The sequence below is a fragment of the Lactuca serriola genome, chromosome 9 (assembly GCF_051521515.1).
Source record: "Lactuca serriola cultivar US96UC23 chromosome 9, Lser_US96UC23_V15, whole genome shotgun sequence".
Lineage (NCBI taxonomy): Eukaryota > Viridiplantae > Streptophyta > Magnoliopsida > Asterales > Asteraceae > Lactuca > Lactuca serriola.
This window is the reverse complement of record NC_136416.1, coordinates 218,787,071-218,859,159: the sequence shown is the minus strand read 5'-3', so window position 1 is coordinate 218,859,159 and position 72,089 is coordinate 218,787,071. Positions and strand designations below refer to the sequence as shown.

General features: G+C 36.6%; 5 protein-coding genes and 1 non-coding gene across 7 annotated transcripts; 4 read left to right on the top strand and 2 right to left on the bottom strand.

Moving 5' to 3' along the window:
* Positions 1–13,883: 13,883 nt before the first annotated feature.
* Positions 13,884–15,806, bottom strand: LOC145077152 (uncharacterized). The gene is made up of 3 exons (XM_079022925.1): positions 15,597–15,806; positions 14,452–14,515; positions 13,884–14,145 (listed from the first exon to the last, which is right to left on the bottom strand). Exons 1-3 carry the CDS (start codon positions 15,657–15,659, stop codon positions 13,913–13,915), a joined length of 360 nt encoding a protein of 119 aa, XP_078879051.1. The 5' UTR covers positions 15,660–15,806; the 3' UTR covers positions 13,884–13,912.
* A 15,859-nt stretch (positions 15,807–31,665) lies between these two features.
* On the top strand, positions 31,666–34,896 carry LOC145072532 (GTP-binding protein). Its single transcript, XM_079018977.1, has 10 exons — positions 31,666–31,835; positions 32,232–32,435; positions 32,541–32,760; positions 32,837–33,061; positions 33,157–33,416; positions 33,496–33,716; positions 33,786–33,911; positions 34,003–34,176; positions 34,255–34,392; positions 34,470–34,896. The coding sequence occupies exons 2-10, from the start codon at positions 32,300–32,302 to the stop codon at positions 34,806–34,808; spliced, it is 1,839 nt and encodes a 612-aa protein (XP_078875103.1). The 5' UTR covers positions 31,666–31,835; positions 32,232–32,299; the 3' UTR covers positions 34,809–34,896.
* Positions 34,897–34,901: 5 nt separating this feature from the next.
* On the bottom strand, positions 34,902–37,932 carry LOC145072531 (Pentatricopeptide repeat (PPR) superfamily protein). Its single transcript, XM_079018976.1, has one exon. It carries the CDS (start codon positions 37,304–37,306, stop codon positions 35,030–35,032), a length of 2,277 nt encoding a protein of 758 aa, XP_078875102.1. The 5' UTR covers positions 37,307–37,932; the 3' UTR covers positions 34,902–35,029.
* A 12,860-nt stretch (positions 37,933–50,792) lies between these two features.
* LOC145073750 (syntaxin-43-like) lies at positions 50,793–55,808 on the top strand. Its single transcript, XM_079020251.1, has 7 exons — positions 50,793–51,341; positions 52,377–52,653; positions 53,815–53,904; positions 54,606–54,689; positions 54,904–55,047; positions 55,171–55,251; positions 55,355–55,808. Exons 1-7 carry the CDS (start codon positions 51,154–51,156, stop codon positions 55,460–55,462), a joined length of 972 nt encoding a protein of 323 aa, XP_078876377.1. The 5' UTR covers positions 50,793–51,153; the 3' UTR covers positions 55,463–55,808.
* Positions 55,809–56,372: 564 nt separating this feature from the next.
* Positions 56,373–60,436, top strand: LOC145074558 (uncharacterized). Of its 2 annotated transcripts, none has more exons than XM_079020912.1 (7): positions 56,373–56,563; positions 59,001–59,235; positions 59,486–59,534; positions 59,597–59,699; positions 59,778–59,948; positions 60,034–60,103; positions 60,212–60,436. In XM_079020912.1, exons 1-7 carry the CDS (start codon positions 56,523–56,525, stop codon positions 60,284–60,286), a joined length of 744 nt encoding a protein of 247 aa, XP_078877038.1. In that variant the 5' UTR covers positions 56,373–56,522; the 3' UTR covers positions 60,287–60,436. The 2 variants fall into 2 exon arrangements, with proteins under 2 accessions (XP_078877038.1, XP_078877039.1); XM_079020913.1 differs by having other exon boundaries at positions 56,419–56,552.
* A 5,902-nt stretch (positions 60,437–66,338) lies between these two features.
* On the top strand, positions 66,339–66,412 carry TRNAT-AGU (transfer RNA threonine (anticodon AGU)). The gene has a single exon. It is a non-coding gene; the product is annotated as a tRNA-Thr (tRNA).
* Positions 66,413–72,089: the final 5,677 nt, after the last annotated feature.

Sequence of the window (72,089 nt, the reverse complement as noted above, 5' to 3'; positions counted from 1 at the left end):
GCGGGTTCAACTTTCCTCGTTTTCCGAAACGTATAACCCCTTTCCAGGGTGAGACCTTCAACAATACTCGATCACCGACCTGGAACTCTAAGGGCTTTCGCCGTTTATCAGCGTAGCTCTTTTGCCGGTCACGCGATTCTTGTAATCGAGCTTTGATCTGGACAATCTTTTCTGTGGTCTCGCGAATGATTTCCGGTCCCGTTAATGCCCTGTTTGACGTATGTGTTCTTGCTAGCTGGGTGTCACCTACTTCAGCCCAACATAACGGTGATCTACATTTACGCCCGTACAGTGCTTCGAAAGGGGCCACCTTAATGCTCGAATGATAACTATTGTTATATGAAAACTCGATCAACGGTAGGTGGGTATCCCAAGACTTTCCGAAGTCTATCACACATGCACGAAGCATGTCTTCAAGCATCTGAATGGTTCGTTCGCTTTGACCGTCCGTTTGTGGGTGATACGCGGTGCTCATATCAAGATGAGTTCCCATGGCCTTGTGGAGCGACTGCCAAAAGCGTGACGTGAACCTACTGTCCCTATCCGAGATGATAGATTTTGGCACTCCATGAAGTCTTACAATCTCTCGTAGGTACAAACGCGTCAGCCTCTCCATCTTGTAGGACTCTTTGATCGGCAGGAAATGGGCAGATTTCGTCAGTCGGTCGATTATTACCCATATGGTGTCCAATCCGTCCGACGTCTTGGGCAGCTTGGTCACGAAGTCCATAGAAATCCCATCCCATTTCCACTCAGGGATTGCCGGTTGCTGTAACAATCCGGAAGGTTTCTGGTACTCCACTTTTACTTTGGCACACGTAAGGCACTTACTAACATAAGTTGCGATTTCCGCCTTCATGTTAGGCCACCAATAGTGCTGCTTAATGTCCAAATACATCTTGTCCGAACCAGGATGAATGGAGTATCGTGTCTTGTGGGCTTCCTTCATAACGGTCTCCCTGAATCCTCCGATTTTTGGAACCCAAATACGGTTCATGAAGTAGTATACCCCATTCTCTTTGACTTCCAGGTTCTTCTCCATTCCGCGTAATGCCTCGCTAGTTCTATTTTCCGCTTTCATAGCCTCTGCCTGGACTGATGCAATTTGAGCGGTCAGATGAGACTGAATGGTTATCGAGTGCGTTTTCGTACGGCGATTTGTGTACTCCTTCCGACTTAATGCGTCAGCTACCACGTTGGCCTTGCCTGGATGGTACTTGATCTCGCATTCGTAGTCGTTTAACAACTCCACCCATCTTCGTTGTCTCATGTTCAGCTCCTTTTGATTCAAGATGTGTTGGAGGCTCTTGTGGTCTGTGAAGACGGTGCACTTTGTACCGTACAGGTAGTGCCTCCAAATTTTTAGGGCGAAGACCACGGCTCCCAGTTCTAGGTCATGGGTTGTGTAATTTACTTCGTGCGTCTTTAGTTGACGGGACGCATATGCTATCACTCTTCCACGTTGCATGAGAACGCAACCTAAGCCTTGATTTGACGCGTCACAGTAAACTACAAAATCTTCCGTTCCTTCAGGTAGAGATAGTACAGGAGCGCTACAAAGAGCTTGCTTCAAGGCTCGAAACGCAATCTCTTGTCGGTCTGTCCACTTGAATGGCACACTGTTTTGCGTAAGCAAGGTAAGTGGCTTGGCGATTTTAGAGAAGTTTTGGATGAATCTCCTATAGTAGCCTGCTAGGCCTAAGAACTGACGAATTTATGTGGGCGTAGTCGGAGTTGCCCATCCTTCCACAGCTTTGACCTTAGAGGGATCCACATGAATTCCATCTTGGCTAACTACGTGATCGAGAAAATTCACGCTCCGTAGCCAAAACTCACACTTAGAGAGTTTGCCGTAAAGCCTTTCCGATCGCAGCGTCTCTAGGACTTGTCGGAGATGTTGGCCATGCTCCTCTTTGCTTCGAGAATAGACGAGGATGTCATCGATAAACACAATGACGAAGTTGTCCAAGAACGGTCGACAGATTCGGTTCATTAGGTCCATAAATGCGGCGGGTGCATTGGTTAGACCGAAGGGCATTACGACGAATTCATAATGTCCATAGCGGGTTCGGAAAGCGGTTTTTGGAATATCTTCTTCTCGGACCCTGAGTTGATGGTACCCGGACCGTAAATCTATTTTAGAAAAATAGCTAGCTCCTTGGAGCTGGTCGAATAGATCATCGATTCGTGGGAGTGGGTAGCGGTTTTTAACAGTGAGTTTATTCAACTCTCTGTAATCGATGCACATTCTGAAAGATCCGTCCTTCTTTTTGACAAAGAGCACCGGAGCTCCCCATGGCGAGTAGCTAGGTCGGATAAATCCCTTGTCCAGAAGCTCACTGAGTTGGCTGGACAATTCCTGCATTTCAGCAGGTGCCAATCGATATGGTGATTTAGCGAGAGGAGTTGCTCCTGGAACGAGGTCGATTCGGAACTCAACCTGTCTCTCTGGGGGTACTCCCGGAAGATCTTCAGGAAACACGTCCGGGAATTCACACGCTACCGGAATGTCTTGGATGTTAATTTCTTCTTTGGCCTTGTCCACTATGTGGGCCAAGAACGCTAAGTTGTTCTTTCGCAGATGTTTTTGTGCTTTGATGCACGAGATAAGACGAAGATTCGTGCTAGGTTTGTCTCCGTAAATTACTAGGGTTTCGTGATTCGGGAGACGAAGGCGAACGGCCTTCTCGTGGCACATAATCTCAGCATGGTGGGGGCTTAACCAATCCATGCCGATAATCACATCGAAACTCCTAATTGACACTGGCATCAGATCTATTCGTAAGACGTGTTGGTTAAGGGTTAGGGTACATCCGATGTAGATCTCCCTAGTGGATTCGGTTTTCCCATTGGCCATTTCCACCGTATAGGTTTCATTTAGCTTCTGGGGTTGTTGTCTTAGTAAATGTTTAAACTTCTTACTTACGAAACTTCGCTCCGCTCCAGTATCAAATAAGATGCATGCATAAGTGTGGTTTAGGAGGAACGTACCGGTCACAACTGCGGGGTCCTGAACTGCATCACTCTGACCCATAGTCAGCATTCTTCCTGCTCCTCTGTTTCCTGAGTTGTTGTTGTTAGGGCAATCTCGACGGAAATGTCCCGTCCTTCCACACCCAAAACAGGTGTGGCTAGGCCCTGCATTGTTGCTGCCGGCATTGGCGTTGTTGGTATTGCGGTGGTTATTGCTGTTGTTCTGGTCGTTTCCCTGACTCTGGTTCTGAGAAGGATAAGTCCTGCAGAACCTTGCAGTGTGTCCCCTTCGGTTGCAACTGGTGCAATGGAGTTCCCGGCATTCTCCTTGGTGATGGAAACTGCACTTGTTGCATTTGGGAAGACTACCGGAATAGGGTCTTGAAGCATTTGAAGCAGCTGAGGCTGGAGCATGTGGGGTGACTGGAACCGGCGCAGTGACAGCGTGAACTGCCACCGTTTGCTGCCTTTTAGAGGTCTCGGGGCCCTGACGCCCCTTCCTCTTGTTGTTCCATCCTTTCCTACCATCACTCTCCTTCTTCTTCTCCGTCTCTACCGGTTTCTCGCCCTTTTTGTGGTTATGATCATATAGCCTCTTTGCCAATCTCTTTGCACTGTCAAACGTTTCAGGGTTCGCAGCTATCACATTCCCTTGAATGGGGGATGTCAGTCCCCAAATGAATCGTTCAATCTTCTTTCCCTCTGATGTGATCATACCCGGGCACAACAGAGATAGTTCGCTGAATCTCGATATGTAAGCATCGATGTTCCCATTCTGCACCGTGAGATTCCATAGTTCCTGCTCCATCTTCTGTATTTCGCCTCGGGGGCAGTACTCAGCCGTCAACATCTCTTTCATTTCTGCCCAGGGAATAGAGTTGGCGACAGGGAGTGTCATAGCTTCCACATGACCATTCCACCAAGTGAGTGCTTGGTCCACAAAAGTGCAGGCCGCGAACTTCACTTTCATCTGCTCGGGGCACTCGCATATCTCGAATACCGACTCTACCTTCTCGATCCATCGCTTTAGGGCGATCACTCCTCCGGTACCGTTGAAAGTTCGGGGTTTAGCGTTCGCAAAATCCTTGTAGGTGCACGTTTTAGTGAGTCCTTGGTTCGTCCCGTTGTTCGAACTTCCGGATCCTTGCCCGTTACCTCCTCCGTTGTTCCCTCGGTGAAGTTGTGCCATAGCCGCTGTGACTGCAGCAGACACGGCTGCCTGGAAAGCAGTGGAGTCAACTTCCGGCGGGGTTGGTTCGGGATTTCCGAGAGTAGCTGGGCGAGGCATCTTTCTGTCATGAAACGGAAAGATGTTGAGTGTACGTGGTTTCTGTGAGGTGGCGACTCTACTAACTAGGTGTATGGTGCGAACCTAAACATTACTATCATCAAGCATGCAATCATAATGTCTCAACACATAGCAACTGAGAATAATTTAGCAAAACACACAAAAGTTTAGTAATATTATCCGCATTTAGTACAAGAAAATTTGCTCGTAGGAGCATACATAAGTAACACTAATCCGACAGCATAACGGCTCCATGAGTAGTGTAGTCACTTAAACATAGAGCCGGAGTACATAACATAGTTCCTAATAACCTACTATGATAAGTCTATCCCTAACCGCGATGAGCTGCGTCAGGAGGTGGTGCCGAGGTCATATGCCGAAATGTTGTGCTAGTAGCTGCGCCATCTCTGCCCTGTCTCCTATGACCTCATCCCTCTCATGCTCTGCTTGCACTGCCCGAGCCTCCATAGCATACAGCTGTTGTCGCAGTGCGGCGATCTCAGCTTCGAGGGAACGGTTCTCTCTTGGGGGGTTCGCTGGTGGAGCAGGGTGATCTGGTTGTGCCTCGTCCTCGCATGGCGGGATGGGGTCCTGGTCCCCCGCCTGACCTCCCTCGTCGTCAATGTCGATTCCTCCAAACTCGTAGTCAGTGTCTACGTATTCGTCGGGTCTGACATCGTGTGCTTCGCCTGGATTCCCTCCTGGCTCATCCACAAGCATCCCGTGAGCTACTAAGGCCTGATGAAACTGGATTCCCTGCTGCTCCTCCTCCTCCTCTAGCCACCCGTTGTTTCCCTGATTAGGGAAGTAGGGGTCTCCCGGGTGATGAAAGCCAGCCATGTTGTCTGCGCGAGTACGTAAATATGCTACATTATCCTAGGATGCTATGTCTATCATACATACTAAGCAAACATTCTCTTTTTGGGTGATAAAAGGTATAGTGTTAGGTTCCCTGGCTATCCCGATCTCATCAAGACGTGTGTTAATTTTACCTTGGAGAGAATGTAGTTGATCAGGCTACATTCACTCCTTGGTATCACTAAGAACAGTCCCGAATTAACCGAGATACCAGTGTTATTGTGTTTGATTCAGCGTTGGATCCTTATTCCTAATGCAAGCAAGTGTGTTTTATTTACTTGTTCTGTTCAGAGTTATGTTAGTCCTCTTTTTGGTTTATAGTTGCATATCAATGTATGGCTCGACATGCTAGTTCACTATAAACAAAGCTCTGATACCAACCTGTCACACCCCCGAACCAGACGGCGGAAACGTCCGGGGGCTGTCGTGACTCAATTGAATACCATAACATTGAATATATATGAAACATAACAACATTCGTCACCATTCATTAACATAGTACAACCAGTAGCGTTTACATATCATATATTGTTTAAACATTACATTCCCCAAAAATTAATTTGTTCAATTCATACAAAAATAAACTGCAACCGTCACTGAATATGATTTCTCTTGATTCACTGGTTCCCTGAGAATACAAGTATTTTGAAAAACGTCAACATATGAAATGTTGGTGAGTTCATAAGTAGTGTTTGAAATCGAATGTTTGTATTGTTTGAAAAACCACCAGAAAATCCGATATTTTCTGAAAAGGAAAGCTTTTGAAAACATTTGTGAAGATCCATAGGTATGTTTGTTTGTTTCTATACTTGTAAAAAAAATGTTCATTGAAAATGTATGCATTTCAAATCTGTACGTATTGAAAACCCTAGGAAAACCCGATGTTCTCCTAGTTCCTTGAATTACGTGATGTTACATTGAAACCATTGCATAGCGTATAGTGTCAGTCCCAGGCGACGTTGGAAGGTTCTCGAGCAGGATTATTTACTACAAACCCGCGTTACACAAACGCCCAGTTTATAGTTATACTAACGAACCCGAAGGCGTCGTCAGTACTAATCGCGTTATCCAATCGCCCTGACTAGGTGTAGTCCCACATCCGAAGAGAAAGAGGTCACGAAGACCCCGGTGACTCCATTAACCGGTTGGGGATAAAAATGTACGAGGGGTCCCAGACCCGCCTCGCAAAAAGGCAGACTCCACTGGCGACACTAAAGGACCCTTGGGGACCAGTAGTCTACAGCCATTGAAAGTCCGGTTACGTCGTGTCGGATTGGTAAAACCCAACACTTCATAAGATAGAGGTCTTCGGGCCTTAAGATCAGGTCATTGGGCTAGCTAGGCTCAACGAACAAGATTTTACACTTTTGGGGCCCAAAGATGGTGCGTAGACGTCTGTGCACACTCGTATGTATAGTGAATTCCAAATCGTTAGTTGTATGAATCGTGGTGTCGTAGTGTCATAGCGTCATAGTGTCGTAGTGTCATAGTGTCGTAGTGTTAGTAGTTTCGGATTTTATTGGTTCGAGACCGAACCAATTCGTTTAACAACGACTTTTGGTATTGTAGTGTATTGTATTTCGTCGATAGCCGCGATGCCATTATTTAATCAAATTGTGTATATTGAACTAGCCTTGAAATATTCCTGTTTTCAGCCCCTCATTATTTGTAAAATTTACATTTTCAACCCTTTTTATTAAATACTTCCCGGTTTGGTCCTTAAACTATTTTTCTTGACATTTTAACACCAAAAATTATTGAAATTAATATTTTTCAGCATATTTTTCATAGAAAACAGTTTAAGTCCCTGAAAATGCAATTTTCTCGGTTTTAGCCCCTTCTTTTCGCAACTTTGACAATTTTGGCCCAAATTGTGAAACTTTTGCAACTTTGGTCCTTTTTAAATTTGGAAAGCATTTTAAACCTTTGAAAAGGATTTGGAACACTTATAGTCCACTGTTTTACAGAAAATTACAGTTTTGGTCCTCCAAAACAGAAAAATTCGCATAATGGGCCTCATTGGGCCGAAATTTTCATTTTTAGCCCATTAAGCTTGGAATTTATGTTTTTAATCCCCTAAATGAGTATATTTCCAGAAATTTATTTATGGAAACTGTTTTGGCACACTTCATCCATCAGAATCTGTGAAATGTCAATTTGGGCCCTTATTTTTGTATTTTTCACATTTTAGGCCCAAAATTTGTGTTTTTGACCCAAAGAAAATTATTACTAAACCACTTAGCCATTTTTCTTGAAACACTTTGTGTTTAGAAATATATTTGAAGCTAAAATCATTTAACACAAGATATTTCTCGGTTTTGATGGGTTTTAAGGCTAGATCCAACATTAAAACACATAAAAGCATACATATAAGCATGGAAATCATACAAGGCATACAAACACATATAGATCTACACTTTCACTTGTATTCCCCCCCCCCCCACAAAACTCATAAAAACAGAAAATAGGGGGTATGAAGCTCACCTTGGGGTGTTGATTCGGTTTTGCAAGGGAAAATGGAATGAAAATGAAGTGTTTTTGGCCTTGGCTCCCTTTGATGAAGATCTCGAGTTTTGAGATGGTTCTAGGGTGCAAGATCACGATTTTTGCATGGATTAGGGAGAGATTTTTGATAAATAAGGATTACAAGTCATAGATCCAAGCAAAACCTTACCTTAGATGATGATTTTTGTGGAAGAACTTCCTTGAATGCTTCCTATTTTCGAGATTTTGGATGGAGAAAAGGAAGAAGTCTTGAGTGAATTTTAGAGAGAGTTTGTGAGTGTTTTGTGTGTGTGTGGTGTTGCTCTCGGCCAAAACAAGAAAGAAGAGGGAGGGAGAGAAGAAAAGACCTTGAGGTGATGTTTGCATGGAAGAATGAGAATGCATGGATGTTTGAAGGGTAATGCCTAGATATCCTCCATACAAAGATGAGGTGTCATGAAAAGTCAACTCTTTCCCTTTTATTTGAGCTTGGGCCGAGAATGGGGAGAGAAGAAAGGGTTTTTGGGCTTTTTGCCCCTAAGCCCAACATTAGAGGTAGTTTGGGTGCTTATTAGCCTTATAAAATAAAATTGTGATTTTTATGCTTTAATGAGCTAGGTTAGGTTAAATTATGGACCAAAGTTTGTGATTTATTTCATTCTAGGCCCAATATGACCCAAGATGTTGAAATAATTTAGTGTGGGTCCAATTAGAGCCCAATTAGGGTTCTAAGCCCATGATAGTCTAATTGGAAGCTTATTGGTCCATTTGGATCCAATAGGGGAGTCCTAATCCAAAATGGACTTAGCAAGGACTTTTAGGGTTTCCAATTGTTTGATGACTATTTGTAGTACTAGCATGTTGTATTTGATTGAAGTTTTTGATTCACATTAACTTGAATATATAGATTACATGGCTCAAAATTTACAGTTGTGACAGAAAATCTCCGCGCTAATCAATCAAATAAAACCCCAATTAATAATTGGGCCATAAACCATAATTAGGCATCTAATTTATTTGTCCAACTCACAGGGTAAAAGACCATTTTACCCTTTCCTCACTTGGCCCAATAACCGAGGCCCAACCCAATGGCACCAAAATCCCAATATGGCCCAAATTCCTAAATGACACCCAAAGCCCATTATGGGCCCAAATCCAAGAAGGCCTAAAGCTTAACAATGGCCCAAAGTCAGAAAGACTAGTTGCCCAACAAGGCCCAAAACCTTTAATAGTCCAAATACAGCCCAAATTGCAAAAGTCAACAAAAGCCAAGGCTACTAAGTACACCCAGCATACTCAAACTTACACCCTACGTACGCCTCTTTAGACTAGTACGCGATGTGTATGAGCTAGGTACGCCCATCGTACCCCACAGCATGCACAACTTCGCCATTAAGAGCTTAATTGGTTAAGCCACTATATCCAATTCTCAGATCCGATCCTAAATGATGTCTTAACATGTAAAGTTTGCAACTTTACTCCTTTGCATGTCTTAATGGGACCCAAACTCAATAAAAACCCATAATAAGAATCCTAACTCATGCATGGTCCAATATAACACACCAAGATTTCAATTTTATGAGCAAGGGACCTCAAAAATGCTAAGATCTACCATCTCTAGCTTCTGGAGTAGCTCATACTCTTAAGCATGGCTTAAAGGACCATAAAAAGCATAAAAACAAGCCCTAAATAGGTCTATCAAAAGAACCATAAATTTAAGAGCTTTATACCTCCAAAAGCTTCCCAGTTTGGTGATGATTCTTGATCTACAAGCTCTAGCCACATCAATGCAACTTCCAAGAGTTCTTCGTCTTTCAAAATCACCAAAAACACCTTCAAAGTTCACTTCTAAGCTCAAAACACTTAAATGGCAATTAGGGTTTCGTATCTAAGGTTTAGTGGGATGGAGGCTGAATGTAGGAGGGTTTGGAGTTGAGTTAAGGCCATTAAATAGGGTCCAAGACCCTAAATTAGGGTTTACACCTGAGCGGAATACGTCCACACACTTTTGGTGCGCCTAGCGTACTCCAATGGGCACCCACGATCCTCCTGCCTAGTACGCCCAGCATACTTCTATGTACGCCTAGCGTACTAGGTTTAGCCCTAAAACCATCAAACTTTTGAAGGTCATAGCTTCTTCATTCTAAGTCTGATTTCGATGATCCTTATATCACCGGAAAGTAATGAGAAGCTCTAAACTTCTATCAACTCACTCTCGCCTTGAAACTTTCCAAACTTAAATCCAAAATTCATAAAAGGCCCGAATTATCACTTTACGGTTATACCCTTGGGCTCCAAAACACAAATCGAACTCTCAGATCACCTAATCTACATTAACCACAACCAAAGGGGTCTAAATCTCTTCTTCCCCAAGGCTCAAATCCTTCTGATAACTGATCTTCGGATCACGGTCCTGAAGTAGGAAACGATTCGAAACAGGGTATTACACCCTTCACATCGGTTTTTGTTTGGTCGAAAGCTTTGAGCTCCGATGTTTGATCGTAGCCTGAGATGACTGAATAACGGTGGCAACCATTTTTGTAAAGATGATGGTGTATATATGCAAAGGTATTCTCTACAAATGTGAGTGAGAGGAAGGTCTGTCTTGCTTTTTGAGGTGGGCGTATAGAGGAGATAAGTTGGAGAGTATCGGTGGTGATACCTTGACGTGGACTCTTGAGGTGGAATTTAGTTTAATTCTTTTAGTGAAAAAAGTTTCGTTATCAAAGAAACCGGCAATTACAAGTAAAGGTCCTTTTTAAGGAGGTAAAGATGTATTTTATGCCTCTAAACTACCAAAAATTAGTATGAATGACCATTTATTATAGAACTTAATAGTTGGTTGTGCTACAACGAGGGTAGATCTAAACTTAACAAAAATTAAAGCATTATATTTTCTTTGGGACGATTAACAAAAATTATTTGCAATTTTTTTTTGAGATTGGAAAGCTTAAGTTTTTTTTGGGAGGAAATAAATGACACGAGGATGATGCTTTTTGATTTATAGTGTAAAGTGTAAACCTATATTTCCCTTTATAACCAATCAATGCACGTTCTCTGAACATTAGATTCATATACATCTGTCAAATAATCATCTATGTTTCCACTTATGTACATCCGACATAAAGAAGCAATATTATGTGATATATGCTTTCAATGAGTTCAAATGTGGTCCATCACACAGTCAAACTTGGAGTTTGTTTCCCTTTAAATTATATTTAACAAATTAAAAAGGATTGTAACTAGGGTTTTTGTTATCTTAGCCCAAGAAGCAGGACCATTTAGCTAGTTGGTGACTTTACAGAACATAATTTGTCTTTCCTATAAGCACCAAAGATATTTGAATAATCATTCATCCCATACATAAAGAAACGATGGTTAAAACCTTGACTTTATCATACACTTGTTTTGTGTCAGAGAGTTCAGGGTTTAAGCATACAACCTATGGCTTCATAACTGAACTCCCTTTCGGGACCACTTCTCCATTATCATCCATGAATGGTGTTTCTATTTGTATAATGACATAATATATATTGTAGTACACCGAAAGTTAAGTTTTTCACTTGGTTTTTTGTACTCTCACCCCCATAACTTCGTACATATGAGCAACCAATATGAGGAATGGGAGTATGGGACATTGCAAGAAAATTCATGATTCAAAGGCATGTGACAGGAAGAAGGACAAACTAAAGCTGAATATATATACTACTTGATCTGAAGAGGATAATTGTTTATGAATACAAGGGATGGGGATATATAGAAAGCGTGCACCATTGATCGCTCTATTGATCCTCATCTTTCATCATGAATTTAAGGATAGTTATGCCTTGGCAACAGTGTATCTGTATTTTAATACTAGACGAACGTACGACAAACTGTGGCTCCACGGCGTTTTATGTGCCCATATTTGGTGACATGAAGCTAAATGGTAATCGATATTAAGGATCTCTGTAGGTTTTGCAACATGGTATAATATTTATGAAGAAACTTTTGAACAGGCTAACAGCCCTTTTGTCATACAAAATCAATTCTCTTTGATTATTTTAAATTAAGTCATCAACTAGACCTGTTAAACATTTGTTTAAGTTCATATTCATACTTCATTTCTTTTTCCGTTTACTTGGCTTTTACTCATTTCGTGTTTGTCAAAATCAAGTGTCATTGATCATTATGGGCCTTTTAATCGAGGAAATGGCCCTAAACAAGAGAAAACGATCATATTTATTCTCATCCTTGTATTGTATTTGAATTATTTCTTGAGACATCAAACTACCATTTTCTCTACAATTGGTTTCCCTTCATAATTTTCATTTTAGCAGCTGTCATAAGTTTTACTAATATTTATCAAGAAAACGAGAGAAACACGTATTGTTTTGTCTCACTAAGTATCACTAAAAATGGAGATACAATTATAAGTTTTATCTATAAGACTTGTCCTCCTGTTATACACATTAAAAACCTTTGATACTAAAGAACATACCACAGAGACCCCATTGCTAAATTCTGGAGAAACCTGTCCAAGTGATCTTTTGTATTGAGGATAAAGAACACAAAAAATAGGTACAAATAGTTTGTTCAGTATTCTACCATGAAAACATTCCTAGATTCTTCCCATGTTTCTTATGAATTATATTTTGATTTTGGGTAAAACAGGCTGTTTCCCATTTTTCTTATAAATGTCAAACTTTATAGGAATTGGACTTGGATACTTCTAGAACAAAATATGGTTGATGTATAAGTTGGAAATGGATTGGGTACCAATGTTGAATAATATGATGTATCATGTGACATGCATGTCGTGATTGACATCATGTGGCTTGTTTTTTGGTTTGGTATGAGGTAGGCACACAAGGTCATACATGAGTTCAATATCATGCTCCATCAAACAGAATCAGTATAACAACCTCTTTCAATCAAGAAGAAGATGATGAATTAAGAGAAAAATGGTAATCTCCTGCTTGTTTCATTATTCATATAAGAAAATTGAATCTAAGTTTCCGTTTTGCTCCTAACGAACAGAAAACTTCCATTGAAGGTAATTATCATTCTATAAGATGTGAATCTTTGATAATTTATGGATTTCTTGAGTTGGAAGGGAATGTGGAAATTATATATAATTCGTGTAATAAATTGTTCGTGTTTCTATAAATGTGAACACAAAATATAAAGCTCGTATGGAAATGAAGTAACTCAAAGAGTATGTTGTTATTATGGGTATATTTTTGGATAATGAGAATTAAAATGATAATTTTGTGGTTTTAGTATGTTAGGATCACTATAAAATCATTCTAAAATGATTGGCATGGAAATTGGAAGGAAATTGGGTTATGTTTTGATAAATTAGAAATTTGCCAAACATTAGTAACAATAACCAAACGGATGTTATATCAAAAATTGAGATTTTGATAATATAACATGTCTTTGTATGAAAATTGATCATTTGATTACATACTTGGGTATTTGACAACTATTAATGTATTTGGATATACGTTGGAAGTAATGGAAACAAATGCATACTTATTATGTTATAAAGACATGTGTTTGGTGTGTATGTGTAGAATATGTGTGTATACATATTTGTATACTATCCTTGATTAAGTTATGACTCATATGTGGAAAAATTGGAATCTTGTAGATTTAGAAATGAATTAGGATAACATGTGTATATTCAATAGTCATTTGGTGACTTAGTTATCATATGTGATGAAGTCTCAACAGCCTGTTAAGCTTAATGTATTAATTGAATATTATATGGTTTTGTTACGGAGTTTTATAAAAGGTGAATATCAGATTTTATATTGGTTCTTTTTCAGATTTAACTAACTTTTTTTCTCTCAAAATGACCTTGTATTTTTTCAGTTTTTTTTTATTTAGCCTTTTTAACAATTTTACCAGTAATCTGCTCGGAAAAACCCTCTACTTTTCTTCCCAAAAAAAATCCCATGTGACAACTTCACAACTTGCTTTGATATCTAATTTCGACTTTCAATATTAGAAATGATTTGATTCATAATATATTTCTTTGAGACTCAAATTTTGTTTCCATCTGAACCATTTTTTTTTTGTTTGACGAAGTTATGTTTGACATGTTGCATACAAAGTTGCAACTTGAAAAAATTAATAAATAAATAAAATCAAATGTTTACAAATAAATATGTTCAAGATTCATGATGAAGCTTCAAAGAACATTTTGAATGTAAAGCACATACCTAGATCAATAAAAAAATGTACTTCTTTTCTTACTTATAAATACTATCTAGATTTGAACATTAAAAACAAGTACCCAAAAAAATCAATATATATCAAATATCAAATATTTGATTTACAAATTACAATAGCTTCAACGAAACCCCATCCATCATCAATATCTGGGCCCACCCAAAATCCAAATATCACATTGGGACTACAAACTAATTTATCATCATCAACAAAAACATTTCCACAACAAACTCTTAAATGTGTCTGATTAGGGTTGTGATGCCACGTCACAGAAAGTAGGTTTTTGTTTTTCCCGGCTGATTTGGGTGCCACAAAATTGATTCCTTAAAATCAAATTTCAATTGTAAGCATGAAAGAAATAGTAACATACTTTTATATATCTGTTTATTATAGCATCCTATTTTCATTCTGAGAAACCTACCCAATTATAGCAAATCTCATCCAAATAGAAAAATATTTTCATTGCTATAAATAGAAAAAAAATGGTTCAAAGTACAATGCTATAACTGGTTAAGATTTGTCAAAGTACAATATCAGGAAAAAAAAAATGAAATTACTAGATAACAGATATAAGCTTTTCTAATTATGTAAAAAAAATTCTGAAGGATAAAAAAGCTTGAAGCACATACCTGTTATGGAATTTGATGAATGTAAAAGCATCCTGCAATTAGCTGTTTTCCATGCTTGTAGGTCCTTTAAATAAAAATAAGCTTTGTTGAGTCACCAATTAACTACATTTCTTTATAAAATAATAACATACTTTTGATTTGTCTCATTTAGGTGATTTTTTTTTTTTTTGATACACAGATAGTCATTGTACTTTCAAAGAGTGTCTTATTTGGTTCATTTGGTAAAAAATAGTTTGACTTTCTTGAGTCAACTCATCAATAGGTTTGTTTAAAACAACAATACTAAACCATTTGCAAAGTATATATATTGGTTAAAAATCAACAAAATACAAGAACCATCTCTGCACATATGATACATAATATTTATATATTGATTTAGTATTTGTAATATTGTTAGATTCTAACAAAATTTTGATGAAATTACTCAAGAAAGTCAAACTGTTTCTAACTAAATGACTTAAGTGGAACACTTATTGAAAGTATATTGTGACCATTTGAAAGAACATCTCTTAACAATGTTTGTTTATGCAACAATGTTGCATATTTTGACAAATCATCAGGTAACCAGTTTCAGTTACAATGTTGGATATTTTGACCCTAGAATGAGAAGCATGGATGCATAATTTGTTTTAAAACAAGCTTTAATCCAACTTTTTACTAACATTTTGATATATATTTTAATCACATTTACATAATTGAAGGAACCTTCACCTCAAAAATCCATCGCATCAAACTCATATCATAAGTGATAAGTCTAGAGAAAAGGTAAACAAAGAAACAATAAACAGTTTGTACTTGAACAAAATTTCCACTTTGTTTTTCTTCTTGTTACTTTTAAACCTGCTTTCCTGACCTAAATCAATCTGCCGTATCTGTTATACAGTTAATTTAGTATACTACTGACCCATTTCATGTATATCTATACACATCACATCGAATTGAAGTCATGAAAATAGCCTATTTGACGACAGACGTCAAAGAAGGGAGAGAGTACGAAAAAATTTCAACTAAATTGCTGAAGAAAAGTAACTGAAATGGAAATAGAAGAACATATTAAAGCATGTGAAGAGTCCCAACTTAGAGAAATGAATTCCTTCTTCCATAATCTACATACGGCATAAGGGGATGGCCACAGTGTGAGTTACCTTGATTAGGGTTTTGTGCGAAGTTAAAGGCGTGAAGGAGAACAAGGAGACTAAGCACGCCATTGAAGCCAGGCTTGGAGGTTCCAATAATAAGTCGGCACTCGGCACCACGCAGCTGTGTGAACTTTGAAGGCAACAAGGTGTTGTGAGAAGTTTGAGAACCCAAAGGAATGAAGAATAATGGAACCAAGGTTCGAACCTGAAGGGGCAAAAGAGTGATTATATTTATACCCTCTCCCAGTTAAAAGTGAAGATAAAAATAAAAGTTGGACACCCTTAAAAGCAACTTTATAAATATGCCTTTGGATTATAATTTGGGATAATCACTTAAAATAGTAATATATTTTTTGATTTGTACATATTTAGTTACTGACTTTTTTTTTCGTCTACATTTATCCCCTTCAACTTGTTAAACTGAACACATTCAGTCCTTATGACCGGTTACTCCAGGTTAGCCGGGAAAATGACTTAATAGGGTAATATATTTTTCATTTTGTACACATTTAGTCCTTAATATTTTCGTACACATTTAGTCCTTAATATCTTTTTGTTTCAAACTAAGTCATTTTTGTTTTTGTACTCATTTAATACTTATAATAATTTATTTAGGTTTTTCTCACGACATCTTACGTGGGACAATCATTGATGAAGTGTGTGTGTGACTGTTGATGTTTATGTGTAACGTCTCATTTTCACAACCAAAAAGTTTCATTTTTAAATAACGCAAAACTCCCTAATTATAAATCCATTATTAAGAAAAAAACATTTATTCCAAAATTTATCGAAAATCAGAGTAATATAAGAAACGTGGAATCCTCAATATTGTTGATGAGTGTGTACATTCATGTCTTCGCCTTCCCACGATCAACCATAAAACCTGAAAACATAAACAACTGGGTAAGCACAAAGTTAAGTGAGTTTCCCTCAAAATACCTGACACAACAAAGGTATTATCATGCATAACAAGCCCACACTCATCAGATTGGAATACCTTGGCCCAATTAGTCATCCGACTGGAATGCCAATACACAACATGTCCAATCAGTCATCAGACTGGAATACCCAAGGTTTGTTGGCATGTCGCCTTAACCCAACCGCTCTTCTCGAGTCTCCATGCCTACAGCTTACAGCCGATCCGCACCAGGTATCTTGGCCTACAACATATAACAGGACCACCTCAACCTATCTCGCCACCATATGGCTATTCACTTAAGATGTGAGAAAAACCTTAAAAAATCATTTATAAGTGTTGAATGAGTACAAAAACAAAAATTACTTATTTTACAACAAAAAAAATATTAAGGACTAAATGTGTACAAAAGTATTAAGGACTAAATGTGTACAAAGTGAGAAATATATTACCCTATTAAGTCCTTTTTACTGGCTAACCTGGAGTAGTCGGTCATAAGGACTAAATGTGTACAGTTTAACAAATTGAATGGGTAAATGTGGACGAAAAAAAAGTCAGTGACTAAATGTGTATAAATCCGAAAATATATTACCCTTCTAAGTCATTATCCCTTATAATTTAGCACCATAACTATACTATTCTTACTAATTAAATTGCTTATATCATTTGTAAAAGAAATTAGTCTAATTTCTTAATGTTAAGAAAATAGCCAAAAAAAAATTAAGAAATTACCTAAATACTCATAAAATTGCAGATGGGTCTTCACGGCCTATGATTTCGTCATTTGGATTACGATTTCGTAAAAAATATTAAAAAAATATTAAAAAAAAATCTATTTTTAGCATTATGCATGACAAAATCTCATATTACATCTGCCATCTGCAATTTCTGCTCTAAACTCACATATGAGATTTCCTCTTCTTAAATGGGATTCTAATAAGTGACTAATGCATAAGTTTATGCATTAAACTTGTGTACATCTCACTTGAGGATAGGAAGTTACAAATAAGATTTTGGGGAAAAAAATATATGTTTAATGGAATCATTGTGTACATCTCACTTGAGGATAGGAAGTTACAAATAAGATTTTGGGGAAAAAAATATATGTTTAATGGAATCACAACCCAAATAATAAAATAGTAGCCCGTGAAGGCCCATCTAGGATTTCGTTGGTCATTTTGGTTATTTCTTAATTTTTTCTATTTCTTGGAAAAAGTTTAAAAAATTAGATTAAATTTGTCATTTTCTCTATTATTATTGTTAGAGCATCCAGAAAGGGTTAGTGGTTAACGAGACCGTTGTATATTTTTCTTCCACCATAATGATAAAAATTCTTTTAACTAAAGATTGAGAGAGATTTATTTAATATGTTTATAATTCGTTCACACACACACATATATATATATATATATATATATATATATATATATATATATATATATATATATATATAAAATAAAAAAATAATTAAAAAAAAAAAAAAAAAAAAAAGAAGTTATGAATGGTTATCGAGACCCACGTGACGTGAAGATCGGAGAAACTACCTTAATTTGTATACATGAAGATTCATATAATATCGCTAAAGATCATCGCTTTGTTTTATTGCATTTAATGGATCATCGCTAATTCATGAAGATATTCTACCTCAAAATATTTAGTCAATATTTTTAAAATATAATAAGAAATAAATGATAAAAGTAAAAAGTAAATTGTATGCATGTGGATTTTGCTTATTTATAGATTATCATGTGTTAGGAAGAAAGTATGAGTTTAATCAAAAATTAATGTATGATAAATATGATTTTAATGCATTTATTTATATGACAATTGTATTTGAATCATCATGCTTTTTTATTATTGTATTTGTTTATTGTGTGAGAGGTTAACAAGATACAACGTAGTTAATATATTCATTTTAAAAGTATAAAATAGTTGTTTTTGATGAGTTGTGTGGCATGATCTTTCATTTGAATTCATTGTCCATCGGAATCTAGACCTAAAGGTTGTTAGAAATAAGGGATGAATAGATTGCTTGGATTATATGAAAGTCGTGATACACTATTAAATTGAAGTATTTCGATGGTACAGATCAAACATTCAATTGGATGAAATTCAGAGATACGAAATCAGAGAATGTATGTGAAAATGTTCTTCAAGAAGATGTACCAGAAAAATGACCAAAAACGACTATATGATTCCTATATGAAAACTGTCACTAGACAGTTACAATTTGTCATCAAAACTACCAAACTTGTCATAAAACGAATTTTAGGGAAAAAGGGTTAACTTTCTAAAAAAATGGATTTTGATGTATTTTTTAATATAGCAACATAACCCAAATAAAAAATTTAGTCAGTGTCACAATCAGGAACTTTTGTGCCTTGTAATTACAACACTTAAGTCAAATTATGAATCCAAAAACATAAGAGCATGTATGATGCTTACTTTATGACAACAAAATTGCAATCAAATACACCATACAAGCACTACAAATAGTCGTTAAACAATTGGAAACCCTAGGAGTTCTTCTTTAAGTCCATTTTGGACTAGGACTTCTTTATTAGGCCCAAAGGACCAATAAGCTTCCAATTTGGCTACCTTGGGCTTAGAACTCTTAAATGGGCTCTAATTGGACCCACTCTCATTCATTTTAACATTTTGGGCCATATTGGGCCTAGAATGAAATAAGACACCTTAATGGACCTCATTGGGGCATAACTAACCTAATTATCCCTAAAGGGCCATAAGAATCATATTCATATTTATTTGGGCCGTAAATTTCTCTAAAAGGGCCAATGGGACAAAAACCATTAACTTGGACTCCATATTATGGACTTAAACATAAAAGGTCCAAAACCCCATCTCTCTTCCCTATCTCTCGGCCCAAACCATAAACCCAAAAGGAAAGGGGGTTGACTTTGCTTGCCACCTCATTATTATATGAAGGATATCTAGGCTTTTGCACTTCAAACATCCATGCAATCTCATCTTCCCATGCAAGCACTTCCTTTTCTCCCTCTCTCTCTTGCTCTCGGCCGAGTTCAAGCACACACACACACATTTCACTCACTTTTCTCTCAAGAAAACTCTCCCATACCTCCTCCATATTTTCGAGATTCAAGGACTTTGCAAGGAGGATTCTTCACAAAAATCATCATCTAGGTAAGTTGATGCTTGAATCCACACTCTAGACTCCTTGTCCTATACAAAAATCTCTTCTTAACTCATATGAAATCATGATCTTGCATCTTAGAATCACCTCAAATTCGAGATCTTCATCAAGGTGTTGCTAGGGCCGAAAATCACCTCACTTTCTTCCTTTTCTTCTTCAAATCAAAACCACAACTCAAGGTGAGCTTCATACCCCCTATTTTTCGGTTTTTATAAGTTTTGTGGGGGAGAATACAAGCAAATGTGTAGATCTATGAGTATATGTATGCTTTGTGTGATTTCTATGCTTATATATATATATATATATATATATATATATATATATATATATATATGTTTTTATGTGATTGTGGTGTTGGTACTAGTCAAAAAGAACTTAGAAACCGAGATCTACAATATGTTGAATGAAATAAGTATAACTTATATTATTTCACACAAATAAATTCTAGAAAAATAACCAAGTTGGTTAATATGAACATCTTTGGGCTTAAAACCCATTTTTGGGCTCAAAATGCTAAAAATACAAAACTAAAGGGCCCAAAACGACAAAATACAAATTCTGAAGGTTGAGATGAGTCAAAACAGTTTCTAAAATGTATTTTCTGAAAATTTACTCTTTTGAAGGGTTAAAATGTGAATTTTTAAACATAATGGGCCAAAAATGAACTTTTCGGCCCAATAAAGCCCAAATTGCGAGATTTTTAATTTGGAGGGGCTGAAACTGCACATTTCTGTAAAACAGGGGACTACTAGTGTACCAAGTTCATTTCAAGGGTTAAAAATGCCTTTCAAATTTAAAAGGGACCAAAGATGCAAAAATTTTCCATTTTGGGTCAAAATTGTAAAAATTGCGAAAATAGAGGTTTCAACCGAGAAAATTTCATTTTGAGGGACTAAAAAATTTTTTCAAGTAAATTTGGGCTGAAAAATATCTTTTCAACAAGTTTTGATACTAAAGTGTCAAGAAAAATGGTTTAAGGACTAAAATGGAAATTCTTTTATATGAAGGGTTAAAAGTGTAAATTTATCCAAGAAGGGGCTTCAAAAAGAAAATTTCTAATGTTTAAAACAATAAATCCTTTAAGATAAAATACGAGTACCACGACTACCGGCGAAACGTAATACACCTTCAACACCAAAAATCGTTACCAAACGAATTGATTCGGTCTCGAATCAATAACGAATCAAAAATCAATAAACGTGATACTTCAATACACACGCGGAAATTTACGGGAAGTCAATACACACGTGGGAATTCACCAGACGTCGATACACCATATTTGGGCCCGAAAGTTTCAAATCGTGCTTGTTGGGCCTAGCTAGCCCAATGACATGATCTTTAGGCCCGAAGGAAACGCGCTTACATGTTGTTGGGTCTTATACAACCTAACTCCGTGTAAAAGGACTTTCAATAGCTTTTGTGCTGTTGGGCCCCAAGGGTCCTTCGGTACTGCTAGTGAAGTCAAATGCGAGTCGGGCCAAGGGCCTTTCGCATTCACGATAGCCTTGAACGACTCATGGAAATAACGGGGGCTTCGCACCCTCTTTTCTCCTAGGTTGTGGGGCTATGAGAAGTCAGGGTGGTTGGATTAAGTGAGTAGTACGGACGACGCCTAAGGGATCGTTTGTATAGTTTGTAACCTAGTCATTTTCATTAATGCGTGATTATAACAACTCACGACCCATAATTAATCCAATGTCACCTGGAATTATCGAATACACACGTCGCAACGGCATAACAATATATAAAACGCGCAATTTAAAGTATTAGGAAAACATCGGGTTTTCCTAAGGATTTCAACACTTACACCTATGTGATGCATACCAAGTCTAACAATTATTCACACTTATAGAAATAAACAAGCATACTTACGGATCTTCACACTTTTTTTTACCTATAGTAATCTTTTCAGAAAATATCGGATTTTCTGGTGGTTTTCAAAATGATACACATCATTACTTTTCAAACATTACTTATGAACTCACCAACATTTCATATGTTGACGTTTTTCCAAAATACTTGTATTCTCAGGTAACAGGTAAATCGAAGAAAATGTACCCAGTGATATCATGATGTTTTGTTTAATTAATATCGAACAGTTTATGTTTTGGAATTGTAATGTGTAAAAACAATGTACTGAACGTAAACACTGATGGTTGTAATATTTCAATGCATGGTGACGAATGATGTTATGATTCATGTATATTCATTGTGATGGTATTCAATTGAGTCACAACAGCCCTCGGACGTTTCCGCCGTCTGGTTGAGGGGTGTGACAGGTTGGTATCAGAGCTCTGTTTATAGTGAACTAGCATATCTAGCCACACATTGATATGCAACTATAAACCAAAAGAGGGACTAACACAACTCTGAACAAAACAAGTAAAACACAACAATAAAACACCATTGCTTGCATTAGGAATAAGAACATAACGTTGAACCAAACAAGATAATGCTAGTATCCCGGTTAATTCCGGATTGTTCTCAGTGGCATCAAGGAGTGGATGTAGCCTGATCAACTACATTCCCTCGAAGGTATAACTAACACATGTTCTGATGAGATCGCGATAACTAGGAAACCTAAAAATATACCCCCTTTAGCACCAAAAAGAGAACATCTGTTTAGTCTATGCAATAGTGGTAGAGTCATAGGATAACGATAGTTTATTCGTATACCTTCTCCCAGTCTTCATGGAAGGAGAACAGCAGGGCATTCAGTTTCATCAAGTCCTAGTGGCTCATGGGATGCTTGAAGATGAACCAGAAGGGAATCTAGAGGGAGCACACAATGTCGGACCTGACGAATACACAGACACCGACTATGAGTTCGAGGAGACCGACGATGACATCGAGGGAGGACAAGACCCGGGCAAAGATCACGCCACTTCGTTTGTGGACGAGGCGCAACCAGACCACCCCACCCCACCAATGAACCCCCCAAGGGAGAACCGCTCTCCCGAAGCTGAGATCGCCGCCCTGCGGCAACAGCTGTACGCCATGGAAGCACGTGTAGTGCAAGCTGAGCATGAGAGGGATGAGGTTAATGGAGACATGACTGAGATGGCTCAGTTGCTGGCTCAACACTTCGGCATATGACCCCGCCACTATATGGGACGCACCACGGAGTGTTAGGGATAGACTTATCTTACTAGGTCATTAGGAACTATGCTATGTACCCCGACTCTATGTTTAAGTGACTACACTACTCATAGAGCCGTTATGCTGTCGAACTAGTATCACTCATGTATGCTCTCACGAGCAAAATTTTCATGTATCAAATGTGGATAATATTAGTAAACTTTTACGTGTTTTGTTATGACATTACAAATTGCTATGTGTTGCGAATCTATGATTGTATGCTAAATGGTAGAAGTACTTAGGTTCGTACCATACACCTAGTCAGTAGGATCACAACCTCACGGAAACCACGTACACTCAACATCTTTCCGTTTCATGACAGAAAGATGCATCACCGACCTACTCGCGGAAACCCTGGACCAACCCCACCCGAGGTTGACTCAGCCGCATTCCAGGCAGCGGTATCTGTTGCGGTCACCGCAACAATGGCACAAATTCATCAAGGGAACAATGGAGGAGTCAACGGGCAAGAGGCCGGGAGTTCGAACAACAGAATGAATCAAGGACCCACCAAAACATGTACCTACAAGGACTTCACAAACGCCAAACCACGAACCTTTAACGACACTGGAGGGGTGATCACTCTGAAACGATGGATCGAGAAGGTGGAATCGGTGTTCGAGATATGTGATTGCCCTAAAGAGATGAAAGTAAAGTTTGTTGCATGCACTTTTGTTGACCAAGCGCTCACTTGGTGGAACGGGCACGTGGAAGCCATGACACTCCCCGTAGCCAACTCCATGCCATGGGCAGAAATGAAGGAAATGTTGATGGCTGAATACTGCCCACGAGGTGAGATTCAGAAAATGGAGCAAGAGCTGTGGAACCTCACTGTGCGGAATGCGGATATCGATGCCTACATATCAAGATTTAGTGAAATATCTCTGTTATGTCCGGGCATGATCACCTCGGAAGGAAAGAAGATCGAGCGATTCATCTGGGGACTAACCTCTCCGATCCAAGGAAACGTGATAGCTGCAAATCCCGAAACTTTCGACAGTGCTAAGAGATTGGCGAAGAAGCTGTATGACCACAACAACAAGAAGGGTGAGAAGCCAGCGGAGACTGAGGCCAAGAAGGAAAGTGATGGCAAGAAGGGGAAGAACAACAAAAGGAAGGGGCGTCAAGGCTCCGAGACTTCCAAGAAGCAGCAGACAGTGGCGGTTAATGTTGTCACCGTGCAAGTTCTAGCTACACCACATGCTCCAGCCTCAGCTGCTCCAAATGCTTCCAGACCTTATTCCGGTAATCTTCCCAAGTGCAACAAATGTGGTTTCCATCACAATGGAGAATGCAAGGAGTTGCAGTGCACCAGTTTCAATCGGAAGGGGCACACGGCAAGGTACTGCAGGACTTACCCTCCTCATAATCAACAATAGGGAAGCAACAACAACAACAACCGCAACAACAACAACATCAATGCTGGCGGCAACAATGCCGGACCTAGCCCCACCTGCTTCGGGTGCGGAAGGACTGGGCATTTTCGTCGCGATTTCCCTAACAACAACAATCCCGAAAAATAGAGGAACGAGAAGGGTGCTAGCCATGGGTCAGGAGGAGGCAATTCAGGATCCCGTTGTTGTTACCGGTACGTTTCCCCTAAACCACACTTATGCATGCATCCTATTTGATACCGGAGCGGAGCGAAGTTTTGTGAGCAATAAGTTTAAACACTATCTAAAACAACGACCCCAGAAGCTCAATGAAACCTTTACGGTGGAAATGGCCAATGGGAAAACCGAATCCACGGGGGAAATCTACATCGGATGTACCCTAACCCTGAACCAACACGTCTTTCGAATAGACTTAATGCCTGTGTCCATTAGGAGTTTCGATGTGATTATTGGCATGGACTGGTTAAGCCTCTACCATGCTGAAATTATGTGTCACGAGAAGGCCGTTCGTCTTCGCCTTCCTAATCACGAAACCCTAGTTATTTACGGAGACAAACCGAGCACGAACCTTCATCTTATCTCGTACGTCAAAGCACAGAAACATCTACGAAAGAGAGATTTGACATTTTTGGCTCACATAGTGGATACAACCAAGGAAGAGACTAACATTCAAGATATCCCAGTAGCACGTGAATTTCCAGACGTATTTCCTGAAGATCTTCCTGGAGTAACCCCAGAGAGACAAGTTGAGTTCCGAATTGACCTCGTTCCAGGAGCAACCCCTCTCGCTAAATCGCCCTACTGGCTAGCTCCTGCTGAAATGCAGGAATTGTCCAGTCAACTCAGCGAACTCCTGGGCAAGGGATTCATCCGACCTAGTTACTCGCCATGGGGAGCTCCAGTCCTCTTTGTCACAAAGAAGGACGGATCTTTTAGGATGTGCATCGATTACAGAGAGTTAAAGAAACTCACCGTCAAAAATCGCTATCCACTCCCACGAATCGATGATCTATTTGACCAGCTCCAAGGGGCTAGTTACTTTTCTAAAATAGATCTACGGTCCGGGTACCATCAGCTTAAGGTTTGAGAGGAAGATATTCCCAAAACAGCTTTCCAAACTCGTTACGGACATTACGAATTTGTCGTAATGCCCTTTGGACTAACAAATGCCCCTGTCGCATTTATGGATCTGATGAACCGAATCTGTCGACCATTCCTCGGCAACTTTGCCATCGTCTTCATTGACGACATTCTCGTCTATTCCCGAAGCGAGGAAGAGCATGGCCAACATCTCCGACAAATTCTAGAAACTCTGCGATCAGAAAAGTTGTACGCAAAACTCTCCAAGTGTGAGTTCTGGCTCCGTAGTGTGAACTTCCTAGGTCATGTTGTTAGTCAAGAAGGAATTCATGTGGATCCTTCCAAGGTCAAAGCCGTCGAAGGATGGGCAGTCCCGACAACAGCCACGGAAATTCGTCAATTCTTAGGCCTAGCAGGCTACTATAGGAGGTTCATTCAAAACTTCTCTAAGATCACCAAGCCACTTACCTCACTTACACAAAAGGGCGTACCATTCAAATGGACGGACAAACAAGAAGTTGCATTCTGAACCCTGAAGCAAGCCCTCTGTAGTGCCCCGGTACTATCTCTACCGGAGGGAACGGAAGATTTCGTGGTCTACTGTGACGCGTCAAATCAGGGCTTAGGTTACGTTCTCATGCAGCGTGGAAGGGTGATATCTTATGCATCCCGCCAACTAAAGGCACACGAAGTAAATTATACAACCCATGATTTGGAATTGGGAGCAGTGGTCTTTGCTCTGAAGATTTGGAGGCATTACCTTTATGGTACGAAGTGCACCATCTTCACGGACCACAAAAGTCTTCAGCACATCTTGAATCAGAAAGAGATGAATATGAGGCAACGAAGATGGGTTGAATTATTAAATGATTACGAGTGTGAAATCAAGTACCACTCGGGCAAGGCCAACGTGGTAGCTGATGCATTGAGCCGGAAAGAGTACTCTAATCGTCATGTGAAAACTCTCTCCATAACCATCCAATCTCACCTAACCACTCAGATTGGGGAAGCCCAGTTAGAGGCCATGAAGACGGAAAACAGAGCAAGCGAAGCATTACGCAGAATGGAGAAGAATCTAGAGGTAAAAGAGGACGGAGTATACTATTTCATGAACCGTATTTGGGTCCCTAAACTCGGAGGATTTAGGGAGGTAGTCATGAAAGAAGCTCACAAAACGCGATACTCCATCCATCCCGGTTCAGACAAGATGTACTTGGATATCAAACGACAATATTGGTGGCCTAACATGAAGGCAGAAATTGCCACCTATGTCAGCAAATGCCTTACTTGTGCCAAAGTAAAGGTGGAGTACCAGAAGCCCTCGGGGTTATTACAGCAACCGGTAATTCCCGAGTGGAAATGGGAAGGGATTTCTATGGATTTTGTGACCAAACTACCTAAGACGCCAGATGGACTAGACACCATATGGGTAATAGTCGACCGACTGACGAAATCTGCTCATTTCCTGCCAATAAAAGAATCCTAAAAGATGGAAAGACTGACACGATTATACATTCGAGAAATTGTGAGACTCCATGGAGTACCCGTGTCCATTATCCCGGATAGAGACAGTAGGTTCACTTCACATTTTTGGCAATCACTCCAGAAAGCACTTGGAACCCATCTCGACATGAGCACCGCTTATCACCCACAAACGGACGGTCAAAGCGAACAAACCATCCAGACGCTCGAAGACATGCTTCGCGTATATGTGATAGACTTTGGGAAGTCTTGGGATACCTACTTACCTTTAGTCGAATTCTCGTATAACAACAGTTACCATACGAGCATCAAGGTCGCTCCTTTCGAAGCACTATACGGGCGTAAGTGTAGATCACCGTTATGTTGGGCTGAGGTGGGCGACACCCAGCCAGCAAAAGCACTCGCATCGGACAAGGTGTTAACGGGACCGGAAATCATTCGTGAAACCACGGAAAAGATAGTTCAAATCAGAGCTCAATTACAAGCATCGCGCGACCGACAAAAGAGCTACGCCGATAAACGGCGAAAGCCCTTAGAGTTTCAGGTCGGGGATCGAGTGCTGTTAAAAGTTTCACCTTGGAAAGGAGTCATTCGTTTCGGAAAACGGGGAAAACTGAACCCACGATACATTGGACCTTTCGAGATCGTCGCCCGAATAGGTCCAGTGGCGTACAAATTGCAACTACCCGCGGAGCTAAACAGTGTACACCTCGTGTTCCATGTCTCTAACCTAAAGAAGTGCCTATCAAATGAAACACTTGTTATTCCCCATGACGAGATTGAAATCAACGAGAATCTCCTGTTCGTTGAAGAACCAGTTGAAATTATGGACAGGGAGGTGAAGCGTACTAAACAAAGTCGCATCCCGATCGTGAAAGTACGGTGGAACGCGAAGCGTGGGCCAGAATTCACGTGGGAATGCGAAGATCAAATGAAGCAAAAGTACCCTCACCTATTCTAGCATTCTCAATTCTAGCTTTCAAAAGAATTTCGGGACGAAATTCCCTCTAACGGGGGGATGATGTTACAATCAGGAATTTTTGTGCCTTGTAACTACAACACTTAAGTCAAATTATGAATCCAAAAACATAAGAGCATGTATGATGCTTACTTTATGACAACAAAATTGCAATCAAATACACCATACAAGCACTACAAATAGTCGTTAAACAATTGGAAACCCTAGGAGTTCTTCTTTAAGTCCATTTTGGACTAGGACTTCTTTATTAGGCCCAAAGGACCAATAAGCTTCCAATTTGGCTACCTTGGGCTTAGAACTCTTAAATGGGCTCTAATTGGACCCACTCTCATTCATTTTAACATTTTGGGCCATATTGGGCCTAGAATGAAATAAGACACCTTAATGGACCTCATTGGGGCATAACTAACCTAATTATCCCTAAAGGGCCATAAGAATCATATTCATATTTATTTGGGCCGTAAATTTCTCTAAAAGGGCCAATGGGACAAAAACCATTAACTTGGACTCCATATTATGGACTTAAACATAAAAGGTCCAAAACCCCATCTCTCTTCCCTATCTCTCGGCCCAAACCATAAACCCAAAAGGAAAGGGGGTTGACTTTGCTTGCCACCTCATTATTGTATGAAGGATATCTAGGCTTTTGCACTTCAAACATCCATGCAATCTCATCTTCCCATGCAAGCACTTCCTTTTCTCCCTCTCTCTCTTGCTCTCGGCCGAGTTCAAGCACACACACACACATTTCACTCACTTTTCTCTCAAGAAAACTCTCCCATACCTCCTCCATATTTTCGAGATTCAAGGACTTTGCAAGGAGGATTCTTCACAAAAATCATCATCTAGGTAAGTTGATGCTTGAATCCACACTCTAGACTCCTTGTCCTATACAAAAATCTCTTCTTAACTCATATGAAATCATGATCTTGCATCTTAGAATCACCTCAAATTCGAGATCTTCATCAAGGTGTTGCTAGGGCCGAAAATCACCTCACTTTCTTCCTTTTCTTCTTCAAATCAAAACCACAACTCAAGGTGAGCTTCATACCCCCTATTTTTCGGTTTTTATAAGTTTTGTGGGGGAGAATACAAGCAAATGTGTAGATCTATGAGTATATGTATGCTTTGTGTGATTTCTATGCTTATATATATATATATATATATATATATATATATATATATATATGTTTTTATGTGATTGTGGTGTTGGTACTAGTCAAAAAGAACTTAGAAACCGAGATCTACAATATGTTGAATGAAATAAGTATAACTTATATTATTTCACACAAATAAATTCTAGAAAAATAACCAAGTTGGTTAATATGAACATCTTTGGGCTTAAAACCCATTTTTGGGCTCAAAATGCTAAAAATACAAAACTAAAGGGCCCAAAACGACAAAATACAAATTCTGAAGGTTGAGATGAGTCAAAACAGTTTCTAAAATGTATTTTCTGAAAATTTACTCTTTTGAAGGGTTAAAATGTGAATTTTTAAACATAATGGGCCAAAAATGAACTTTTCGGCCCAATAAAGCCCAAATTGCGAGATTTTTAATTTGGAGGGGCTGAAACTGCACATTTCTGTTAAACAGGGGACTACTAGTGTACCAAGTTCATTTCAAGGGTTAAAAATGCCTTTCAAATTTAAAAGGGACCAAAGATGCAAAAATTTTCCATTTTGGGTCAAAATTGTAAAAATTGCGAAAATAGAGGTTTTAACCGAGAAAATTTCATTTTGAGGGACTAAAAAATTTTTTCAAGTAAATTTGGGCTGAAAAATATCTTTTCAACAGGTTTTGATACTAAAGTGTCAAGAAAAATGGTTTAAGGACTAAAATGGAAATTCTTTTATATGAAGGGTTAAAAGTGTAAATTTATCCAAGAAGGGGCTTCAAAAAGAAAAATTCTAATGTTTAAAACAATAAATCCTTTAAGATAAAATACGAGTACCACGACTACCGGCGAAACGTAATACACCTTCAACACCAAAAATCGTTACCAAACGAATTGATTCGGTCTCGAATCAATAACGAATCAAAAATCAATAAACGTGATACTTCAATACACACGCGGAAATTTATGGGAAGTCAATACACACGTGGGAATTCACCAGACGTCGATACACCATCTTTGGGCCCGAAAGTTTCAAATCGTGCTTGTTGGGCCTAGCTAGCCCAATGACATGATCTTTAGGCCCGAAGGAAACGCGCTTACATGTTGTTGGGTCTTATACAACCTAACTCCGTGTAAAAGGACTTTCAATAGCTTTTGTGCTGTTGGGCCCCAAGGGTCCTTTGGTACTGCTAGTGAAGTCAAATGCGAGTCGGGCCAAGGGCCTTTCGCATTCACGATAGCCTTGAACGACTCATGGAAATAACGGGGGCTTCGCACCCTCTTTTCTCCTAGGTTGTGGGGCTATGAGAAGTCAGGGTGGTTGGATTAAGTGGGTAGTACGGACGACGCCTAAGGGATCGTTTGTATAGTTTGTAATCTAGTCATTTTCATTAATGTGTGATTATAACAACTCACGACCCATAATTAATCCAATGTCACATGGAATTATCGAATACACACGTCGCAACGGCATAACAATATATAAAACGCGCAATTTAAAGTATTAGGAAAACATCGGGTTTTCCTAAGGATTTCAACACTTACACCTATGTGATGCATACCAAGTCTAACAATTATTCACACTTATAGAAATAAACAAGCATACTTACGGATCTTTACACTTTTTTTTACTTATAGTAATCTTTTCAGAAAATATCGGATTTTCTGGTGGTTTTCAAAATGATACACATCATTACTTTTCAAACATTACTTATGAACTCACCAACATTTCATATGTTGATGTTTTTCCAAAATACTTGTATTCTCAGGTAACAGGTAAATCGAAGAAAATGTACCCAGTGATATCATGATGTTTTGTTTAATTAATATCGAACAGTTTATGTTTTGGAATTGTAATGTGTAAAAACAATGTACTGAACGTAAACACTGATGGTTGTAATATTTCAATGCATGGTGACGAATGATGTTATGATTCATGTATATTCATTGTGATGGTATTCAATTGAGTCACAACAGCCCTCGGACGTTTCCGCCGTCTGGTTCGGGGGTGTGACAGTCAGGGGCTCTGTCCCTTAGACCCCGCTCCCAGGGGCGCTGCCCCGGATCCCCGTTCGTTTAGGGGTTTCACCCCTAAATAACAGTGTACTTTGAATCTCGAAAAATTTGAACAAATGTGCACTCCTACACCATCCTAACTTATTCAATATTCAACAAGATTACTTTTGGTCAACAAATTTAATCATATTACACTTAAATAATATTGATGATATTAAATCACCAACAAAGGTCTATCATCTTGGCAATTATGTTAGTCTGATGTGCTCTAGCAGAAGGTTTGTGATGCTCGATACAAGATATGTGGTGCTCAAACCAATGTCTGATGTGTCCTCATTAAGCAAATATGTGATGTTGGACTTGTGCCAACTCTAGTTGATGACAAATTTTGGGTTTGACCTTAAGTAGTTTTTTTTGGCTATCTTGTCGTTATAAATTCATGAACGTTTGTAATCGTAAGAAGAAAGTATATGTATATGACATTGTATTTTCTATAAGTCTAATAAAATCTTTTTATACTTGTGTTTGTTGGTTAGTTGATCAATCTAATCGTGTAAACCATGTTAATTCTTTGTGTACTTTTTTTTTGGTATTTTATTGTTGTTGATTATCGATTCCTGAAATTCCCAATCCTAACCATTTTTGTGAAATACTATCTTATACAACTTAATTTTTACTATTTTGTATTCAAGATTTAACAAGATGTATTATTAGTGAAAAAAAGGGTTTTGATAGAGAGAAATAATGTCATACACTTTATACTCGAGTTTTTATACCAAAGTACCCAATTAGTATCCCTTGTTTGATTGCTGCTGGTGCTGGTCTTTGACACCCGCTTCTACGCATTGGCTGGCTACAGTCATATCTCAATCAATCCCCATAAAAGTTACTGCTGGCTTGAGTCTTCACCGCTTTGCGATCAGTTTCCCAGAAAATTTTGTAACTAATCAGGTACTGCTCCCTCTATGTCGTCTGTTTCTTTTCGCAAAACAAAGAAAAAGCCTTTAGAAATGACTGAACATGGCAATTCCACCACTTAGGTAATGACTGACTTACGCCTACAGCACCTCCTTTTACCATGCTTATAATCAAGCGGCTGACTGGGTTGCAGGAACACGTTTTAATTTTTATGACTCTTTCAGTAATGATTCAATCCAACTCTTTTTCGTGTTTTTATCTCAAGGGAAATTCACCAAAGTTCACTTTGTTCAATTTCTTTATTACTGGAGCTGTAGTTGGTTAAATTACTCATTCGAATGTGCCTTCTGTTCATTATAGTTTAAACGTACACAAGGTGTTCGACGTAATGCTAATGTCTAATTTCTCTTATTTCATATTTATCTTCAGGCGCAAAATAGGTTAGATTTTGCAATCAGAATACAGGTTTAATAATCATCAAAAGCAGTTCTTAATGCATGTCTCTCTCACGTGTTCATACTCTTTCACGTCAGAAGATCTTCTACCACTTTCGTATCACAACTCTTCTACCAAGAAACTTAGTCCACCACTCAATCTACAATGAACGTTCTCCTCCTTTACAGTTCAATAAAGGTATTATTCAGGTGTGATTGTATACAACACATATACAATTTGTACATCTCCTAAAAGGACAGGAAAACATGATCTTGAGATGTTGAGATTGTTTTTCATTGTTAGGTTCACACTTCCATCATTCTACTTTCGAAAATAGACATTGGTTTTCTACCATTCGAGCTCCTGATGATGTAAGCAATGATATCAAAGACTCTTGTGTTGAAACCAGTGGGACCCAGTTAAGTGGAAAACCAGTTGAATTCAGCAAAGTAGATGCCCGCTTGCTTCCAACTGTACTTCTTATTGGCAGACCCAATGTTGGCAAATCTGCATTGTTTAATAGGTTAGCTGTTCTTGAATAGTTATACATACATACATGCATACATACATACGTACACATTGTGTGGGATCTATTGTAGGTTGATTAGAAGGAGAGAGGCACTTGTGTACAACACTCCTAATGATCATGTGACTAGAGATATACGAGAGGGGATTGCAAAATTGGGTGATTTAAGATTTAAGGTGTTGGATTCAGCTGGTTTAGAGGCTGAAGCTTCATCTGGTTCTGTTCTTGGAAGGACTGCAGAAATGACAGCAAATGTGTTGAGGATGTCCAATCTTGCACTATTTCTCATTGATGCAAGGTTAGCTCTTTTGATATCTGTTTTGATTAAAAGCTTTAATTTTTCTTTATCTTGAGTGTATGATATAATTAATATCTTTATTTGTTGTTGATTAGAGATGGATTGCAGCCTATGGATTTGGATGTTGGAAAGTGGCTTAGAAAGCATGCTCCTGGAATCAAGATTATTATGGTGATGAATAAAGCCGAATCACTTGATGATGGATTTGGTTCAGTTGATGCTGCTTCTGGTGAAGCCCAAATCTTGGGATTTGGAGATCCCATTCCTCTCTCAGCTGAAACCGGCTTGGGGATGAATGACTTATATGAAGTTCTTAGACCACTTCTTGAGGAACATATGCTCAAGAATATCAATGGTAAGCTTATTCATACATTATATCATCCTACTTTCATTTCTTTCTATAACAGGCTATAATCTTTTATATTGCAAATTAGAATCTGTGGATGCAAGTAATGAAGAGTGTGAGTCTAGTGAGCAAGAGGATGAGTCAAAGCTACCATTACAGCTGGCATTTGTAGGACGACCTAATGTTGGAAAGTCAACCTTGTTGAATGCAATTCTGCAGGAAGATCGTGTTCTTGTGGGCCCAGAAGCTGGTTTAACTAGAGATTCAGTTAGAGTTGAGTTTCAGTATGAAGGGAGAACGATATACATGGTAAAACACCTTACAATTCTCTTTTCCGTTTTCAGTTCCATTGGAAATGACCATTTTACCCTTGTATAGGTTGACACTGCAGGTTGGTTACAGAGGACAAAGTCGGAAAAAGGACCAGGGTCGCTGAGTGTTGTCCAGTCAAAGAAAAATCTAATGAGGGCTCATGTTGTTGCTTTGGTCCTCGATGGCGAAGAGGTTTGTTTGAATAATTGAATTCTACACTTTCTTGCATAAATATGTTCACAAGGGTAAAATGGTCATTTTGCACTATGCTCTCTTCGTGAAGGTTTCAAAAGCTCGGAAAAGCATGACACACGATGAGGTAGTGATAGCAAGAAGATCTATAGAAGAAGGGAGAGGTTTGGTAATAATTGTGAATAAGATGGATCTTCTCAAAGATAAATTATATGATCGGGTTGTTAAAGCTGTTCCTGAAGAGATTCAGACAATCATACCCCAAGTAAGCTACGTTTCTTTTTGACTTAATGGAGAAAAATTTTGGTTTGAATTTTAAAATATTTGATTTTTGATTTGACAGGTGGCAGGGATCCCAGTTGTATTTGTTTCAGCATTAGAGGGAAAAGGAAGAATAGATGTGATGGAGGAGGTGATTCAAACATACAAAAAATGGTGTTTAAGGTTATCAACTGCTCGCCTTAATCGTTGGTTATGCAAGGTATATTTTTATTAGTTCAAATTTGTAAGAAAAAGTAATAATGGAAATAAATGAAAGTATGATGCTATTTCTTTCAGGTAATGAGCCGGCATTCATGGAAGGATCTAGCGTCTCAGCCGAAAGTGAAGTATTTCACACAAGTGAAAGCCCGACCACCGACTTTTGTCGCGTTTGTTAGTGGAAAGACACGGCTTTCAGACACAGATTTAAGGTTCTTAACAAGATCTTTAAAGGAAGACTTTGATATGGGTGGGATCCCCGTTCGTATTTTGCAGCGTGTTGTCCCCAAAAAAGGCACAACTGGCAGTAACAGTAACGGTAGCAGTAACAGTAATAGTAAAAGTAAGAAAAATGGCGGGAAATTCGTTGCGGGAGAGGCATCCGACAAGAGGATACTAAATGTGGTGAAAGATTAAACTATGCATTAAAGGGTTGTACATTGTAGACGAAAATCATACACGGAATTTGTTTCGAGGGTTTTTTTATTTATTGGCATTTTGTTTTTGTTTTTTTTTTTTTTTTTTTAATATAATCGAGTGGGAGTCCATGTCCCACTTTTTGAGTTGGATAAAATATTTCAATTTTGTTCCATTGACATCAGTCTAAGTCCAATACATGCAAAACACAGCTCTGTAACCTACCAATAATCGTTGCAAGAGCATAAACCATCACGAAACAAATGAAACCTGTTATTATCCCTTACAATAATCTCTCTACCTTCCAACTTTGACAAAATCTTCATAGCTTCATGACAATCCCAACAAACCCTTAGATTCTTCACAATTCTAATACTACTCCCTTTTTCACTCACAAGAATAGCAAAACAAACCGCTAACTTCTCGCTATGAGTCCCAACCATCTCTTCCTTCTCTTCATCCTCAACATCTCTCAACACACTCTCCTTATCAACATTATACCCAACCACCCTCATTTTCTTTCTTAATTCCATTAATAACTTGTATACATCATCTGATCTTTCGTGCGACTTATCACCTACAATAAACTTATGTAATTTCCCATTATGCTCCACGAAACTCCATCCGGTTGTTTTCTTTACTCCTATTACTTTCATTTCCTTTCTTACCCTCTCAACATCGCCCCATTTCCCCATTGATGCGTACATATTTGAAAGCAAAACATAATTACCCGAATTTTGTGGCTCAATTTTGAAAAGCTCATTTGCTGCAAACTCTCCAAGATCAATTCTTTTTCGAATTCGACTCGCGTTTAGAAGCGAACCATATACACCTGCGTGAGGTGCCATTGGCATTTTTTCAATTAACTTTTTGGCTTCATCAAGCTTACCCACGCGACCTAATAAGTCAACCATGCATGCATAGTGGTCAACATCTGGGGTGGGTATGGATTCGAATAGTTTTTCACCTTCTTTTATTAGTCCCGAATGACTACAAGCTGTTAAAACACCGATATACGTGATTCTATCGGGTTGAAAACCATCTTTTTTCATCTTTTTTATTAAATCAATAGCTGAAAATCCATCACCATGAGCTGCAAAACCTGTAATCAAAGTGTTGAAGGAGATAACATCGTGTTGTTTCATTTTGTTAAAGATTCTTTGAGCTTCTTTCATGTTTCCACATTTGGAGTACATAAAGATTAAAGAATTGTAACCCGAAATACTCAGATTGATTTGGTTTTCGTTTATGAATTTTAAAGCCCAGTTTCCTAACTCCAATGCTCCTAAATGACCACATGCAGATATCACACTTACCATGGTAACTTCATCTGGTTTTATGTTTGTGGAACACTTGATCATTTCCTTGAAGATATCAATTGCCATTGTTGATTGACCATTTTGTGCATAGCCAGCAATCATTGAGTTCCATGACACTACATTCTTCCCTGGCATTTTATCGAACAGTTGTCTTGCAGAATTTAAATCACCAACACGTGTATATGCAGAAATCATTGCATTCCATGTGACAGCATTTCTGAAAGCACCCAACTCGTTAAAAATCTTTCTAGCAGCTTCAAGATTCCCACATTTTGCATACATGTCAAGTAATGCAGTATGAACAAAGCTATTCAATCTAACATTCTTCTCATTGAGCATTTTCACAAGTGAATTTGCAAGATTAGGATCTGCACGCTCTGAACATGATGAAATGACAGAAACCCATGTTGTTTCATCAGGTTGAACATTGGAACTAATCATCTTGTTGAACAATTCTATAGCCTCTTCTGCAAACCCATTTTGGGAGTATCCTGATAACATTGCGTTCCAAGAAACAACATTTTTCTCTTGCATTTCATCGAAATACATCCTTGCTGTTGCCAAATCTTGTATATTTGAATATCCTGTAATCATTGCAGTCCACGTGATCACATTTCTCTCAGGCATTAAAGTAAACAGTTTATGAGCTTCAACCCTTTTACCCCATCTCCAATACCCAGAAATCATGGAGTTCCAATCTGCAGCCATCCTCTCAGACATTTCATCGAACAGTTTACGTGCAAAACAAATAGGCCCATATTTCGCGTACATACCCATGATAGCATTACGTACGTAACGATCAGACTGATGTCCTGTTTTCAAAACATGACCATGTAAGACAATCGCGTCCTTTCCGAATGATTTAATCACGATCGGAAACACAAATGCGTCTGGTGTGACACCGGAGATCTGCAAACAACCAAAGAGGGTGATGACATCAGTATGGGCTCCGATGTGGGAGTAGAACTTGAGCATGTTGGTGAACGCGTACACATTTGGTTGGTCTGTGGAGTTGAAAATGCGGCGGGTGTAGATAGGTGGCGCACGGAGGCGCGTGCAGTGGCTGATGAGGAGTGACACCCAGTAGTTATGGTTGTGGAGTGAATGCTGAATGATCTGCGCATGGAGCTGCGTTAAGTGTTTGAAGCGGGATATTGCAGTGGCGTTCAAATGTGACATTTAAAAATTAAAAGCTTTGGTTTATGAGTTTCTAGGAAGGTTATATGTAGACAAACAGAAGAATCTATTCCAAACCAAGTTGTATTTAACTATACTACAAAAGGCCTGATATATGAAGTCTATAGAAGAGATATTTGAATATAAAGATAGATTGATAAATTGGTTGATTGTGACGCATCGAATCAAAGCCTTTCTTGTTATGATAATGATCCCCAATCATAATCCCCTTTTTCCTTTCTCGAATTTATCGTAGATTTTTAAGTATTCATAAAGGCTATTCTGAATGAACTTTCTGAAGATCTTCATCTTCTTCACCAGCTCATGATGATCACATATACGATGTGTTTCTAAGCTTGAGAGGTATAGAAGTTTCACTGACCACCTACTCAAGGCACTGGTTGATGCCAACATCCACACCTTCTTGGATGATGAAGATATCCAAACAGGAGGGAAGATCTTAAACCAGAACTTGATAGAGCAATCAAGGGGTCAAGGGCTTCTATATAATTATCGTGTTGTCTGAGAACTATGATTCTTCAACATGGTGCCTTGATGAGCTTGTATTGATCCTTGAGAGGCGTAGGACCTCTGATCATATTATATTGTTATATATCATGTCAACCCCCCAGATGTTAGGAAGCAAGAAAACAGCTTTGGTGTTGCATTATGATCAAAGCATAAACAAAGAATGAGTTTTTTTTACTAGAAGGGTGTTTTTTACAAAAATATTTATCAAAAAGGTATTGTTTTAAAAATAAGAAGATTTTCAAATTTAATCTAAAAAATATTTTACGTGCCCTTACTACTACTTCGTCTCCACACCTCCATCTCTAACTTCGTCTCCACATACAAATGAGAAGTCGATTTAGAAATCACCCAAGTAGCAAGTAAGGGTCGTCATTCAAAGCCGAGCTACATATCTTCTCCTCCTCCATGAAGAAATCTGGTTTCTTGGGCTTTGATTCTATCCAAAGAAAATAAAAGAAATTGCCGTGTTCTTCTGTAACTATTAAACGCTTTTACATTACAAATATTTATTGTTAATTTGTTTTTGATTGTTCATTGTTTACTGTTATTCCTTTCCAAGGTTTCAAATTTCCGTTGAAATTTTGTTTATTCTTCACTTCGGTTTGGTTTAAATTGCATTGCTTTGTTATTTTGCATTTGGTTTTCATTTCAAATCTTTACTGCCCACTAATAAAATTTTGTTTGTTGTTATTCTTTGGTAATTTCTATCAGTTGGTTATCTTTTGTTGATTTTTATTGGAATCTGCCAAGAAGTTAACTATCAAATTTTAGATGTTGAAATTAGTATATAGCTAGCGGTTGAATGGTTTAGTAGTTTTAAGCCGAGAGATTCATTTTTTAACTATAGCAGCATAAATATGATTGATATTTTTGATGGTGTACCTTCTAGTGATTTAAATTGAAAAATATAAGTAATTTAGGATATTTATTTAGATTTAAACCTTTTAGAAAAATATAAAATTTTAAAACTACACCTATTTGATAAATAAAATATTTTTAAAACTATACCTATTTGATAAATAAAATATTCAAATATCCTATTTGGTCAAAAACTCACCAAAAGAATAGAGAGGCTAGACAAATATGGAGAGGAAAAGTCAATATGGAAGTTGTCATTCAAAAAGGGAAGGATGTATATCGCCACTAATTATTATTATCTACTTTGGAAAATTCTTAATATTTCATCATAATTTAGTAAAAAATCTCAAATTAAAATTTGTTGAGACGAAAAAGTAATAATTAACAGTAAAAATGACGATTTAATCATTTTTTATGGTTTACCGGTTTCAATACTTACCCGGTTTTATGAAAGTCTCATTATTTTACTCTAATTCATTAAAGTCTCATTATTTTACCATAAGTTGGGACTTATTCTTAAATTATGGTAAAATAGTGAGACTTTAATAAAACTGAGTAAGTAATAATAACGGTAAACCGGAAAAAATGGGTTAAATCGTCGCTTTTACCGGTAATTGAGACTTTTTTGTAAAAAAATTTTAGTTTGAGACTTTTTCATAAATTAGGGTAAAATATTGGGACTTCTCCGATGATTTCCCAAATTTTAACTATAACATCTTTGAGTAAATTACATGAATGGTCCCTATGGTTTGGGGTAATTTATGCGTTTAGACCCTAATTTATTTTTTTTAACTCAAAAGGTCTCTACTATTTGTTTTTGTTGCGCGTTTGGTCTCTGTCTTACCTAAAAAGACTATTTTTCCCTTGATTTGTTAATTTATTTAAATAAATACACTCTCAACTCCAACCTCACATCACCTTATCTTACCTAAAAAGACTGTTTTAGTTTATCTAAATAAGGGCATAAGAGTCATTTCAGGTAAGACATGAACCTAGCGTGTAACAAAAACTAACAGTAGGGATCTTCCAAGTTAAAAGAAATAAATTAGAAATCAAACGCATAAATTAGTCCAAACCATAGTGACCATTCGTATAATTTACTCAATAACTTTTTAAAAAGTTGTCTTTACAAGTTCGTTGGAAAAACCTAATTTACTATTTTTGTTCTCATTGACATCTTCATATTTGGTTTGTTTTGTTTCCAAATTAGTGTTCGTAGTTCTAAATGAAGTAAGTTTTCAGGCGAGAGACGAAGTTTATTGAAGAAATTGTTGTGGACATTGAAGCTACAACACATGTACACTTTTAGCCTGATTTGCCACTCTTTTTTGGGATGCAATATTCCATTCATTCCATTACTTCACGGTTGAAAGATGGATCCTTGCATACCGCTATTCTTACTACTTCAGGTATGATGGATGGGATTGGGAAATCATCTTGCGCTAAATATGTATATGGCTTACACAATTATGTTTTTGGTAGAAGTAGTTTTAATGAAGATATTGGGAGGAAATGTGCACAACAGTTTAATGGATTACTTGATTTACAAAACCAACTATTTGATGACGTTTCAAAAACAGGTGTGGCTCAAGTTTGGGATATTTCTATTTACACGCATAAGATTCAGAATGTATGCCCATATCTTGAATCGTGTTGCGACAAAGAAGGTTTCCAAAACACCTCAAGAAATGTGGATAGGGAAGGCTCCCTCACTCGCACACATCAAGGTTTGGGGTTGTGAAGCACTCTTGAGACGAGAGATGCATGACAAACTTGAATCCGGAGCTAAGAAGTGTCATTTCATTAGCTACCCACCCACAAAAGTCATTTGGATACTTGTTCTATAGACCTAGTGAGAATGTGGCCTTCGTAGCTCGAAGAGGAGTCTTTCGCGAGAGAGAGCTCATATTCAAAGAAGATAGTGGGAGTGTTATTGATATTGAAGAAATTTAAGAGTCATTCAATGAAGGAACCTCAGATAAAACTAGCACTCAACATGAGGAAGAATGTAACATCCCATTTATTGAGTAAATAAGTAGATAAAGATTTATAAATGAATAATAGTCCTATAGTAAATAATATTTAGCGGTGTGTTGGTGTTGGGGAGCCAAATGAATATAAATTTGGATTTTGGGGGTTAAAATAGTAAGTTTTGGACTTGATTTGAAAGGGATTCCAGAATGCAGGGTATAAATGGTAAATTATGTACCAAGGTTGAAAGGAATTTGTCATGAAAGGGGCTATATGGTAACTTAAGGATCTATTTTGGAAAGTTTATGGGTAGGAGGGACTGGAAGTGTCAAAATCATAAGAACTTTGTATGGACACGAGATTGGATCGGTAACTCATTTTTTCCTCTCGTTGGAGCATACAAACCCTAAACCTAATCTTCATCAGCCGTCACCATGGAGCTCTCTTAGTCGCCGCCACCTTGTTGTGTCGTTCGCCGCTTGCCACTGTGTCGTTGAAGCACCGCCACCACAAGCGACGTCGAGATCAGCTGGGAGATACGCCAATCGGAAGGAGGCTCTGTGTCGTCGTGTGTGGGTCGTGAGCCACCGAAAACCCACGGTTAGTCCACCTATAACCCATCCTTGCTCCCTCTCTCTCATTATTTTATGGGTGTGATGTCGGAGTCGTCACTGCCGCCCAAAAGGTGGCTGAATGTGCCACTGTTTGCATTTTATGGCGATGTCTGACGCCAAGTGGTGGCTGAACGCGCATATGTTTGATTGTAATGGTTGTTTTCGGTATTTATGGTGTGGATTGTGTGCATTTGTGGCCGAGAACCCACTGTCACCACCGTGAGGTGATGGCTACCACCCCATTATCGTTTTTATTTCCACCCTTGGCCGCCACCATCCACCGTGGGAGGTGGTTGTGTGTATGTTTATTACGTGTGAAGTGGTATGTGTGATTTTGGGTGGGAACCACCACCATCACCATTGGAAATGGTAGCTTCCGCCGATCCCACCACCCGAGGTGGCAGTGGGTGGTGCTCGATCTAATGGAACCCTAATGGGTCTTATACACTTAATCTTGGGTTGGGTTGCTTTATGATTGGGCTAGAAACCCTAATTAGGGTTTAGAAAGCCCTAATTTTTGGTTTGTTGGTTTGGACCTATTGGGACCCGTGTTTGGACTAGTGGACTGAAGTTATGACTCATGCAGATTCCATTGTATAATGGACTTAATGGTTTAAGTCCTTAATGGGTTAAGTGAGAACACTTAACCATAATCGTCATTTCATGTGAAAACCCTAATTTTTCTTGGGCCTTGAGTTGGGCCTTTCTATTGGGCTATTGATGGACCATCCAAGAGAAATCATGTGGACTAGAATATGTAGATGGGCTTTAGGGTAAGGCCCAAATAAGGGTTTGGTCCCAATTTGGAAAATTAGGCCATAGTTGGGCCATTAGTGGACCTTTGTGGACCCATTTGGTAGTGGGCCTTGTGGGCCCAATGGGCTTGGGTTATTTATGGACCAGATTGGTGGACCATATTTAAACTAATATGTGAAGGTTTGGTCTTAGATCATAAGGGGGTTAATTGTGGGTTTGGCTCAGTGTTAGAGGTCGGAGTACAACAATAGTATTTATAGGATCTGCTCGCCATCCGAGGTGAGTCTTCTCACTATACATACATGTGTGGTAATTTATGTGTGATCGGAGGGTCTTAATCGTGTTATTAACCAGAGGGTCTTATTTACATTATTGATCGGAGGGTCTTAGTACATTATAGATCGGAGGGTCTCAGTATATTGTAGGTCGGGGGTCTTAGTACATTATTGACCAGAGGGTCTTATTTGCTTATAATATGATATGTGTTATTGGGCATACTGTCTTTGTGACTTATGTTGTTATAGTATTCTGTGTATATGTTGATCTATGTGTGTATACTGCGATATGTGATATCATGCATTTTGTCTTATGATTTATGTTATATATTATCCTGTGCATTGTTGGGATAGGACCAAAGGGTCCACCCGAGTTGTGCGACCGGGGGGGTTCCACTAAGACGCATTGACCGAAGGGTCTTGTTCAAGATATAGTCATGAGAGGCTAATGAGATGTGTATGGTATTTTGGGGACTCACTAAGCTTTGTGCTTACCGTGTTATGTGTTATATGTTTCAGGTACTTTTCAAGATCATGGGAAAGCGCTGGCTTGATTGTACACACGAGATGGAGTTACGTTTCTGAAGATCCTGGATTTTATTCAAACAACTAAGAACATGTGTTTTTAATAATTTGACATTTTGGGGATTTTGTGATATTTGTTAATGAGATTTATGTGATTTTAAATGAAAAAAATTATTGAAAATTTACGGTGTTACAAAGAAGTTCCAGTTGAGCTAGTTGACAACTCATTACCCCTTTTGTCATTCCAGTAGGGCTAGCATTAAGAGTTTGGCAGCGGCTTTGGAAAACACTCTTTGTTGGTTACCTCAAGATCTATACTTGCAATTGTAGTTATTGAGTTATCTAAATGGGAGACTATTGGATTAGGGTGTCTAAGCCAATAACTAAATCGATGTATTCTTGAATTAAGAGAAAATTCCTTTTTGGGTTGCTCTCATAACTAGTAACTGAATATAATGACTTTTGGAAAGAGAGAGAGAGAGAGAGAGAGAGAGAGGAGAGAGAGAAGATGTTTTATTAATTTATAATATGATTAATAAATTAATTAAAAATCAAAATAAATGATTTATTAATATATTATATGATTATTATATTAATTACAAAATGTATTTATTAATTAAGAATTAATCGAAAATTAATTAGAATTAATTGTGTGATTAATTAGATTAAATGAAAATACAAGTACTGAAGCTGACAACGTTCAAAAGTTGAGCATTGAAGGATTCCAGAACCTTCCCACATAGGGGGGGGACAGTTTTGGAGGCTTCTTAGGGGTTATCTATGTATGATTGCCTTATTTAAGCTTCCTTACTCACCTATATAAACCTCTTAAGTGTTCCTTGATTTTGTCCATCCCATTACACACATAAGAGCCGGAAATTTGCTCTCCTTTCCCCTCTCTGAAAGTCTTATAGTTGCTAGAGTTTTAATGTAATGTCCCAAAATTCGAGTCCGAAAATTTCATTTTTGAATTAATAATTTTTAAAACATTTTACCATAACATTGTCAATAAAACAACACATTACAAAATCATAATATTGTGTCCCAAACCATGACATCATAATAATGGAAATCAGAGTGCAATCCCGGAAAATCCGATGCGGAATCGACTCGCCAAGTTGGGCCGTCAACTCGTCGAGTCCCTACCCTTTACTCGTCCTTATCCATGACTCGAGTCGAGTTTGGCAACGACTTGACGAGTTCCCCTCTTTTCGAACATCAATGAACCTTCATCCGATTCGCCGAGTTGTATGAACAACTCGTCGAGTTCACCTTCATCTGATGAACAAGTCCTGACCTTGACTCGCCGAGTTGTATGAACAACTCATCGAGTTCATCTTCAAACATAAGAAGATTGCCTTGGACTCGCCGAGTCTATTCTAGCACTCGTCAAGTCCCATGAACTCTAGGTCTAAAACTAAGTCCAATGCGTTGGGTCACTCCTTCTGTCCTGCTACAACCCTTATAACACCCAACTGAGTTCTTTTGACCCTCAACAGATATGGGACTCAAAGCCTTAGACTCGTCGAGTCCCAAGAACGGACTTGCCGAGTCGATAACGTCCACACCCTAAATCCTCGATTTCTGATGTACAACACTTGTCCAAATGATAGATCCAAACCCCTAAGCTCGATCTAGCACGTAAAGTTACGAACTTTACGTGCATGCATGGGACTTTTGAGCCAAAAAGGCTCTAAAATGGCTCTTGTGTTGCATGGGGCCTTCCTTGGGTGCAAAAGCAACCCAAATCTGCCTTGTGACTCTTCACAAGTGCTAGATCCGAAGTCTTGACCCCCAACCATGTTTGCAAATCATGGTTGGTCACCTCATATGGCTTAAAAGCCTGAAATCTTCCCCAAAAAGGGATCTAACAAACAAGCAAGCAAGGTACAGACTTTATACCTTTCAAGGACTGCAAATGATGAACCAAACTTGAATCCTTCAGTCTCCTCCTGATCCTTCTATGCTCTTCCTTCTTCCTTGAGGCCAAAACCCACAAAATCACTCAAAAGCCTTAGTTCTTGCACCAAAACACTTAGGGTTTGCTATGGAGAGTCTTTGGGAGAAATAGGGATGAGTGGTGGCTGAAAGAGATGATTAAATAGGGTGCAAACCCTCATATTAGGGTTTTGTCCAGTCAGAGCCTACTCGTCGAGTCTGGCCGCCGAATCGATGAGTCCATCACTTAAGTCCCGTGTCCAATCCCACTCCTACTCGACGAGTTGGGCCTTCAACCTGCCGAGTCCCAGACCAAAAATGCAAAATACAACAAAATAAATTACATACCAGGAACCAAGGGTGGATCTTTATTAGGGCTAGTGTAACGACCCAAAATTTCACGTCCAAAAATTTCATTTATAAAACATTACATAGAAAACATTAACAATTAAACATTGTTTAGTTGAACCACTTCACATCGAAAACCAAATTGAAAACTACAACATTTGATCAACCAAAATATCAGAGTGTTAATCCCAGAATAAACTCGTAACTGCAGAAACAAGAGAGTGTGTGTGACATGCTGCTACCGCGCCAGCTCCTTTCCCCTAGCTGAGGAGGTACCTGAAACCAAAACTGAAAACCGTAAGCACGAAGCTTAGTGAGTTCCCCATAATACCTCATACCATGCAAGCATATAACAAACAACGTTCAGCTAGGAGTTACGGGCCTCGCCCACACTCGGGAAAATACGGGCCCTGCCCACACTTCGCTAGCCGGGAGATACGGGCCTCGCCCACACTTGTGAAGATACGGGCCCTGCCCACACTTCGTTAGCCGGGAGATACGGGCCTCGTCCACACTCTACTATCTGGGAGATACGGGCCTAGCCCACACTCCACTCTCGGAGAGATACGGGCCCTGCCCACACTCAACCGCTAACTCATAATATACAAGTATCACACAAACGACAAGTATAAGCAACTCTATCATATTGACACATATATCATACTTGACTAAACCCAGAGATACGGGCTCGGCCCACACTCTAGTACTAACATATCGTCTACACGGGTCGGCCTTGGTGCCTTAGACCCGTTCCTACTGGAAAGGAAACTCACCTCGAAATAACTGCTGGTCTGTGTGGGAATCGATCACCTACTGCTGCTGCTGCTGCTCCGGAAATCCTCCGGCTGTAATTCCCACAACATACTCAATCAAACACTGCTAACTGTCCTTTGGGTAAAATGACCATTTTACCCCTGATCATGTCATAAGTCAAATTCAGAGTCAACTTTCAGTTGACTCGACTCGCCGAGTTGGCTCCCTAACTCGCTGAGTCCCTATCCAAACGATTGCCCTGGATCCCATTCCTACTCGTCGAGTTAGGCGTTGACTCGACGAGTTCTTCTTCTAAACTGAGGTTCAAGTCCTTCATCATACTCGCCGAGTCGTATGAACAACTCGCCGATATCGTCTTCATCCGAAGAACACTTATGCTGAGACTCACCGAGTTATATGAACAACTCGTCGAGTTCATCTTCATCCGATGAACACTTATACTGCGACTCGCCGAGTCTGTTCTTGATCTAAGGAGATTGCCTTGAACTCGCCGAGTCAGGGCATTGACTCGCCGAGTTCCTCCATGGATGAGTTTGGCTTCCAACTCACTGAGTCACACCCCGTGACTCACTACTCACACTCGACACAACGAAAGGGGACAACTCGGAGACTCGCCGAGTCAGATGAACGACTCGCCGAGTCGTCGCCATGCACTCACTATATACGCGATTTTGCTCGATTCCAGTCCATACCATTCACAGATCTGGGTTCCTAGAGCATGAATAACACGTAAAGTTCGCTACCCTTCGTCAATCCATAAGCGACGACAACTCGGCCCTTCGTGCCTCCATTGATGAGCGCCTCGCTAAGCTTCAGGAGGATCTCGCAGCTGAAAACTCATTGATGGACGTTCTGGCAAGCAAAACAACCGCCCTCAAGGTCAAGAGCACTCAGCTTTCAAACTCACAGCAACAGCTTGAAGCTCTTCGATCCGAAAGGGAGGTCATAAAAACATGTGTTTCGGATGTACACGCTGCCCTATCTAACATCCTGGAAGCACACGATCCGATTCTCAACCATTCGGTGAGGCGAACCCTTGCTGAAAAACTTTCTCCTGCCATGGACCTTCTCAGCAAAATCGAAGGCTTACCTAGTTTCGTGTCCACTCCGAAACAAGGGGGAGAAGGGATGAAGTCCGGATCGAAACCACCTCCTTCCTCCAAAGCTACTCACACAACCGAACCACCTCCGACTGGTCAAACTTCGGGTTCGGGTGTGAAGGATAAAGGGAAGAACATAGCTGAGGAAGAAGATGAAGATGAAGATAAAGAAACCATTGCGGACATGTTGAAACGAAAGAACAGTCGCAATGTTGATGATGATGTCAATCGTGTGGCGCAAGAGGCTGAAGAAGCCGAACGTAAGAAGAAAGAAGCCCACGATCTCCTTGAGAGCAGGAAGACTCTCTTCCCTGCTTGGACTCGGGAGCGAATGATCAAGGAGGCCATAGATACTCCCAGCATCCTATGGCTCGAGCCGGTGATCTCGTTCGACTGCTATAAAAATGGATAATACTCAAGTGAGATTTACGTACCAGGAACCAGGTGCTACAGCTAGGGGGTTGTGCCCCCCCTGATTTTTTTATCACAATTAGTCCCTATACTTTAATTTTATACATATTAGGCCCAAAAATATAAAATTTTGGCTGTGGCCCCCTTGCTCATCGATTTTTATACATATTATATTCCCCCCCCCCCCCAATAAAATGTTGAAGCTCCGCCCCTGCCAGGAACTAAGTGCTACATTTAAGTACAAGCCATTTGAGGCATCCAAGCTTTTGGTGATTGCTTTCCAAGGAAGTCAAAGGATATTTTACTTTATTAATTGTTATATTAATCAAAAGGTATGGAACCCTAAAATCTTTGTAAATTTCGATTATACTAGAGTTTCCTAGGGTTTCTTGATATTCATAGTTAGTTGCTATCAATAGAGAAAACACAGATCCTTTCTAGGTTGCATGTGAATTTAAGGGTTTAAGACTTTTTTCCGCAACATGAATTTTGTTATAACCTAAAAAACCCATTAGTTTTTTATCAACAAATGCCACTTAAAGAGGTTGTTTTTGATCAACCAATGCAAGTTATAGGTTTGAGTCTTTCAGTCTTTGGATGATTCGAGAAGAATAACGAAATCATAAAAAGGGAAACATAAAGGTAGAAAAAAAGGTGGTGGAGGGTGGGTTCGAGATTGTTGGATCGTGGTAAAAAACGGGAAGCACCTTTGATGCTTGGTTGATCGTAGAAAAAGAAACACAAAGGTGACAACAGGTGAGGCTGTCGACGAAGGCTAGTGGCAAGGGGCTGCTCCAGCATCCTCCTGGCTGTTTTTGATTTCTTGTTTTGATAGCAGACGCGATATATAATAAGGGAAGGAAAACCGACAATGGTCAAAGGGTGTTTGGCTGGTTTAATCGACGGGAAAGAAAGAGGCAAAAATGAGGTTGTTGCCTCCTTGTTCACTGGGAGAAAACAACACCTCCGGTGAGGTGTTTTTGGAAGAAATCGAAGAAGAAAAGAGAGAAGGAAAAAGGTGGTTGATTGATTTTCTTTTCTGATCAAATGGTTTTAAAACTCAATCCTTGTATGACCATTTAACACCAATAATTCATGTTCTTTGGGTTAGACTTGTAAGCAAAGTCTATTTTTAATTCAAGTGTATGTATATTAATTTGATAGATATATGAGAGAGATCACGTGGGGGAGAGAAGAGATCTGAGTGTATGAAGTAGCATGGCTGGTTATTTAGTCAATATGCAAAACTCGAAGTACCAAAAATGTGAATCATACTTGTGACATTAAATGTGTCTTAAAATAGCTTTCTTGATTTGCATGCCATAATCCCGATATCAAACAATTTTTATGAAAGTGGTGAATGATAGTCTCGGGTTCAAGGATTCCAAAAACTCAGGCGGATCTTAAATCTAATATGTGGAACTCCGAGAAAAGTCTTTTAAAGTTTCGCATCTAATTCGTCCTAATTCAATGGTTTTCGCGACTTTGATAAATTTACGGGTTAAAAATATTGTGATTATGAAATCAAATACTATCCGTATAACTAAGTTCAAAAACATTCACAAAATTTACATATGAGATGTGCAAGTACCTCAACAAATTGATCCAGTTTTCGTTTATTAAGAAAGTCAGTATTATACTATTTGGTTTCTTAAAATGGACGTAACTTCTGTATATGACCTTCATTTTTGACATTCTTATTTCCACGGAGTCCTGATATTATACTATATCTAATTTGATCATAAATTAATCCTAAATATAGTCGATGTATAAAAAAAATATTTTTAGGGCATTAATTAGTACTGATTTTGTGAATTGTTTTCTGTTGCTAATGACTGGCAACTTTGACCAATTTTGATAAACTTTAATGCAACTATGAGTGACATAGTTTCAATTGCATATAAAAACTTAGAACAATCAAATGATAGGTCCTAATACAGATGGGTTCACAGTGGCTTGACCAATGAATTCTAAAATATTTTAACCAATTGTTACAGAAGAGCTTATCATTTTTTGCATGGTGGTCCATCGCATTCGCGATCAAAATCCCTAGATGTCCGGCTCCTCTTAATCCTAAAATTTTTGCTCTGACAACCTTGTCGGAGTTGATGAACTGTTTCAACGGACTAAACGTAGTCACTCATGCACATAGAAGTGACATTAGGTTTTCCGATATGTTGACTACGTAGTTGCAGTTTCATTCAAATTTGACTCTTTAGTACGTAACTGAAAGCGTCAAGTCGGGGGAGATAAATTTTAATTTTGCTTACTTTTGATGGACAACCATGGCGGAGGAGAATCCTCTCTGAGTAAAGCTTCCATCGTTGTTAATGGCGTTATAATTGAACACCATTTTGTCGCAATATTGTTCTTTGTTGGTGTGTACACATGGATAAGGAAATTTTAGCCTTTTGAAAGTCAATATAGGTTAAGGAAAAAAAGGCCAACAAGTGTCTATGTGGAAAAGGGGTAACCGAGTTGCCCATTCAAAATGTTCAAAATGAATTTTTAGACATGACAAAATCAACTTTATGCCCCTATAAAGCACCAAAAAATAAAAACATTCTTGGACTAATGTGTCATTTTCCAAATTATTTTCTATAATCTTGGACCTATAAGCATTTAAAGTTTGCCTAAATGTTTACCAAAGTTCAATAAGTGATTGATGTAAACGGAACATGATCAACTTCGAAGGATGCTTTACAGTCCTTCCTATTGCATTTTTTGTTTCCAAAAATAAGTTAATATAATGGTTATAATTGTGTTTTATAAGTATAAACTGTTGGTGAATTATATTATCAATGTTATTTAAGTGTAATTGATTTATTTGTTGAACAAATACAATCTGATAAACATTGAACAAACATGAGTGATGCAAAGTACATATTTGTTTGAGTTTGTTCAAGATTCAAAATACATTACTATTTAAGGATGAAGCCCCTAAACCTACGGGAGTATGGGGGCAACGTCCCTGGTAAAGGGGTCTAAAGGGCAGAGCCCCTGGCTGAGATCGAAATTGACCCGACTTTTTTATCCTAATCTTGAACCCGGTTTTAATGACAGTTTATAACAGTTTGGAAACTCCCTGTGATAGTTTAGCTTAGTTTTCAGATGTATAGGTTAGTAATTCATTTTTGGTTAGAATTATAGTACATCAAGAACATTACATCCTTCCATTCTCTATGTTCGAAATCATTTTTTTATCAATTTGAACTTTCAATTTGTACCATCAAAATATATTAATTTGTCAGTGCAATCATGACTTCCAGTGAATACAAACGCCCAATTTCTAACACAAACTTCTCTTCTCTTAATTTAAAGCATTTATGAATTTTGTGATATTATGAGTCATATTTATAGTTGTAAAACTAAAAGGGGCTGCACCTGACATCTAACTCATAATCGATGGGGGTTGAGAGTAATTGAGGGGGAAAAGAAGAAGAAGAAGCATCACAAAGGGGAATTTGGGTCGATTTCTTCAGCAATTCATGACTATTAACTCCCCTCGATCTCCAGATTTCTCAAATGATCAGCTAACTATCGATAATTGTTTCGATTCAATCTCTGCACATAAGCAATTGAATTAGATTAGAGAGATCCTCACAAACTGCTCACCCCAGATCTCCAATCAAGATAATTCAGCCTTGTATTGTTATAGATTCCGATCTGTAAATTGTATTGGTTTTCTGAATACATTTGGTATCCACTTATTGTTTTTCAATTTTTGTGTTGGGAGAGTTTTTTCTTCAATGGCGACAAGGAACAGAACGTTTCTGTTTAAGAAGTATAGAGATGCATTGAAGAGCGTTAGGGCTCCGTCTTCATTAGCTTCTTCTAGCTCCCGTGGTGGTGCGGTGATTGAGTTAACCAACGCCGGTTTGCTTAAACAAAATAGTTCTTATGCTCCTCTTAGTACCGAGGATCCCGGGACTTCTTCGTATGTTTCCTCTATCTTTCATCTGTTTTTTTTTTTCCTGTATTTATGAAATACGAATCTCCATTTCAAATTCAAACTATCTGTTTGTTGATCGATTCATTAGGTTTTAACATCAAATAGGTTCTGTACGATCTCATTGCATTTCTGTATATAATTACCTACAGAAAAATTTGTCTGCTTAACAGTAGTAATTCTAGGTCGCTGTGTTTGAAAATACGCTTCTGATCTGGTTGATATGAGGTTTAGTATATCATAAACTTGGTAATTCTCCTGAGAAAATACCCATCTTTCGGGTATAAATGAGAAAACCAGTGTTTCAATCAAGTTGAAAGAATGGAAGATTTCTTCGAGAAAAACATTAATGTTTCCATGAGTGTTAAAGCTGTTTGCACCAACTGACAGAGATCATTCTAGATATCAATGCTGTATTGCATGCTCATTTAGATTTGTGCATGCTGAGTTAGGTTAAGATGCATGATCTGACATGGGATGAAGAAGAAAGTTTAAGCTTCCTTATTTTGGATGCCCATTTATTGACAAGATATTAAGGAAGTGTTGTGAAAGAAGTTGTGAATCTTGGACAACTTCATGGATTAAACAACATTCTTGGTTAAGCAAAACCCTATTAGGGATTGTTTCTTTTTTTTTTTTTTTTTTTTTTTTTTTTCGCATTAAGTTCTGTATGCGAAAATTGATTGAATGGGTATCTAGATACAGTGTCATATGCATAAGGTCTGGTTCTTTTCTAGATCGAGTAAACTGTCTGAATGAAACTAAATGACCATTTTACCCCTACATTCCAATTTCCAAATAAAACAAATATCAAGAAGAAACAACCCCTTAGATGTCAATGAAATCCAAGTGCAAGGATAAGAGAAGTTAGGCTTCTATGAGTCATGGTGTTTTAAGGGTTATTAAAGTATTTACCTTTGAATTTGTTGAAGGGTTTCAAAATATAGAAGTTAATGAATATGTGTTGTGTGGTTTTAAAAGTAAAAATATAAAAAACACAGATTGATTATTATGATTTTTCAGGGCAGGTGCATTAACTGTGGGGCTTCCTCCTGCTTGGGTTGATGTATCTGATGAAATAACAGCAAATGTGCAAAGAGCAAGGGCTAAAATGGGAGAATTAGCAAAGGCACATGCTAAGGCTTTGATGCCATCATTTGGTGATGGAAAAGAAGATCAACACAAGATTGAGGCTCTTACACATGAGATTACTGATCTTTTAAAAAAGTCAGAAAAAAGATTAAAGAGATTATCTGCTGGTGGGACTTCTGAGGATTCAAATATTAGGAAAAATGTGCAGGTATCATTATAATCCCATCTTTAGATTTGTCATGTGATTGCTTGAAATTTAGGGTTAGATGTAGGAAATAGCAATGCACTTTCATTTATTTGTTTATGGTCAAATTATAAAGAAAAAAAAAAACATAAGATTTTTGCTAGTTTCGTGGTTTAATCACTAGTACTCTTTTTTTAATTTTTTTTTTCCACTCAGTTAATAAAAGTTGTAGACATTTATATAAAACTGGTTATTTTGCAAGTTAATATTAGGTTAAAGTAGTTAAATTGGAAAAATGGTTGAAACTTTAATGGTTTGATTGGCAAAAAAGTAAAGTATAAGTGGTTAAACCACAAATTGCCCAAAATATAATGAGTTTTCTGTAATTTGTCTTGTATTTTATTGTAGTGTTCTACTTCCATTTCTTTCTATTACAGAATTGTACTTTAATGAATTTTCCTAATCATAATTCATAGCAATGTCATCCAAATACAAAGAAATTGTTGTTGCTATAATACGAAAAGAAATATTAAAAGTACAATGATATAATAGAAAGAAATGAAAGTAGGATGCTATAAATCACTAATATATAAAAGTACATTGAGATTTCTTGCATTTAGCCCGAAGATTTATAATATTTGTGTGTATTTATTTGCAGTTAGGTCTTCCAATTATCTCTTTTTCTTCAATGTTCTCTTTGGAGTTTTGTTCACAACATAATATCTTTTTTGTCCACTAAATCTGAATAAAAAATCATTATAAATATTGTGTCAGAATCCAGCTTTTTATACTGATTTTGTTTGAAAAGAAATGTAAAACAAGTTATGTGTATTCAATATTCATCATAGATTCTTTTGTTTCTGAAGAAATGTGCCTGAGTTTATTTATTTAAACCATTGTACATTTGGCATAATGGAATCAAGGAATTTTGATTCCATTGAAATTAAAATTAAAAAAAAAAAAAAAAAAAAAAAACTATGGAATGTAACATTCTAGAAGAAATGTGATTCCTTCCATTAATCCATTTTGTTAATTTTCATTCCATCATGGAATGGAATGAAATCTACAATATAACAAATCATTTTTAAAAAAGATCCATAATTTTAAATGAATCACAACTTTATTTTCCTAAAATACACTTGTACATCTGAACGATTTTGTTTCTTTAATATTTTTTTTTGGCAGCGTTCTCTTGCAACTGATCTTCAGAGTCTTTCAATGGAACTCCGGAAAAAGCAATCTACTTATTTAAAGCGCCTTCAACAGCAAAAAGAGGTCTCTCCACACTCTTAAATTTATATAAATTTAGTATTACTTTATAAACAAATATTTGAATCATCTGATTAAATTCATATGGTTTATATTATTGCTCTCCTCTATAACTTTTCAGTAATAGCTTCTATCTTTAATTTTCAGCCAATTAACTATTTTTTATACTGATTATATTTATACTTTTTCCGATTATTCAAAAAAACCGTTTTTTTCTGGTTGCCCGATTTTGATATCAAGGAAAAATACAGAAAAACACAAATAGTTTTCTTTTGGTCCCTGAGTTTGTTCAAACTTTGTAGTTTTGGTACCAAATAGTTTTCTTTTGCAATTTTAGTGTCTATTTTCAATTGTCGTAATGATTCTGGTCCCTGAGTTTGTTCAAAAGGTGTAATTTTAGTAGTTTCCCTTTGCAATTTTGGTGCGTATAGGGACTAAAATCGTTACAATGATTGAAAATAGGCACCAAATTTGCAAAAGAACGTATTTGGGACAAATACTGAAATTTTTTGAACAAAGCCATGGACCGAAAATGTAATTTGCTCAAGAAAAAAAAGTTCCAGACCTTTTCTAAAACCGAAATGTCTTTTTTTAAATGGTCAGAAAAAGTATATAATGTGTAATCACATAAATTTGATCAAAGTAACACTATTCTTTTTATGCTTGAGAAACTATTTGTTGATAGGTGTTACTTTGTGTTGTTGTAGGGTCCAGATGGGGTTGATCTAGAAATGAATTTAAATGGAAAGCATTCTAGAAGAGATGATGATGATGATGAGTTTGATGACATGGTACATATATTTTTTTTTTCTTTTATTTACTCAATAATTATTTATGGTGTGTTTATATGGTTATAAATTTATAATTCCAGTTCCTTTATGTTATTACTTCACTGAATATAATTAATGACTTAATAGAGAAAGTGAGGGAAATGACCAATTAAGTCGTAATTTTGTCCTTATTTATTTATTTGAAAGAAAAGAGGTTAAAATGATGTGTGTTTAGGGTTTCAATGAACATCAAATGGCAAAGTTGAAGAAAAGTGAGGCTTTCACAGTGGAAAGGGAGAAAGAGATTCAACAGGTTGTGGAATCAGTAAATGAGCTCGCTCAGATCATGAAGGATCTTTCTGTCCTTGTCATCGACCAGGTTAGCAGCATACTTTTTACAAATTTGCCCTCTAAGACCTGTTTTCTCATGTCCTAAATGGGGGCTTAAATAGTTGATCATTTTGGTGGTATGTAACTTGATGATTTTATATTGTGAAAATAGGGAACTATTGTTGATAGGATAGACCACAATATTCAAAATGTTGCAGCGTCTGTGGATGAAGGCCTTAAGCAGCTGCAAAAGGTTCTATATTTTCTTTTATTTTTATATCTAATATTCCATATATATATATATATATATATATATATATATATATATATTTATCTTTCTGATGATGAATTTGTAGGCGGAAAGAAGTCAGAAAAGAGGGGGGATGATAATGTGTGCGACAGTACTAGTGATCATGTGTTTTGTTATGTTGGTTCTCTTAATCCTTAAAGAGATTCTTTTCTGAACTCTTAATTCTCATATAATATGTCTCTCAAGTATTTGGCTTACTGAGTTACTGTTATGACCCTCCCCCCAACCATCCTCATGTGACTATGTGAGACTTAGACGAAAGGGTAGTTTTGGGAATTCCCATAAAAGACGGTATGTGGTGTTCTACTTCTATGTACTTTTCACAAGGGCGGGGGAAGGCTGGGTGTATAGATGATTTTTATAGTGTAATTTGCCTAAGTTTTGGGATTAACCTACTAGATTTTCATTTTCATTTTTTTTTGTATCGATTTATTCTTCAAATATAAAAGAAGAGGATATTATTACAAGTTTATAGTAATGGTTTATCTGTTTGAAGAAAATGTTGTATGAGTAATGATTGGTTATTTTTTAGATCGAATGAACTATATGAACCAGAATAAACAACAATCTTAACGAATATAAGTTGAAATTATAAATGACAAAAGTTAAACCAACGAATAATTATGAAAAATTGGCAATTGCTTTGAACTATAGTAGTACAAATGACCAACAGTTTTGTAACTTAGTAGCAATGAAATTTTTATTTTTTATTTCTTTTAAATTGCTCCTATGACAAACAAAGTAGCAATTAGCAAACCTTAAAAAGAAAGAAAAAAACAATTTCTAAATTGTACTATAGATTGTGAAATTGTTTTTATATTGGTCATTTTTTTTATCAACCTTCACCTCTTTATGGCCATGATCAACGACACTTTGGTGCAATGAAATTCTTATGGTGTAAAAATATATATCAAGTGTTATGTAAGCTAACAACTGATAGTCCGTTTGTTTTTTCTACCTCTTAATATTTCAAAAGCCTCTTAATATTTTTGAGATTGTATCCGGAAAAGAAAAAGACGCGTGTCTTCCTATTTTGCCCTAAGTGACTTCCCTCTTCTCTTTTCTATTTCATACGACCGACCCCTCTTCCCTCCCAACACACTCCGATTACCTGCAATCTTTTGCCGCCATACGCTCCACCTCCGTCAGCCGCTGCCATCGCTGCCCTTCGGATCTCCGGCGCCACCCTCTCATACCTTCGGTGCTAGCCTCCCATGCATACGACGCCACTGTCGCACATCAAGGTCGGCTTCACGTATGTATCGTTTTTTATTTTTTCCTTTTTTCTCTCCCCAAATACGATGAAATCGACGATTTCAGGGTGAAATCAATGTTTTCTTGCTGAAATCGATAATGAATCTGTAATTGTCGCTGGCATTTGGTGATTTTTTTGCTGAAATCTCCATTGTCAAATGTGTCATTCACACGAATTGCTCAACTGTTCTGTTTTACTCAAATTGTTTTCAGGAAGCATGTTTTTATTTAAAGTGACACTAAATTGACATAAAGATTGATGATTTCAATTTGGAATTGAGGAATTTTGATTACATATCCTTTGAGCATAGATGGCAAATGCAATATCAGGGCGGTTTTGGTCATTTTTTTCCCCTGAAATACCTTTTCTTGATGTATTAATGTTGAAATCTGATGTGGTAATGTATGGACACGAAAATCTGATATGATGCTTATTTTTTATTTTTCTAAAATCACAGCTCATATCATATGTGTTGATGTGCTTGTAGGGGTTATTTGGATTTCAATATAATTTTTAGGATTTGAAAATATTAATGTTTTATTTGGATTTGTGTTCATTTTGATGTATGTTCAATTTGGATTTTATATGATGTTTAGGTTTTTTTAATAATTATTTAAGAAATTGTTTCGGTTTTTATATAAACAAACATTTGAATTCACTGAAAAATAATACATAAGGGTAATTTGGTTAGTTAATATTATAGTTGATACAAGTGATAACAATTGGAGATTTTGATAAATTATCGATTCTAGCAACATACTTTCAAAAGTTGGTGATGGATTTGATAGGCAGTTTCTATATATATGTTTAAAGTGTTTATTTGTTTCCTTGTTGAATTTGGATTTGTAGGTTGCAACATACTTTGAAAAGTCGGTTGCAAGTTTGTTGTCATTTATATCTCAACATTCAATGACAAATATTTTGTATTTAACTTTGAAATCCTTGGGATGTAAAAAATGATGTTATTTTTGTAAAATATATCTCAAAAAGATCATTATAAACTATTGAAGATAAATTTTAATTTATGTTAATTTGGATTTCATATGGTGTTTTATATATATATATATATATATATATATATATATATATATATATATATATATATATATATATATATTATTCAGCAAAAAATAATAAAAAAGGGTATAATGGTCATTTTGATAATTCAGCACAACAATTCAGAGGTTCCAACCAAACAACATTTTAAAAATTCAGATCTTAAAAATTCAGATCCTGCTAAACAACCCTTAAGTCAACTCAAATACCAACCCTCCATTGCTAAATAATAAAATTGTACTATGTTTAACATGTATTTTCATATTAAGACTGTGTCAATGAAATAAATTGTCAATGGAACAAATTTTGTAATTTTTGTTCCACCTACAACATAAATGTTGTCCACATGCTCATCATCTGAAATAACTTTGGGACAAAATTAATAAATGGTCATTGTGGTTGAAAAAATAGACCAACTTTAGTCCTTACAATGAATTGCTTGTATAGATTGTCCTTATGTTTTCAAAATGTTGCAAAGATGGTCCTTTTAACTAATGGTGTTAACTTTCTAGTTAAGTCTTTTGTGAAATGACTCATATGCCCTTCTTATTATAGGGACCGTTTATGTAATTTGTTCATGCTACAGTAACTATTTATGTAATTTTGTCTATTATTCATTATCTTCTTATTTTATTTTTATTTATAATTTTTATAAATTAAAATTTTTAACGTTTTTTTCAAATATATTATTTAATTTATTTAATATTTTTTTTGCTTATATCTGTTGATATTTTTGTTCAAATAAATTTCTTAAATTTTTTTACATAACTTCAAACATCACTAACTATGTATAAGATTTTAGTACTTCACTGTCAAAATTCCATATAGACAACATAAATCGTTACTAAGTAATCTTGTTAGCCCGTAAAATGAATAAGAAAAGACATGACAAAGAATAAAAGCCTGAAAAAAAAATCACTATCCCGCTATCACAAAGAAACACACCAACATGCGATGTTAGTCAGATTGCTTACAAAGTACAAACACATCCATGGTGGGAGAGAAAAATTACCCCGTGTTTACCTACGCAACCGGTTGGTGCTAGTGGAATTGGTTTTTAAAAAGGCAAATGATAATTTGTTACCTTTTAATAAGGTTTTTTTAGTTGGAGGATGATTTTTAATCATTTTAAAAAATAGGTACCTTTTTATAACATTAACCCTTATTTAAATATTGTACACTTTGCTAAGTTTCTGACTTTTTGGGGTTTGACCAATGAATTTTTTTACCATTGGACTATTTCTTTATTAAATGTTGTACACTTTGATAAGTTTTTGACATTTGGGGTTTGACCATTGATTTTTTCTTTCCATCTGTGTACTTAAGATTTTCATGGGCGACGATAAAATCCCTGATCATTAATCCATATATTCATTTTCAGATATACACCGCCGGAATCTCGAATAAGCGCTTCCATTGCTTTTCAAACAGTTGTCGAAAGACGATTCTCCTTCCTGCAAGGAAGCAGTGCAATTAGAGCTACATCGAATATGTCTACCAATGGAGGCGACGCTGAGAAAAGGATGGTTCACTTCAATCTGTCTCCCACGAGGGTCCTGAAGATTCAGAAAGGAGATATCACTCGTTGGTTCATCGATGGCTCCTCCGACGCTATTGTATGTATATAGGATTGTGTTGATTGCTTCATCTATTTGAATATGAAATCGATGATATTGCTCATGGTAATACATATAGAAATGATTGTGGCTATCTGATCATCGGTACCTTTAGAATTAAAACCTTAAGTTTTTCTTTGATTGTCTCTCCTTCTTCCGTGGTGATCTATTTATCTAAATTTAGCTATTGTCAAAGCAATGGCAACCTGTTTTCAAGCGTTTCTTCTGTGATTTATAACATTATGCACAGGTTAATCCTACAGATGAGGGAATGCTTGGTGGCGGTGGTGCTGATGCAGGTGATTCTCTTCCGAATCCATTTTCCATGACGTTTTTAACAAATTTTGTGTAACTTTGATAGCTATACATGGAGCTGCTGGCCCAGAGCTTCGAACAGCATGTTATGGTGCTGGTGAAGTTCGCCCTGGAATACGTTGCCCAACTGGAGCAGCAAGAATGACTCCGTAAGTTCTCAAGATCTAGACTCCATTATTGATATTTACTTTGTATTTCTTGAACTCATGATTGAGGAATTCACACAGAGGGTTTAAATTGCCTGCATATCGTGTAATCCACACTGTTGGTCCTGTTTATAATGAAGATGAGAATCCTGCAGCTACCTTGCGTAATGCATACAGGAATTGTTTGCGTTATGTAAGGGGGAACAGTCTTAAACATGTTGCATTTCCTGCCATATCCTGTGGTGCCAATGGGTGAGTTCATTAAGTTGCTACTTCTTTTATAAATATACCAGATCATAAATTCACAGAATGTGTAATTAAGTAATTACCATTTCAGATATCCATTTGAAGAAGCTGCAACTGTGGCCATATCTACAATTAGAGACTACTTTCATAGCGTTAAAGAGGTACTTATGCGTGATGTTTATTGTTGATTAAACAGAATGGTTTCCAATATTTGCTTATATCTATCTGTTAACAATCAAGTGGAGAACGTGATTATGATCTGTTTTCAGATCCACTTTGTGCTATATTCGGATGATATCTACGATGTTTGGGTGAAGAAAGCTGAAGAATTACTGAAAAACTAGCACATTTGGCTTCACAAGCGTGTACTATATACCGGAGATTGTATCATAGATCCGTATTTGTATTTTCTGTTTATGCTTTTAATTTTCTGGTTTGTTACTTAATGTTAAATAGTTTGAACTTATTATTATCAAAAAATATTTCATTTTATATAGTATTTGTTTTCTTGATCTGATTTTTATGGTGGTGCCTGAAAACATTTAAGACATGATTTTTGAAATGGTCAAAATAGCAATATACTTTCTATTTTTCTTATAATAACATGTACTTTGTTTCTTCTTATCACACTACTGTATTTTTTATTATTTCCTATAATAACATAATGCTATAATAAAAAAAGAAATATAAATATAATGTTGTAATAAAAAATATTAGAAAATACATTCTTATTTCATGTATTTAGCTCTTTTGGAAAAACAAAGTTTACTTAAAGGCGTCTTGGTAACAACAATAACAACATCACCCCAATTTCATATATAACATTCTTTTTGACTAAAACTTTGAATTAATTATTCTTACGAAATCTATAAAATGATTCGGTAAGTAAAAAACCTAAAGATTCGGTAAATAAAAAGCCAAACTTTCATTATGTTATCGACAAAGTTCAATGGATTTGACAAGAAAGTCCTAAACTTTATTTTTTTGACAGTAAAGTCCAAATTACCGACAGTTTTTGACACTTTTACCCTTTTTTCCCGGTTAGCCGGTAATTAGGACTTGTTTGTCAACAAATTAAAGTTTAGGACTTTCTTGTCAAATCGTCAATTAGGATTTTACTATCAAAAAAATAAAGTTTAGGACTTTTTTGTCAAATCGTTGAAAATATTGGGACTTTTTTGTCAAATAAAAAGCCAAACTTTCATTATGTTATCGACAAAGTTCAATGGATTTGACAAGAAAGTCCTAAACTTTATTTTTTTGACAGTAAAGTCCAAATTACCAGCAGTTTTTGACACTTTTACCCTTTTTTCCCGGTTAGCTGGTAATTAGGACTTGTTTGTCAACAAATTAAAGTTTAGGACTTTCTTGTCAAATCGTCAATTAGGATTTTACTGTCAAAAAAATAAAGTTTAGGACTTTTTTGTCAAATCGTTGAAAATATTGGGACTTTAGTGTATATATAATTTTTTTGGTTAAAAATTTAATGGTATGATACTCTTTAAGCATAAGAGTTATTAAAACATTCATTAATCTGCTAGATCCTATTGAAATCCTTAACGTTTGCTTCTTGTTAAATCGTTTTTTTAATCTCAACAAACCGACATTGAAAAAAATTGAGATAATCAAGAAAGAAAGAAAGAAAGAAAGAACCAGGGTTGTGTTGGCTTTTTGCAACCCCAAAAATGGAGAAATAAGAAACCGAAAAAAACGAAATCGCCCTTCTTTCCCTTCTCCACATTCACACCCTTTTGACTAGGCATGTGTTGGTTGTGTTTGTATAAAGCCAGGACAATTTCATTTTTTTAGGTTTCTAATTTCTCCATTTTTTAAGACTCTAAAAAGCCAACACAACTCTGGTTCTTTTTTTTCTTGATTATCTCAATTTTTTTCAATGTCGGTTTGTTAAGATTAAAAAAACCGATTTAACAAGAAGCAAATGTAAAAGATTTCAATAGGATCTAGCTGATTAGAGAAGGTTTCAATAACTCGTATGCTTAATGAGTTTATTAATTTTTTTTATGTTTTGTTCGAATAATTTTTTGGACGTTTTGTTCGAATAATATTTTTTTATTACTTCTTTTTATCATTTTTTATTGTATTTTATAAAAAAAATAACAACTTTTTTTAAATAATCACTTAGTCAACAATGTATACATTCTGGCAGTATCATTAAAGGTGTCAAATCTGACTCGGTACTGTGATCCCTTACTCCAAGACATCACTTTCATACTATGTTTTGGACTTCTCCGTTCCGGGCTACTCCAACTTCAAAAAATGTCTTCTTGTAATGCCTCAATTTCCCAGGTATTTAGATCGAGAATTTATTAGTCGTTAAGCCCTACTCGACGAGTAATGATGCCCTACTCGTCGAGTGGTGTCGACGCGGGGACGCAGAATTAATGACCTACTCGCCAAGTCCATAAAAGGACTCGACGAGCAGGAGCTGGCAGAAGAAACCCTAAGTCCCGGGTTCTGCACCCTATTTAAGGGGACTTAAGCCCCATTTGGCCTCCTTGGAGTCATTAAGAGCTCAAGGAAAACCCTAACTGTGTATTGTGTTCTTGTGTGCCTTGAAAGCTTGAAAGGAGGACTTTGTGGAAGGAAGAGTTTGGAGAAGCAAAGGGTTAGAAGCAAGGGAGGAGTGGGATCCGATTTCTACCTCAGTTAGCACTCATAAAAGGTACCAAGTCAACACCTTTATCCCTTTTCCCTTCTAAATCTCATATAGTGGAAAGCTAGGGTTATGAGGTGTAAGTGAGGTGATATTGCAAAACATAAGCTGGATCTGAAGTTGTAACTTCAGATCTGGACCATTCCTGAGTTCTAGATCCATAAAGTCCCTGCTTTGGGCGTGAATGAGGCCTCCCTTGTGCATGAACCCCATTAAGAGCTTAGTTTTGGACATTAAGGACCTTTTTAGCCATGCATGCACGTAAAGTTTGCAACTTTAGGTGAAAGGCATGCCCTAGGAGCTTGGATCTGTGGTTTGGAGTCGTTGCATGGCTTAAAAATGGGTATGTATGGTTTAAGGACTGAAGGAACTCGGCGATTCGCAAGGGTGACTCAGCGAGTCGTATGAATATAGTCGTGAACTCGATGAGTTAGACGAACAACTCGGCGAGTCCGATGAAGATTGCCATAAGACTCGACGAGTTGATGAACAACTCAGTGAGTCAAATGAGTTTTAACCAGGATATGTTGCGTGTATATCCGTCGAGTTCAAGGGGGGGGGGGACTCAACGGGTGGCCTTGGGGTTTGATCGAGATTCGAAGGAACTCGACGAGTCACCCCGATGACTCGGCGAGTTGGAATATGCTTCAAGGAACTCGGCGAGTAGCCGAGTAGACTCAACGAGTTGAGGTCAACAGGGACTGTTGACCTTGATTAAGGACTTTGACTTTGACCAGGGTTAACTAGTGGGTTATGGAGTACTCTGAAGACTCATGAGTATGTTCGTATGAATATAGTCGTGAACTCGATGAGTTAGACGAACAACTCGGCGAGTCCGATGAAGATTGCCATAAGACTCGACAAGTTGATGAACAACTCGGTGAGTCAGATGAGTTTTAACTAGGATATGTTGCGTGTATATCCGTCGAGTTCAAGGGGGGAACTCGACGGGTGGCCTTGGGGTTTGATCGAGATTCGAAGGAACTCGACGAGTCACCCCGATGACTCAGCGAGTTGGAATATGCTTCAAGGAACTCGGCGAGTAGCCGAGTAGACTCAACAAGTTGAGGTCAACAGGGACTGTTGACCTTGATTAAGGACTTTGACTTTGACCAGGGTTAACTAGTGGGTTATGGAGTACTCTGAAGACTCATGAGTATGTTCGTATGAATATAGCCGTGAACTCGATGAGTTAGACGAACAACTCGGCGAGTCCGATGAAGATTGCCATAAGACTCGACGAGTTGATGAACAACTCGGTGAGTCAGATGAGTTTTAACCAGGATATGTTGCGTGTATATCCGTCGAGTTCAAGGGGGGGGGGGGGAACTCGACGGGTGGCCTTGGGGTTTGATCGAGATTCGAAGGAACTCGACGAGTCACCCCGATGACTCGGCGAGTTGGAATATGCTTCAAGGAACTCGGCGAGTAGCCGAGTAGACTCGGCGAGTTGAGGTCAACAGGGACTGTTGACCTTGATGAAGGACTTTGACTTTAACCAGGTTTAACTAGTGGGTTACGGAGTACTCTGAAGACTCATGAGTATGTTCGTATTATGGTAATAGGTGGTGGAGTCGTTGACGCGTGATCAGAGAGCTGTGATTATTTACCGAGCTAACATCTACGAGGTGAGTTATTCTCACTATACTAAGGGGTCTAAGGCACCAAGGCCGGCCCATTATATTTGATATCCTAGTAGTCAATGATATGTTGAGTTGAGTTAGTAATGTATGCCAGTTGATATGCTAGTCAGGTAGATCTGTAGGACTGCCTGTGATACTGATTGATTACCTGTATGTGCATTTATCTGTTACATGTCGACATGTTATGTAGGATGGGTTGAGGTTGTACTACTCCGTGCGGTAGCCAACAAACCCGAGAGTATTCCAGATATGAGTTGAGGGCCCGGTAGGCATTCCAGACTCATACTGAGGACTCGGGAGCATTCCAAATACGAGCTGAGGGCCCGGTAGGCATTCCAGACTCGTACTGAGGGCTCGATGGCATTCCAGATACGAGCTGAGGGTCCGGTAGGCATTCCAGACTCGTACTGAGGGCCCACGGGTAGTCCAGCTTGTAAAGTTGTGGACCCAGTGCATGTTGTTCTATTTTTGATTGAGATGATATGCTAATGTTGATATTGCTATGTGGATTGTATGTGTATCAGTATTTTGGGGGTAACTCACTAAGCTTTCGGGCTTACGGTTTCAGTTTATTGTTTTAGGTACACCAGGGGATCGCGGCAAGGCAAAGGCGTGATCGTACAACTCCTCCTATTATGATATGTTTCTGGGAAATACTCTGATAATTTATATTTTGAATACAAAGTTGTAATGTTTTAATGAACTTGACATGTTTTAAAAAGTTTAAATTGGTTTGAAATTTTGGGTGTTACACTTCTATTGATGAAGAGCTCAAACATTTGTGGATATGTGTCAATTGTTTGTATGATTATATGCTCAAAATAAAGTTGATGTGTTTTTTGTATGATTATATGTGATTATTTAGAAATAATTCGCTTTGCTTCGATTTCGATGGTTAATTGTGATTAACTGGAATTAATCATATATAATTATAAAAAATCAAAGTAAAACGAATTATCTCCAATCCGTACTACTGTAAAAAATAATTCCAATTAATCAAAATTAGCTTCCGAAGCCAAATATAAACGAACTATTTCTAAATAATCACATATAATCATAGAAAAAACACTTAAACTTTATTTTGAATATATAATCATTCAAAAAATTGACACATACCCACAAATGTTTAAGCTTTTCACCCATAGAAGATAATATTCTATGAACTTAAAGCAAAATAGAGAAATCCAAACATGATATGGAATGGGAGGTTTTTGAGAGGGGGACCACAATATAGGGTTAGATCTAACTTGTTTAATATGAATTCCATATTAAGTTGTAATTTTTCAAAAAATAAAAAAATAATAAAAGTGGTTATTTTAAAAAAAATTACGATACAAAAATGATTAAATTACTCAATTACCCTATAAAAAAACAAAACATAAAAAAATATACAAAAATGTTAAAAATGTATTCGACCAACACATAAATTAAATTTATTCAAACGAAACATAAAAAAAAAATTAAAAATAATAATATTACATGTATTTGATTAAAGCGTCAAAATTTTAAAAAATTTATTTGAACAAAAAAATCAAAAAAATATAAGCAAAAAAAAATTAGAAAAAAACTTCAAAAGAAAGTAATTCATAAAAAATATAAAGATAATAAATAATAGACAAAATTACATAATGGTCCCTATGGCTTTAACAAATTACATAAACGGTCTCTATGACAGGAAGGGTAAATGTGTAATTTCACAAATGACTTAACTGAAAAATTTAACACTGTTAGCCTAAATGACCGTCTTTGCAACATTTTGAAACCAGAAGTACGATCTATGCAAAAAATTCGTCATAAGGACTAAAGTTGGTCTATTCTGTCTACCATAAGGACCATTTATGTAATTTTGTCTAACTTTAGAAAAGTTTGTCAAGATATGTACAATTTTGTTCCTTGAAACCAACGCATTTTGATGACAAAAAGCTTAACGTATTTGTATCTCAAAAATGGAGTTGTATAAGATCAGTTATCATGTTGCATAGATGGATGTTCCAAACAAAAGAATAGTAGCTTTTTTTGCAACCAGGAGGAAAGACGTAAATTCAGTAATATTGTTTATCCGAAGTCGATGTACAAAAAGCTTTCATAGCTCAGTTGGTTAGAGCACCCGTTTAGTAAGCGGGAGGTCTTGAGTTCGACTCTCAATGAAAGCAATTTTTAAATTTTCTTCCTTTTCCACTTTGACTTGCTCCCGTATTTGTGAAAAAAAAAAAAAAAACATAATGGATTAATGGGTCAAGATTATTATAAACGTGTACTTTTTTTTACTATCCTTTTTTTAGTGAAATCAAACCTATATAAGTAATCATTGTATTTACCAAAAAAAAAAAAAATCATCCGGTAACTTTGAGTTCATCCCAATCTTCTTTGAATTTCACCCGATAGACATGTCCTACTTAGTTAGGAGTTAGACAAGTCCAAAATTAAGGATCTCAAAAAGTCCCGTAGGACCCCGATCCCGTGAGGGCCCCGTTCGTATGGAGGCATTTGTTAAAAAAAATCAAAGACGGGGGCAGGGATGGAGGCAAGGTTAACCCCCGTTTTAATTTCTGGGGCGGGGGTTGGTAGTCCCGTCCCGAAACCCTCGTGGGGGCCCTGTTAATAAATTATATAAATTGATATATATTAATTATATAAATATAATAAACAATAAAATGATTTTTACATATAAAAATTCAACAAAAATATGTTTTAAAGTGTTTGTAACATGTAAAATTATGTTATAAATATCTATTTGTTACCAAAAAAAAAATAATAATTTCTTTTAGCCCAAACAAGAACTTATTTTAGCCCAAAATAAAATGGGGGCGGGGTCAGAAGGGGAATTCGGGGGCGGGGGTGGGGTGGAAAGGATGGAGATTTCGGGGGTGGGGGCGGGGGATGCAATCCCCGTCCCGTTTGCCCCCGTTGACATCCCTATCCAAAATTCACATATCAAATAAGTGGCATTTATAAATTTCAAATCCTAAAATCACGTCTTTCTTACTTTAGTGACAAAATTGCAAAAATGGTCTCCGTGGTTTCTTATTTTATGTGGTTATGGTCCAAACGTTTGAAAAGTTGCAGATTTTGTCCTTTTCAACAAGTTTTATTGTGGTTTTGGTCCCTCATCCGTTAAGTTTAACTGGTTGGCTGTTAACTTTTTTAAAATGACAATTTTACCCTTAGGGACCATTTTCACAGTTTTGTTTTTTACCATACCATAAAGACTATTTTTGCATACATTCTTTTTTATTTTATTGAAATATTATATATTAATAAATATTATTTTTAATAAATAATACTCCCTTCGTCCCAATATTATTGTCCACAGACAAAAAACACACATATTAAGAAAAACATTAATTACCACTAACTTTATTTAATAAAATGACAGTTTTGTCCTTATTTTGCATTTTAATGTTCCATTAAATGCTTAGTTGGTTAAATAATAATGAAGGGGTATTTTGGTAAAAATGTTATTTATTTTTAAAAGTGGACTATTATTTTGGGACAAACAAAAAAGAAAAGATGGACTATAATTTTGGGACGGATGGAATATTATATATTAATAAATATTGTTTTATTTGATTATTAATTTGTTATAGTTGATTTTTTTTGTTAGAGTAATTCTTTTTATTGAGTTATAGTATATCAATACATATAGTTTTTAATATATAATATTTATATCATAATAAATATTATATTATTGAATTATTAATTTATTTTAGTTGAAATTTTTAATTCTTTTTTTTAATTATTTTTATTGAATTATTTCTTTTATTTCTTTTAATTTATTATTTTCTTCGTATACTAAATATTGTTTTATTGGATTATTAATTTATTTTAGTTAATTCTTTTTAAAAAAAAATTATCAAAGTAATTATTTTTTATTGAATTATTATATATCAATACATATAGTTTTTAATATATAATATTTATATCATAATAAATATTATATTATTGGATTATTATTATCTTTTAGCTAATTTTTGTAATTTTTTTTAAACTATTTTTTATTGGATTATTACTTTTAATTTATTATTTTCTTCATATACTAAATATTATTTTATCGAATTATAATAATAGTTCTTGTTAATTTTATTGCTTCCACCACAAAGTCATGGGATACGCAAAATCATCGTCTCTCGTCATCGAAATTGTTAGGATCGTTGTCAAACACTTTCATTTCATCTAGCTTATAATGAGAAACCATTATGAAAATACCACCACCATCACTCGGTCACCACCAGCACTTACAAATGATATCGAGGTTTGTTGCGCATTATGTGGGATATAAAGGATTCCAGTGGATTATGAAGAGGTTGTCGCAGGTGGCTACCAACAACGCTGGGTAGAATAGGGTATGGTATCTATTAAACCTCCGATGATGGTGTTTGGAGGTGATCCTGCTAATTTTTTACGATGATAAGCGACACTTTTACGTATTTCAACGACTTTGTGGTGAAACTAATAAAATTAAAAACAATTAATAGTATTCATTTAAAATAAAATAATAATGCAATAAGATAATATTTATTATATTAAAAAATAATAAATTAAAAGTAATATTTAAATAAATTAATAATTCAAAAAAAAATTACAAAAATTAATAATCCAATAACGTAATATTTATTATGACGTAAATATTATATATTAAAAATAATATTTGTTGATATATAATAATCTAATAAAAAAAGAATTGCTCCAACAAAAAGAAATTATAAAAAAATCAACTAAAAGAAATTAATAATCCAATAAAACAATGTTTCATAATATGTAATAATCCCATAATATAATATTTATTATGATATAAATATTATATATTAAAAATTATATGTACTGATATATAATAATTCAATAAAAAAGAATTACTTCGACAAAAAAATTAAAAAGAATAATTAACTAAAATAAATTAATAATCCAATAAAACAACATTTAGTATATGAAGAAAATAATAAATTAAAAGTAATAATACAATAAAAAATAATTAAAAATTACAAAAATTAACTAAAAAAATAGTAATCCAATAATATAATATTTATTATGATATAAATATTATATATTAAAAACTATATGTATTGATATATAATAATTTAATAAAGAAGAATTACTCCAACAATTTTTTTTATAAAAAATCAACTAAAATAAATTAATAATCCAATAAAAAGATATTTATTAATATATAATATTATATATTAAAAATAATATCTATTAATATATAATACTTCATTAAAATAAAAAAGAATGTATGCAAAAATGGTCCTTTGTATAGTAAAAGACAAAACTTGAAAATGGTCACTGGGGGTAAAATTGTCATTTTAAGGAACTTAACGGATGAGGGACCAAACCACAACAAAACTTGTTGAAAAGGACCAAATCTGCAACTTTTCAAACGTTTGGACCGTAACCACATAAAATGAGAAACCACAGGGACCATTTTTGCAGTTTTGTCTAATTCAGTCTAAAGTTTTATTGCATCTCGTATAAAAAGTACAACTTATCATATTATAAAACGGTTGCTGCTTGGTTTGGATAATTTCCATAAGTGGTGGGTTGTTAAAGTGCTCGAATGAAAACGTTTCTTAGATGAAAAACGTTGCAAATGCTTCTTTTTCATACGACATCGTTGTCCTGAATTAATAAATCATCATTTGATTCGATATTACTATGTGTTGGATCGAAACTGTCTTGCTTAACCACTTTAGGGTTTTTTTGTTTTGGCGATCATAATGCAATAATCCTAACTACACCAAATAGTTAGGGTGCATTTAGTGGCGGAGCAAAAAAATTTGATATGGGGTACAAACACTGTCAATATTCAAAATACTAAACAAATTTTTTTTAATATATATATATATATACATATATATATATATATATATATATATATATATATATATATATATATATATATATATATATAAAGCAAAAGGTACAATTGAATCCGCCTAGTCGTCATGTATTAAAATCAATCAATAATATTGTCGTTAAGAACTAGTAGAAACACATATCTCTTAATAAAAGTAACTAAAAATTTGTTTATGAACTTAATCATCCATGTTATTCCAAAACATATTATTTTTATACTTTTTGTAGTAACCGAAAAAAATATATTTTATGTAGTTATCCTATCTCAGACATTAAAAACATGATACAATCCCTTTAGTTGGAATACAATAACATAGATCATGTTTGCAAATAATTTATTTTATATACATATATCATTTTTTGGGGATTTTGTAGTACCCCCAACATCATATAGCTCCGCAACTAAGTGCATTTAGTTACAAACTTCTTTTCTTTTCGCTGATCTAATTTTTCTAAAATCGAAAATGAAAAATGAATAAGTTTTTAACTGGACACATTTTCTAAAACTGAAAATGAAAACTGATTTCACTTTTTTGAAAATTAAAAACGAATAAAAAAAATTGTTTTTCCGTAACTAAACGCAACCTTATGTTTCAGAAATTTGGTTTAATTTCCACCCCACCGGCATTTGAATAATTTCTTGAGGTAAGACCGATAACGGAGACAAAATTATGAAAATGTTATTTTCAATTTTGAAATTAAAGAAAGAAGTCGAGATTAAAAACACATCGAGAATAAAAAAATGTTTTTTTTTTTTTTGCAGTGTCTTCAAACGAAATGAACAAAAACCTATTCATACTAATTTTATAGGGGCAAAAATTCAGGGCAGGTTCCTAGAATTTAAATATCATTAAATGATTTGGATGGACCAAAAAAAGGACCATTATCGCTATTTTATATATATATATATATATATATATATATATATATATATATATATATATATATATATATATATATATATATATATATATATATATATAATAAAATTGGCCCCAAAAAAATTAGGCCTTGTATAGCTGCCTATTTTGCCTTTCCATCCGCGCCCCGTGAGCAAAATCGTCATTTTAAGGTCCAATCATATAGTTTAATGACAACATTGCCATTTTTTTAAAAGAAAAAATTTGTTTTTTCCTAATGGATGTATCCAATTTTCAGATTTTTTTAGAGAAAAAAAAAATCTGCTAAGATTTTTGAAATCCGACTTGTATCTGTTGTATGAGATATTTCCGAATTCCTATTCCGATTTAGATAAGTGATAATTGATTATGGGCGTGTTTGGTACAAAATATTTATTTGAGAGCTTCTAACTTTTAGCGTTTAGTTTAAACAAAACGCTCTAAATCAAATGCTACTTCATGCAGCGTTTAACAAAACGCTACCGACTACAAGTTACCCGTTACCAGTTATTTTTGCCGAACACGCCCTATAAGAAATGTTGATTGCATATATGTTTTGGATATCATGTAAACTTTGATCTTGTTTGTGCACCTCTATTGTCATTCTTTAGATTGTTTAAGATCTAGCTGGTAAATATTATATACAATGTATTTAACACATTGGACTTGTTCGGCAAAACTAGTTCGTAGCGGGTAGCGTTTGATTTTGGAGCATTTTGTTGAAAGCTACTCAGTATAGCTTTTGATTTTGGAGGGTTTTGTTTAGGTTAAAAGCTAAACGTTCATGTCGTCGAACGAGATCTTTTTTACTAACGTTTTTTTAAAAACTACAAGATAGAAGCTACCAAACGCTACGTGCCGAACACACCCATTATAAAACAGTTAAATCATAAATCAACAAACATATTTGTTCATTTATCCTACTCATGGCGCTCAACTTTTTTGGGGTCATTCAACAACTTTTAGGGTCATTCAACTGACCAAGTCAAATAGTTGACGCGACAATGATGCGTTTTTTTTTTTTTTTTTTTTTTTTTTTTTTTTTATAAATTATTTTAAGTATAAACTCTAATACTATTAT

Excerpts from the sequence above, each read along its gene's own strand:
- LOC145073750 (XM_079020251.1), top strand. The coding sequence starts at position 51,154 with ATGGCGACAAGGAACAGAACGTTTCTGTTTAAGAAGTATAGAGATGCA. Across the intron at positions 55,048-55,170 it reads CTGTCCTTGTCATCGACCAG|GGAACTATTGTTGATAGGAT; the intron begins GTTAGCAGCATA and ends TTGTGAAAATAG. Across the intron at positions 55,252-55,354 it reads GCCTTAAGCAGCTGCAAAAG|GCGGAAAGAAGTCAGAAAAG; the intron begins GTTCTATATTTT and ends ATGAATTTGTAG.
- LOC145072531 (XM_079018976.1), bottom strand. The coding sequence starts at position 37,306 with ATGTCACATTTGAACGCCACTGCAATATCCCGCTTCAAACACTTAACG.
- LOC145072532 (XM_079018977.1), top strand. The coding sequence starts at position 32,300 with ATGTCTCTCTCACGTGTTCATACTCTTTCACGTCAGAAGATCTTCTAC. Across the intron at positions 32,761-32,836 it reads AAATCTGCATTGTTTAATAG|GTTGATTAGAAGGAGAGAGG; the intron begins GTTAGCTGTTCT and ends GATCTATTGTAG. Across the intron at positions 33,062-33,156 it reads CTATTTCTCATTGATGCAAG|AGATGGATTGCAGCCTATGG; the intron begins GTTAGCTCTTTT and ends GTTGTTGATTAG.
- LOC145074558 (XM_079020912.1), top strand. The coding sequence starts at position 56,523 with ATGCATACGACGCCACTGTCGCACATCAAGGTCGGCTTCAC. Across the intron at positions 59,700-59,777 it reads GGAGCAGCAAGAATGACTCC|AGGGTTTAAATTGCCTGCAT; the intron begins GTAAGTTCTCAA and ends GAATTCACACAG. Across the intron at positions 59,949-60,033 it reads ATATCCTGTGGTGCCAATGG|ATATCCATTTGAAGAAGCTG; the intron begins GTGAGTTCATTA and ends TTACCATTTCAG.
- LOC145077152 (XM_079022925.1), bottom strand. The coding sequence starts at position 15,659 with ATGGCGTGCTTAGTCTCCTTGTTCTCCTTCACGCCTTTAACTTCGCAC. Across the intron at positions 14,516-15,596 it reads CGCACAAAACCCTAATCAAG|GACCTACAAGCATGGAAAAC; the intron begins GTAACTCACACT and ends TTTTATTTAAAG. Across the intron at positions 14,146-14,451 it reads TTCATCAAATTCCATAACAG|GAATCAATTTTGTGGCACCC; the intron begins GTATGTGCTTCA and ends TTTGATTTTAAG.